Source organism: Desmodus rotundus, chromosome 10 (genome assembly GCF_022682495.2).
Source record: "Desmodus rotundus isolate HL8 chromosome 10, HLdesRot8A.1, whole genome shotgun sequence".
NCBI lineage: Eukaryota > Metazoa > Chordata > Mammalia > Chiroptera > Phyllostomidae > Desmodus > Desmodus rotundus.
In genome coordinates this window covers 38,575,907-38,646,561 of record NC_071396.1, presented here as the reverse complement: position 1 = coordinate 38,646,561, position 70,655 = coordinate 38,575,907, and the positions used below count along the sequence as shown (strand labels likewise).

General features: G+C 53.5%; 2 protein-coding genes across 2 annotated transcripts; both read right to left on the bottom strand.

Moving 5' to 3' along the window:
- Positions 1-41,853: 41,853 nt before the first annotated feature.
- TMED3 (transmembrane p24 trafficking protein 3) lies at positions 41,854-48,537 on the bottom strand. The gene is made up of 3 exons (XM_024561847.4): positions 48,286-48,537; positions 46,594-46,842; positions 41,854-42,595 (listed from the first exon to the last, which is right to left on the bottom strand). Exons 1-3 carry the CDS (start codon positions 48,454-48,456, stop codon positions 42,359-42,361), a joined length of 657 nt encoding a protein of 218 aa, XP_024417615.2. The 5' UTR covers positions 48,457-48,537; the 3' UTR covers positions 41,854-42,358.
- A 3,078-nt stretch (positions 48,538-51,615) lies between these two features.
- Positions 51,616-56,382, bottom strand: ANKRD34C (ankyrin repeat domain 34C). The gene is given in 7 exon segments (XM_045196381.2): positions 51,616-52,015; positions 52,017-52,163; positions 52,165-52,708; positions 52,711-52,950; positions 52,953-53,066; positions 53,069-53,211; positions 56,375-56,382. Coding segments are annotated over 7 exon segments (1,596 nt in total).
- Positions 56,383-70,655: the final 14,273 nt, after the last annotated feature.

Genomic DNA, 70,655 nt, shown 5'->3' with positions numbered 1-70,655 from the left:
ATCATTGCACGCAAATTATTTTCTAACTCCAATTGTGATTTGTTTTGGGGTGGTTATTTAGAAGTCTATTTCATAATTTATAAATATAAGTACTTTCTAGCTATCTGTTGTTACTGATTTCTGGATCAATGGCAGTGATAGCAAGAAATATATATGAAATTTGTTGGAACTTGCTTTATATCAGTATATGGTCAGTGTTTAAAAAAGTTCCCAGGGTGCTTGGAAAGCATCTGTAACTTGCAGTTTTGGGGTGTAGTGAAGTACTTATGCACATTGAATGCAATTTGCTTCTCATGTTATTTTTTTATATTTTTACTATTTTTTGTGCGCAGTATTGGTTCTGAAAAAGAACCTGAATGATAGAGGTTTGTTAAATCTCCTATTGCTATTATTAATTTGTGTAGTTTTCCATGTAGCTCTGTTCTATATAATTTTGAGTTTATATTATTAAGTGAATAAAAATGTGGAACTAACTGGTAGATTGAACTTACTTATATGAAGTACTCCTCTTTATTTGTAGTAGTGGGGGGTTTTTTTGCCTTCAAGTCTACTATATGTTATATAATTTTCATTTGGTTAATGTTCATGTAGTATATTTTTCCCATTCTTTTACTTTAGATCTCTTGGTATGTTTCAGATAGCTCTCAGTGTTTGATATTAGTTATGAGTGGCTATTAAAAGCAATTAAAGAATTGATTTTGGTGGAGGATGTCATATAGGGGGCCCAATATTTTTCCCATTCAGTTGTTCCAACACATTTTATTATATCCCAAGTATTTTTCCACAGATCTACAAGATATCTTTATCATAGAAAATTTCCATCTGATTTCACATTTACTATTGAACTTTTTATTCTGTCCTATCAATTTGCCTATTCAAAGGCCATTACCCACTGTTTTCATTAATGTCTGTTTGTAACACAATATATGGTTATATTTGGTTGGGCTAGGTTCTATTTATTAATTTGCTTTTCCAGAATTCCCTTTTCATTCCCCATTTTAACAAGTGAACTGAAAAGGAGATTGTTTTAGTTTTAAACTGTTGATATTTTAAACTGTATTACATTCAATTTATAAGCACCTTTGGGCAATTGACATTGTTACGTTGTTTATCGAAGAACACGATGTCACTTTCCAGTTGTTCAAGCATCTTTCATTGGGCATCATTGTAACATTTGTCCACACAGATCACGCACATTCTTGCTGAGGTTAGTGGTAGGTGTTTTATCTGTTTTGTTGCTATTGGTTCTTTTCGATTCTGTCTTTAACTTACTGTTTCTATATACATAGAAAGGATATTTATTTCTGTGGGCTTTCTCCCCTCACTGTAACAAATTCTGTTACTTGTAATCATTATGTTGCTTTTCATGATTCATCTAAGTAAATAAGCTATTGTACAATAATAAAATTACATTACTTTAGTTATGTAAAAATATTTAAAGTAGATAACAATTGAAAAACTATGAAGAAATGAGGTGATGTGAGGAGCGAGAGAAAATCTTGTTGGCGGTGAGTTCATTAATGATGCAATAAAACAGGAACAGGATACTTACTTTTAAGTGAGTTCAGGGCTTGGACCCCTGTCCTGCAGAAACCAGCAGTGTTTTGTAAGAGAAATCGCGCCCCCTGGAGGTTGTCTGAGGATCTCACCATCTGGCCAGTGTCCGCATTGTCCATAAGGGAGATTTGAGATGGTGAATCTGGGAATGCAGGAAAGCAAGAGTATTGACTGTTAGCGACGTCACAGAACAGGTATTAAGGAGAGACGTGTGAGCACTGACGGAAGGCTGTCATCCTGGGACACCTGCAGCGCTTCACCACCGTGACTCCGTCTCCCCAGGCGTCCGTTCCCTTCCGCCTGCTGCACTGGGGCAGGTGCCCGCGCAGCCTGGACGCTTGCACCGCGTCTCGGCCACCGGCGAGGGACAGAGGGGCTGGTGAGGGACGGAGGGGCCAGGAGAGGCCGGCGGGGCTGCGATCCGGTGGTTCGGGGTTTGGGGACAAGCCCGGGTGAGAAGGGAAGGGCGGCGCGTCTGGAAAGAGGACTGGACCCTGGTGCGTGGTGGGGACAGGAGAGGGTGGACCGGAGCCGCCTGCAGGAGGTTTGAACGGATTACCTTGGGAGCAGGAGGGGGAAGGGCCCGCGCGGAATTCCGCTGGAACGCTTAGAGAATTGAGGTTTGGGGACGGGGACCTGCGGGTGGGCGCAGGTGAGGGAGACCGTGAGAGGGGTCTGGGGGGAGAGCGATGGGGCGGGAGACGGGACACAGAGTCGCGCGCCAACACAGCTTTGGGGGGTCCTCTCCCCGGTGGGAAGGAAAGGAGAGCGGAGTGGAGCGCCTTCACCGCGGACGGCCTCTGGCCTCCCTCGGGCGCGCGGGGCGCAGCGCGGGTCCGGGGGTTCGCGGATCCGGAGCCGGCTGAGGGTTCACACGGGTGCGCTCTCCAAGACCGCCGAGCTCACCCCTCTCTCTCCAGGTTCTGAAAGAAGAAAAAACGGGAAAACCAGCGTCCGGGGACTGTAGTGAAGGAGCGAAGGAGCTTTCCGCGGTGCGACAACAGGGACAGGGTCGCTGGACCCCACCTGCATTCGCGGAGGCTCCGGACGCCCGAGTCAGGGACCCGCGCACACGGGCGGCCTCCGGGCAGCAGGCTCGTTACACGCGCGCTTTTCTCTCCAGACCTTTCTTTGGCTGTTCGGGTGCCAGTAGGGAGAGTCAGCGTTTATACGCCAGAAATGTCCCTGGTGAGAGAAACGGCCCTGTCCGAGCGGACACCGCCCCAGGGGACTCTGGTGCTCACTGCGTGCTTGGCCAGGGGAAGGGCTGAGACAGAGTTTGGGGACAGTTCTGGTCCGATCAAGTGACATGATTGACGGAACCTGCCACGTCCTCTTCCAACCATGTTGTCTGACAAGGTCCGGACATGGAAGGAAGGAATTCACGGAGTCCATCTTTCTGGAGGAGAACGTGGCACACAAAGGGGGGCGGCAGTTTTCCTGGGATTGCTCTTAGTAACTTCCTTGTTGATATTATTCACGGTCTTACTTTGAACCTTGATTCCCATGAGGAGAAAGAGGCTCGAACCTTGAGGGAACTTCTGAAGGGACAACTAGTTCTCCCCAGACTACTGAATCATGCCCAAAAATTGTTTAAACAATGTGTTTATAAACCTGAGTAAGAAATAATCCCCTCTAATGAAATAGCCCCTGAATGTCTAAAAGTTGGTGGAGAACAGCCCCTCCTTTACCTTAAATAAGAATATATATCAATTAGACAGCCATAGAAATAAGAAAAGCTGGTTAGCTATTAAGCATATAGAAACAGTTACTATGAAGCTAAAGTTTATAGTGCACAGAGAAACATTTTAGACAGAAAAGATAGATAGCTAAGTTAGATATCACAAAGGCCTTATTGCCTCTGCTCAATCTACCATATACTTTTGCCCTATGAACAATTTCTGAAAATGTCTAATCGTCTGATTTATAACTCCCCTAGTTAAAATAACCTTTGTTCACTATAACTGAATCTATGGAAACTTTGGTCAAAACAATCTTTGTTTAATATAATTATATTCATGGAAACTTTTGTACTTTTCATGGTTACCTTTGTATTGATGTTTCTGCTTAACTGATCATGTTATACACTTGCAAATGTTAATCTATGCCAAAAAGGAAAATATAAAAATCCATTTGTACTTGCAATAAACAGAACAGAGCTTCACTGTCCTCTGAGGCGTGATGTCGTCTGTCTCCCATCGCCGACGCCTTACCCACCTTTCAGGAACCCCTGGACCCTGCTGCGGCTGGACCGTGGCAGGAACCGGTCTTCTTTGCCGTAGCCACGGTGAGCAGTTTTCCCTAAACACGAAAGCTAACGTTGATATTGTAACCAAATTGGACAGGTCCCACATGGTCTGGAGGAATCAGGTAGAAAGTGTCAAGAGGGTAATTGCTTTTCTCTGTGGTTGGTAGAGTTGGGACGTTTCTTGCCAGGAGTTACTGCATCTGGAAGTTCTCAAAGCTGGTGTTGGTTTGTGACTTGTCATTACTGAGTAACTGGGACCACAGCATTGGCTGCCTTCACCCTTATTTTACAGTGGTGAGTGATGTGGAAACGGGAACGTTTCATTTCCTGGGGGCTGTAGCTTCCAGGCGGGTTTTAACTATTTTAGGAGAAGTCAAGGAATATGTAGATTCATTTCAGGTGGAATTTTTCCAAACTGAATGGATTTAAGCAGGACGGCTAGAAGGGGGCCCTTGACCCTTTTTATGAGGATACTTTGAAGCCCCAAGGCCCCTCACATCATTGCTGTCTCATTTATGCTCTTCTGCGTGTGGGGTTTCTGACTCTCTCCTGTGAGTGAGGTTGTCCCGCCTATGCATGTCTTACATTTGGCCATTTTCATTTGCTAATCTGTGTCATACCTGTTGGATTATTAGACCAGCCCAAAGATTCCTGAGGTCACAGGAAAGGTTGTTTCCCCACCATGTAAGCAAGCACTCAGGTGTTTAATATGAGGTGAATTTGGGGAGTACATGTACGTCACCATTTACTTAAGGAAGATTTAACAATTTAAGTAAAGTAACTTACTCTCAAAACTGAATGATTATGTCAGTGAAATGTGGAACAATGTACAAATGTAGCTTGTGGATATACAACTTCTATTTGAAGTTTCAAAGGTGGCAATGAAGAGCGCCAACATTTTGCACTTGGCGCGTTGATTTTAAACTTGGCTGTTAAGAAAGGGAAGACTGAGAAATTACGTAGGATTGTCATCTCATTTCTTCCTAAGAGGTTCAGTTGCCACAGTTTGGTTTAGGAAGAGAGCTTCAGCACCATCACCTCAGCTTCAGACAGTGACGCTCCTGGCAAGAGCTTGTTGACCCTCTTACTGTCTCCTTGTGTAGTAAAGTTTTGGGAGTTGCCCGACAGAAATTAACCTGCCAGGTGTGCTGCCCATTTTTCTAAATTACCTGCGTGTCCCCCATTTCACCTTTGAAATCTAAGACTCTGTTCTTCCATTTTCCAATATACCCTATATACCCAATATCACCTCATTGTGTTTGGTATTCATTTGAACATGAATTCCCCTTGCCCGTGTGTTTGACATTGAATACCTCCCGTTAATTAGATTATGTTAATTTGATTATTATCCCAGCTCCTAGAACTTAGCAGGTATGGCAAAAATAATGTTTTAAACCCCACAGTGTTGGTGAGCTGGCCATGTGACAAGCGTGGCCGGGACAGTAACTTCTGGAAAGTGCAGCCTCTGAGGGATCATGGACACCTCCTGGCAAGTTTAAGCATTAATATTATAGTTTGCTCTGTCAGCCTTTATGGTCCATTTCTGCAGGGCTTGGTATAATTTAGTAGTGCTGGGAGTCACTTTCTTCTCTTGTACGTTTACACAGGCATGAAAAGTATTTGTGAGGCCAGTTGCTCTGACTTAGGAATGTTCCTCATTGACTGCTGGCTCTGTTTACATTGGGAGGACTCGGTTCTGCTCCTGCATCTGGCATCTGGCAACTGGGCTCCATTATCCAGCTCCGACTCTGCAGTCTGGCTGTGGGGTCCTGGTTACAGATCTAGGTTCTGTCTCCAGGGTCTGTGGCCTGGGGATGTGAGTCTGGGATGTGGAGTCTCTTTAGGTGTGGCTTTGCATGCTGGGTTGGTGTGTGGGATCCACAGGCAGCTCTGGCTCTAGGGTCTGATGGATGGAATCTGGTGTCCAGGGTTCTCTGTCAGTCTCTGGTGTCCAGTGACTGGCATTCAGTGTACATGGTCTGTCCTGGATTGTGGGGACAGTTTTAGGATTGGGGCGGAGGTCTGGCATTCAGCTATTGGTTCTGGCTCTACTCCAGGGTCCAGGTTCTAGACTCCAGGGCCTGTGTATGTTTTGGCATCAGGTGTCTGTGAACTTGATGCAGATCCCGGCCCGTGGGATCTGTGTGCTGTGGCAGCAATAGACAAATTCACACGGACTACAAAAATCCTGTTGGGGAAAAAGGGATGGCATGGCCACTCTCTAAGTGAGAGAGGGTGTGAGGGCCAGAGAGAGCCCCTGAGAAAGCCCGATCCCTGCCTGGACAGGCTTTTACTGCTTTTCTGGGCAGTTTACATAGAGGATGCTCCACATTTACTGTGCCCATGTTCACTGTAGGTGATTACCTTTTACACACAACCAAGGACAGAATGCTGCTGATTACATCAAAGAGAAGGATGTTACAGCTCCAGGGGGAAAGTGGTTGAACTGGTTACACTCCATACTTGGGTGGTTTAGCACAGACTTTAGGAAGTTAAAGATACTCAGTCAACATTTGCTGCCTCAATCCAGGGTGAGGGAGTTTCAGGGAAAGCAAGCCTCAGAGCAACCTAGGTACAGGGCAGGCCTGATTCCCCACAGAAGTAGCTGTCCGTGGGCATGGGTCCTGCCTGCCGGACCTCGCTCCCACTGGCTTTTCCAAGTGGGATCTGGGCTACATTTCCCCCGCGTGGATCAGTTCCCTATACTCCATCTTGGCCGGCAGTCCCTGGTTCTACCCTTTTGCACTCTGCCTTTATGTGGGTGGGAGACATGCTTGGAAATGTGGTCTCCAGAAAAATGTGTGGTCCTCTGGACAGTAGGGAAAGCATGCAGTTGTTGGGAAGCGCCCTGCCCTGTTTCAGAAGCTGTAAACCCCCATGGCTAAGGCTGAGTGAAAGACCTTGGGACCACAAGCCATTGAGGAGACAAAGCTTATCTCCCTGGCCAGGGCGCCACCTCTGCCCAATTTACTTTACCCTGCTTGACCCTGAGCCTGACCAGTTAGCCAATGATGGGTAAGATTCCTCAAGGGAGGGATGACCTAAGACAGGCATGGTCAGGAAGGGGCCCTCAGGGAAGGACCTGGGGGGCTATAGAAAAAGGGGGGGATGGACCCTCGCCCCTCAGCTTCGACATAGACTGAGTCCTCATTCTGTCTGCAAGAAGTCACCTATTCTCTTGGCTGCCTTACTTCCCCTGCCTGCCTTAAGCCTGAAACAATGACAGAGAGCGGTACAGCCCTGTGGTGGTGGAAAGGGCAGATTCCCTGGGTGCAATCAGGCCTAAGACAGAATACATAAAACCCTGTGAAAACTGCTTTGCTAAGAATGCGCTCAGTTTTCTCATAAGGGTCCAAGCATGAAATGAGTTTGTTTCCCAAAGTTTTATAGCCCTTTAGCTAACTGACCCCGACTGAGAATAAGCCCTCAGAGTTCTTTGAATGTTACCTATTGTTTGATCCTGACTGCCTGACCATGACTGATGAGCTTTACCTCTATTCCTGTGCAAACTGAACCCAATAAAAGCCTTTTGAGGAAAAGGCTCTTAGCCCTTCTCCTTGGAGAGATCGGCCACCTTTCCTCCCCAAGCAGATCATGTCTCGGTAGACTTACTCTCATCCGCGGTGGACGGGGGCTCTGCAGGCAAAGCTCCCCCACATCTGGTGCCCAAACAGGGAGCTGAGAAGTCGGGACCTGCTTCGACCACAGGCTAGGAGCCATCATCATGGACAGCATGCCTAAGAGGACGGAAATTGGTGCTTTCATCCCCCCAGGGACAGGGCCGTCTCTCAGTAAGGCTCCCAGGCGTGTCACAGAGAAGAGGAGAGGTTTCTGTCGTGCTGCCCCTTGAGCGGTTCTCTTCTCCTTTCTCTCCCCTGCACCCTCTTCCATGAATGGGAGTCTTGCTTTCTCTCTCCCCGCATTTGCTGCATTTTGCGGGCACGGGTCAAGCGTTTAAAGGCCACTAGGGCGCTTGCTGCTAGAAGACTCCCGTGAGAGGATAAGATGGAACGTGGACCGGGACAGAACGCTAGGTTTCCCGCCAGCCGCAAGCAAAAGCCCACGCAATGAGAGGCACACTGGAAAAGCGTTCACAGTCCCATACCCTGCAGCTCGATCCCTGCCTAGGTTGAGTCTGGGGGAGGATAAAGCAAAGTCTTTCCCTTTTTATCAGCTTTCTTAGCGCGGTATTTATGAGCGTTTCAGCTTCTTGCTGAGCGCCGAAGAAAAGAGGCACTTCCTCCCTCTGGCTCGAGATCTCGGGTGTCATCGTGAGTGGGGGCCTCATGGAGGTGTCTGGGGTCGAATCCCTGAGACCTGCAGGGGCCTCTCAGGGAATTCCATCTCACGTAATTTAACTTTTGGCTCATCCGGGAAAGTGCGATTTAAAGGTTGGTCACCCAGTGCTCCGAGCCCTCCCAGCTGGCTTAGATGACTGGGAAGAGAAACCGAGTCCCATAAGCAGGGTTAGGGTACCCAAAATATCCGGTGGCCCTCCTTGACTGTCTTCCACCAGCAGCACATTTCGACCCACTACACTCTCCTCACTAGCAAGAAACAGGATCTGAGGGTGCAGACAGAGTGAAAGCGAAACCAGAACTGGTTTTGTAATGGCCATGCCTGCGGCAGGAGGAATCTCAGAAAAGGTTCTTTTATTTGTTAAGGAATTTCTGTAAATGTTTCTACAAATCCTCAAGCATGGGGAACGGGCTCTCGAAGGAACAGGAGCAATGTTTCATGCTAATTCAGCACCTTTCTAAGGCTGCTGATGTCTCCCAGATAAGGGATCTTTAGATTTGGAAATATGGGGAAAAGCAGGGCAGAGATGCTTCCATAATCAGGAAAGCTTAGACAAAAAGGGAAGGGACAGATGGGCACCAGCGAGGCCCTTCCCTGGCGGACATCACGTCCGAGCCTGGTGAGAGCCAGCGTGTGCACACTCGCAACACAGTGGGGCTGCATCTTTCCACCAGGACGGGTGACAGAGGCGGAGGGGGATCTGGTGCCCCTCTCAACCTCTCCTCCCCGTGCACACGGGAGCAACCTTCCCTGCACCCAGAGCCAGGCGCGGGTCCTGGCCCTCTGGGTCTGCCCCCGGGGTACAGCTACACAGCGTCTAGCAGCAGACTTAGAACTGGCGCAGACAGCACATCATGGAGGGGAGTTCCAGCCAGGTCATCTCTGAGGTAAGGGACAGCAGCCCCTGTGCTTTGGGAGGCTGCCGGCTTGCTTAATTTCAAGAAAGGAATTTCTGTTTTATTTGTATTTCTATAACTGGAATAGGGGGCGTTTCTTAGCCCCGCAAAAGTGTGTGGGCTCTGAAAGGTTTTGGTCTGGATGGGCAAGTTGGACGGATTCAGCCTTACATCCTCCCTGCCCAAACTTAATATCTGGGGCAGGGACCTCCTCACTCAGTGGGGAATACAAATCACCCTGCCGCCTTTTCCTTAGTGGCGACTGTTACACATTCAGACCTAAATTCTCCTAGATCCTTAAGTGATCAGGCTAGACAGGAATTAGATTTAGTTAACCAATATCTTTCTTCCAGGCAGCTCACTAGGGTAAACGGACAACTACCTGTCAGACTTTTTTGCTTCCGCACACTGGGGACGCCTACTGCCTTAATGGGACAGTTGTCACCTAATTTAGAAATGATTCAATGGTTCTTTTTATCCCATCCAACCCAGCACACTATTACCACCTACGTTACTGCGCTATGTCAGCTTATTATCAGAGGCCGTGAGAGAGTCATTCAGCTTTTTGACCCAGCTGTTAGAGATGTTCCACTCACCCAAGTGTATCTACAACAACTTTCTAGTCAATCTTTAGAATTTCAGTGTGCAGTCGCTGATTTGTAGGGGGGTTAATATTAATTTACCTTCTGATAAACTTCTCCAAAACCCCCCCACTCTTAATATCCACATAGGGGAAAAATTCAGCGCCACTCCTGTTCCCAAAGCTAAAACCATCTTTATTGATGGTTCAGGAAAAACGGCGAAAGTTGCTATCACCTGGAAAGAAGAGAACGAGTGGAAACGTTTTCTTTCCTGAGGGCACTCTTCCACCCAACGGGCAGGAATTTCAGGGGCTATTCTTGCCCTCCAGCATTGGCCCAAAGAGCCTCTTAACTTAGTTTGTGGCTCTGGTTATACTGTGTATACACTCCTTCATATAGATCAGGCTCTGTTCAAAGGGCCCATTGAGCCTCAGTTCCTAAGTCTATTTCTAACCCCGCAAAGGCTTTTAGATCAAAGGAAGCACCCCTTATTTGCTACCCATATCTGATCTCATTCAGGCTTGCCTGGACCTATGGCAGAGGGTAATTCTCGGGCTGATGCCTTTGTCAGCCTGGTGGATACTTTTCAATCTGCGGCGATGCCTCATCAGTGTTTTCACCAAAATAGTCAGGCCCTACGTAAAGAATTTAGTATTCCACGGGCCCAAGCAAAACAGGTGATCAGAGAATGTCCAGACTGTCAAACGCTTTCAAAAGCACCCCCTACTCTTGGAATTAACCCTAGAGGGTTGCAACCTCGAATGATTTGGCAGACAGGTGTTACTCACTACGCCCCTTTGGGAAGATTGAAATATTCACATATATCAGCAGACACTTACTCAGGTCCTCTACACGCCACTCCCCTCCCCTGGGAGTCAGCAAAGCACATTAGAGCTCATTGGCTCGAGGCCTTCAGCCACTTAGGCCGTCCACAAGAAATCAGGACTGATAATGGCCCAGGATACATTCCACAAGCCACTCAGGCTTTCTTAGAAAAATGGGGAATTCGGCATAAAACCGGTATCCCCTATAACCCCACAGGCCAAGCAATTGTTGAAAGAGCTCACCAGGCCTTTAAAACATTATTAAACAAACAAAAAAGGGGGAGTCAGGAAATACCTCCCACGAATTTCACCACGCTAGCAATATATACGTACAACTTTTGGATTCGTGATGATAGTTTAAAGTCACCCAGAGACAAACACCTTGTGCAAAACAGGCCCGCAGGCCCACACCCCTTGGTCTTGCACAAAGGCCCGTTAGGGGAAGGAAAATGGGAAGGCCAAGTTGAACTATTGACTTGGGGAAGAGGGTATGCTTGTGTTTCCTCTCCAGAACGGACTTTGGAGCTGGCGGTGAAGAGGGTGAAGCCATATCACAGAAAAGGCTTCCTCGGCGGCAACCCACCTCCACTCCATTGGACTCCCCCGATGCAGATTTCTCTAAGCTGTGGGTCACCCCCTTGAAGTGGAATTCCAGTCAGCATTGCTGGGCAGATATTTGTCATCGCCTGCAGGATGCGTTCTCTAGCGATCTCAAAGGACAAATCGATCAGCTCCAGCATGAGCTCCACCGCAGCTCGGTGACACCAAACGCTTAACTGAACAGAAAGTGTTCCAGACCCTCCACGATAATCTACAATAGCTGAACCCTAAGAACTGGTTCGATGGACTGAATTGATGAGTTTGGGTCATGGCAGCCGTTGGGCACCTCCTTGTCTTAATTTTTATTTGTGCCTTACAATGTATATGGAGGTTATTTTCTCGAGATCGCATTCAGAAACAGCAAATACTGGTTTCACAGGCTTGACAACTACAATTGATTTCACAAAGAAAAAGGGGGGAGATGTTGGGAATCACCCTGCCTGGTTTCAGAAGCTGTAAACCCCTGGCTAAGGCTGAGTGAAAGACCTTGGGACCACAAGCCATTAAGGAGACAAAGCTTATCTACCTGGCAGGGGCACTGCCCCAGCCCACTTTACGTTACCCTGCTTGGCCCTGAGCCTGACCAGTTAGCCAATAATGGGTAACATTCCTCAAGGGAGGGATGACCTAAGACAGGCATGGTCAGGAAGAGTCCCTCAGGGAAGGACCTGGGGGGCTATAGAAAAAGGGGGGGATGGACCCTCGCCCCTCAGCTTCGACATAGACTGAGTCCTCATTCTGTCTGCAAGAAGTCACCTATTCTCTTGGCTGCCTTACTTCCCCTGCCTGCCTTAAGCCTGAAACAATGACAGAGAGCGGTACAGCCCTGTGGTGGTGGAAAGGGCAGATTCCCTGGGTGCAATCAGGCCTAAGACAGAATACATAAAACCCTGTGAAAACTGCTTTGCTAAGAATGCGCTCAGTTTTCTCGTAAGGGTCCAAGCATGAAATGAGTTTCTTTCCAAAGTTTCAAAGCCCTTTAGCCAACTGACCGTGACTGAGAATAAGCCCTGAGAGTTGTTTGTATGTTACCTATTCTCTGACCTTACTGCCTGAAAATGATTGATGAGCTTTACCTATATTCCTGTGCAAACTGAACCCAATAAAAGCCCATTGAGCAAAAGACTCTTCCCCTTCCCCTTCCCCTTTGACAGATAAGCCACTTTTCCTACCCAGCAGATCATGTCTTGGTAAACTTATTTTCATTCCCGGCAGACTGGGAGATCTGTGAGCAAAGCTCCCCACATACAGTTCTATGAACACAGTCACAGTGACCCTGTGACCTGGGATCATGACTCAGGAGTGGGGGGCACTGCCGTGGAGAAGGGAGGCATTGCCTCCGCAGAGGATTCTGGAACAAGGGTCCCTGCATGTACCTGGCCCCAGGCCTGCCCTGAAATGAGCTACCCGAGTCTCTGAATAAGCCATCTCCTGGGACACTCCTCTGTGTCTCCATCCATAAGGGGACCCACTAACGGATGGAACGACGGGGGGATCTTCGCAGTGGGGAGGCCGGGACTGGAGGAGCCCACCCATGTCCAGTAAGTTAAGCAAGTGATGAGCATCCCTGCCCCTGGAGTCCGAGCTCCGGAGAGGCAGAGGACCACTCCCCCAGGTCTACAGGCCTCCTGCGGGGGATCAAGGGATGGCGTGCCCACTCTCCAGGCGAGAGAGGGCCCCAGGGCCCTGAGAGAGCCCCCAGGGAAAGCCCGAGCCCTGGCCACAGAGGCTGCTGTGCCTCCCCGGGCTACTCCCATGGGAAGAGGTCCTGATAACCAGGGCCCAGGTTCAGCACAGGTGAATGCCGTTTGGGAACACCAAGGACAGGAGGCCGCCGACTCCTTCACGGAGAAGGGGGCGTGAGCTCTGGGGGACTGAGGTGGAAGCAGTCACACTCCCTTCTTGGGTGGTTTAGCACAGACTTTAGAGAGTTGAAGCTGCTTGATCACAGTTTGCCGCCTCGGGGCAGGGTGGGGGAGTTTCAGTCAAAGCAAGGTCCTTGGCTGGCCCAGCCGAGCACCAGCCTGACTCCCCGAGGGAAACCCTTCCGTGGGCGTGGGTCCTGCCCACTGGGGCACACTGAACTGGGGGCATAACCGTGGCTGGGCCACAGTCCCGGCCCCAGGTGCCTAGTTCTACCCTGGGAAATGGGCCTACGCGGGGGTAGGAGACCTACTGGGAAGTGTAGTCCACGAGAAAACGCGTGGTCCTCTGGGTGGCAGGGAGGGCTTCCGTTTCCCTGGACACCAGCCCAGGGACCCTGGGAACCTGGCCTGATATCTCAAAGGCGGGGCACGTTGTCCGAGGGAGGCTAGCGGTGGGGGAGCCTGCCTGCGCCTGGGCAGCCCCGCCTCTTGGCCCGAAACCACCCAGCCGCAGCTCGGACAAGAGCCATCTCCTGGGGGCCTCCCCCCTGTTCTTCCATCCGTAAAGGGGTACCCCTTTCTTAGGGGATGGAAGAACATGGGATCTTCGCAATGGGGGGGCGCGGAACAAGGGGTCTGCGGGTTTGCTGCAATGTAGGCAACTTGCTCCCACCCCGGCCCCATGTGTCCGAGCCACATGGAGGCAGAGGGATGCTTATCACGGGATGCAAACCCACAGATCCCTCCGTCCCGTCCCCCCCCACTGCGAAGATCCCTTTACGGGGACCCCTTTACGGATGGAAGAACAGTGGCAAGGCCCCCAGGAGATGGCTCATGTCCGAGCCGCGGCTGGGTGGTTTCAGGCCAAGAGGTGGGGCTGCCCAGGCGCAGGCAGGCCCCCCCACCGCTAGCCTCCTTCGGACAAAGTGCCCTGCCCTTGAGATATCAGGCCAGGTTCCCAGGTTGCCTGGGCTGGTGTCCGGGGAAGCGGAAGCCCTCCCTGCCACCCAGAGGACCGCGCGTTTTCCCGTGGACCACGCTTCCCAGCAGCTCTCCCACCCCCCAGGTGCCAGAGTGCCCGGCACCTGGGGACCAGGTGCCGGGGCGGGGGGCCGGCCACGGTTCCGGGCCAGGTAGAGCGGGTCCGGGAGGAAGGAACCCACGCCCAGGGACGGGTTCTCTCGGGGGGACTCCGGCCTCACCCCTGTCCAAGCGGCTAAGAGTGTTGCTTTGGCTCAAACGACCCCACCCTGCCCCGAGGCGGCAAACTTCTATGGAGAAGCTTCTACTCTCTAAAGTCTGGGCTAAACTACACAAGAAGGGGCTGTGACCACTGCGACCTCGGTCCCACAGAGCTCGAACCCCCCTCCGTGTGAAGGCCTCCGCGGCCTGTGGTCCTTGGTATCCGCAGAAGGCATTCACCTGCGGCGATCCTGGGCCCGGGTGAGCGGGACCAGTCCCCATGGCAGGAGCCTGGGGAGGCCACTGGAGCCACGGGGGCCAGGGCTGGGGATTTTCCCAGGGGCTCTCTCGGGGCCCAGGCACCCTCCCTTGCCCCGGGAGTGCCCACGCCGTCCCTTGACCCCCGCAGGACACCTGCATCCCGCCATAAGCGGCTCTCCGCCTCCATGGGGCTCGGACACATGGGGCCGGGGTGCGAGCAAGTGGCCTACGTGGCGGGAAACCCCGCAGACCCCTCCGTCCCGTCCCCACCACTGCGAAGATCCCATGTTCTTCCATCCGTAAAGGGGATGTTCTTCCATCCGTAAAGGGGAAGAACAGGGGGGAGGCCCCCAGGAGATGGCTCTTGTCCAAGCTGCGGCTGGGTGGTTTCGGGCCAAGAGGCGGGGCCACCCAGGCGCAGGCAGGCTCCCGCACCGCTAGCCTCCCTCGGACAACGTGCCCCACCTTTGAGATATCAGGCCAGGTTCCCAGGGTCCCTGGGCTGGTGTCCAGGGAAACGGAAGCCCTCCCTGCCACCCAGAGGACCACGCGTTTTCTCGTGGACTACACTTCCCAGTAGGTCTCCTACCCCCGCGTAGGCCCATTTCCCAGGGTAGAACTAGGCACCTGGGGCCGGGACTGTGGCCCAGCCACGGTTATGCCCCCAGTTCAGTGTGCCCCAGTGGGCAGGACCCACGCCCACGGAAGGGTTTCCCTCGGGGAGTCAGGCTGGTGCTCGGCTGGGCCAGCCAAGGACCTTGCTTTGACTGAAACTCCCCCACCCTGCCCCGAGGCGGCAAACTGTGATCAAGCAGCTTCAACTCTCTAAAGTCTGTGCTAAACCACCCAAGAAGGGAGTGTGACTGCTTCCACCTCAGTCCCCCAGAGCTCACGCCCCCTTCTCCGTGAAGGAGTCGGCGGCCTCCTGTCCTTGGTGTTCCCAAACGGCATTCACCTGTGCTGAACCTGGGCCCTGGTTATCAGGACCTCTTCCCATGGGAGTAGCCCGGGGAGGCACAGCAGCCTCTGTGGCCAGGGCTCGGGCTTTCCCTGGGGGCTCTCTCAGGGCCCTGGGGCCCTCTCTCGCCTGGAGAGTGGGCACGCCATCCCTTGATCCCCCGCAGGAGGCCTGTAGACCTGGGGGAGTGGTCCTCTGCCTCTCCGGAGCTCGGACTCCAGGGGCAGGGATGCTCATCACTTGCTTAACTTACTGGACATGGGTGGGCTCCTCCAGTCCCGGCCTCCCCACTGCGAAGATCCCCCCGTCGTTCCATCCGTTAGTGGGTCCCCTTATGGATGGAGACACAGAGGAGTGTCCCAGGAGATGGCTTATTCAGAGACTCGGGTAGCTCATTTCAGGGCAGGCCTGGGGCCAGGTACATGCAGGGACCCTTGTTCCAGAATCCTCTGCGGAGGCAATGCCTCCCTTCTCCACGGCAGTGCCCCCCACTCCTGAGTCATGATCCCAGGTCACAGGGTCACTGTGACTGTGTTCATAGAACTGTATGTGGGGAGCTTTGCTCACAGATCTCCCAGTCTGCCGGGAATGAAAATAAGTTTACCAAGACATGATCTGCTGGGTAGGAAAAGTGGCTTATCTGTCAAAGGGGAAGGGGAAGGGGAAGAGTCTTTTGCTCAATGGGCTTTTATTGGGTTCAGTTTGCACAGGAATATAGGTAAAGCTCATCAATCATTTTCAGGCAGTAAGGTCAGAGAATAGGTAACATACAAACAACTCTCAGGGCTTATTCTCAGTCACGGTCAGTTGGCTAAAGGGCTTTGAAACTTTGGAAAGAAACTCATTTCATGCTTGGACCCTTACGAGAAAACTGAGCGCATTCTTAGCAAAGCAGTTTTCACAGGGTTTTATGTATTCTGTCTTAGGCCTGATTGCACCCAGGGAATCTGCCCTTTCCACCACCACAGGGCTGTACCGCTCTCTGTCATTGTTTCAGGCTTAAGGCAGGCAGGGGAAGTAAGGCAGCCAAGAGAATAGGTGACTTCTTGCAGACAGAATGAGGACTCAGTCTATGTCGAAGCTGAGGGGCGAGGGTCCATCCCCCCCTTTTTCTATAGCCCCCCAGGTCCTTCCCTGAGGGACTCTTCCTGACCATGCCTGTCTTAGGTCATCCCTCCCTTGAGGAATGTTACCCATTATTGGCTAACTGGTCAGGCTCAGGGCCAAGCAGGGTAACGTAAAGTGGGCTGGGGCAGTGCCCCTGCCAGGTAGATAAGCTTTGTCTCCTTAATGGCTTGTGGTCCCAAGGTCTTTCACTCAGCCTTAGCCAGGGGTTTACAGCTTCTGAAACCAGGCAGGGTGATTCCCAACATCTCCCCCCTTTTTCTTTGTGAAATCAATTGTAGTTGTCAAGCCTGTGAAACCAGTATTTGCTGTTTCTGAATGCGATCTCGAGAAAATAACCTCCATATACATTGTAAGGCACAAATAAAAATTAAGACAAGGAGGTGCCCAACGGCTGCCATGACCCAAACTCATCAATTCAGTCCATCGAACCAGTTCTTAGGGTTCAGCTATTGTAGATTATCGTGGAGGGTCTGGAACACTTTCTGTTCAGTTAAGCGTTTGGTGTCACCGAGCTGCGGTGGAGCTCATGCTGGAGCTGATCGATTTGTCCTTTGAGATCGCTAGAGAACGCATCCTGCAGGCGATGACAAATATCTGCCCAGCAATGCTGACTGGAATTCCACTTCAAGGGGGTGACCCACAGCTTAGAGAAATCTGCATCGGGGGAGTCCAATGGAGTGGAGGTGGGTTGCCGCCGAGGAAGCCTTTTCTGTGATATGGCTTCACCCTCTTCACCGCCAGCTCCAAAGTCCGTTCTGGAGAGGAAACACAAGCATACCCTCTTCCCCAAGTCAATAGTTCAACTTGGCCTTCCCATTTTCCTTCCCCTAACGGGCCTTTGTGCAAGACCAAGGGGTGTGGGCCTGCGGGCCTGTTTTGCACAAGGTGTTTGTCTCTGGGTGACTTTAAACTATCATCACGAATCCAAAAGTTGTACGTATATATTGCTAGCGTGGTGAAATTCGTGGGAGGTATTTCCTGACTCCCCCTTTTTTGTTTGTTTAATAATGTTTTAAAGGCCTGGTGAGCTCTTTCAACAATTGCTTGGCCTGTGGGGTTATAGGGGATACCGGTTTTATGCCGAATTCCCCATTTTTCTAAGAAAGCCTGAGTGGCTTGTGGAATGTATCCTGGGCCATTATCAGTCCTGATTTCTTGTGGACGGCCTAAGTGGCTGAAGGCCTCGAGCCAATGAGCTCTAATGTGCTTTGCTGACTCCCAGGGGAGGGGAGTGGCGTGTAGAGGACCTGAGTAAGTGTCTGCTGATATATGTGAATATTTCAATCTTCCCAAAGGGGCGTAGTGAGTAACACCTGTCTGCCAAATCATTCGAGGTTGCAACCCTCTAGGGTTAATTCCAAGAGTAGGGGGTGCTTTTGAAAGCGTTTGACAGTCTGGACATTCTCTGATCACCTGTTTTGCTTGGGCCCGTGGAATACTAAATTCTTTACGTAGGGCCTGACTATTTTGGTGAAAACACTGATGAGGCATCGCCGCAGATTGAAAAGTATCCACCAGGCTGACAAAGGCATCAGCCCGAGAATTACCCTCTGCCATAGGTCCAGGCAAGCCTGAATGAGATCAGATATGGGTAGCAAATAAGGGGTGCTTCCTTTGATCTAAAAGCCTTTGCGGGGTTAGAAATAGACTTAGGAACTGAGGCTCAATGGGCCCTTTGAACAGAGCCTGATCTATATGAAGGAGTGTATACACAGTATAACCAGAGCCACAAACTAAGTTAAGAGGCTCTTTGGGCCAATGCTGGAGGGCAAGAATAGCCCCTGAAATTCCTGCCCGTTGGGTGGAAGAGTGCCCTCAGGAAAGAAAACGTTTCCACTCGTTCTCTTCTTTCCAGGTGATAGCAACTTTCGCCGTTTTTCCTGAACCATCAATAAAGATGGTTTTAGCTTTGGGAACAGGAGTGGCGCTGAATTTTTCCCCTATGTGGATATTAAGAGTGGGGGGGTTTTGGAGAAGTTTATCAGAAGGTAAATTAATATTAACCCCCCTACAAATCAGCGACTGCACACTGAAATTCTAAAGATTGACTAGAAAGTTGTTGTAGATACACTTGGGTGAGTGGAACATCTCTAACAGCTGGGTCAAAAAGCTGAATGACTCTCTCACGGCCTCTGATAATAAGCTGACATAGCGCAGTAACGTAGGTGGTAATAGTGTGCTGGGTTGGATGGGATAAAAAGAACCATTGAATCATTTCTAAATTAGGTGACAACTGTCCCATTAAGGCAGTAGGCGTCCCCAGTGTGCGGAAGCAAAAAAGTCTGACAGGTAGTTGTCCGTTTACCCTAGTGAGCTGCCTGGAAGAAAGATATTGGTTAACTAAATCTAATTCCTGTCTAGCCTGATCACTTAAGGATCTAGGAGAATTTAGGTCTGAATGTGTAACAGTCGCCACTAAGGAAAAGGCGGCAGGGTGATTTGTATTCCCCACTGAGTGAGGAGGTCCCTGCCCCAGATATTAAGTTTGGGCAGGGAGGATGTAAGGCTGAATCCGTCCAACTTGCCCATCCAGACCAAAACCTTTCAGAGCCCACACACTTTTGCGGGGCTAAGAAACGCCCCCTATTCCAGTTATAGAAATACAAATAAAACAGAAATTCCTTTCTTGAAATTAAGCAAGCCGGCAGCCTCCCAAAGCACAGGGGCTGCTGTCCCTTACCTCAGAGATGACCTGGCTGGAACTCCCCTCCATGATGTGCTGTCTGCGCCAGTTCTAAGTCTGCTGCTAGACGCTGTGTAGCTGTACCCCGGGGGCAGACCCAGAGGGCCAGGACCCGCGCCTGGCTCTGGGTGCAGGGAAGGTTGCTCCCGTGTGCACGGGGAGGAGAGGTTGAGAGGGGCACCAGATCCCCCTCCGCCTCTGTCACCCGTCCTGGTGGAAAGATGCAGCCCCACTGTGTTGCGAGTGTGCACACGCTGGCTCTCACCAGGCTCGGACGTGATGTCCGCCAGGGAAGGGCCTCGCTGGTGCCCATCTGTCCCTTCCCTTTTTGTCTAAGCTTTCCTGATTATGGAAGCATCTCTGCCCTGCTTTTCCCCATATTTCCAAATCTAAAGATCCCTTATCTGGGAGACATCAGCAGCCTTAGAAAGGTGCTGAATTAGCATGAAACATTGCTCCTGTTCCTTCGAGAGCCCGTTCCCCATGCTTGAGGATTTGTAGAAACATTTACAGAAATTCCTTAACAAATAAAAGAACCTTTTCTGAGATTCCTCCTGCCGCAGGCATGGCCATTACAAAACCAGTTCTGGTTTCGCTTTCACTCTGTCTGCACCCTCAGATCCTGTTTCTTGCTAGTGAGGAGAGTGTAGTGGGTCGAAATGTGCTGCTGGTGGAAGACAGTCAAGGAGGGCCACCGGATATTTTGGGTACCCTAACCCTGCTTATGGGACTCGGTTTCTCTTCCCAGTCATCTAAGCCAGCTGGGAGGGCTCGGAGCACTGGGTGACCAACCTTTAAATCGCACTTTCCCGGATGAGCCAAAAGTTAAATTACGTGAGATGGAATTCCCTGAGAGGCCCCTGCAGGTCTCAGGGATTCGACCCCAGACACCTCCATGAGGCCCCCACTCACGATGACACCCGAGATCTCGAGCCAGAGGGAGGAAGTGCCTCTTTTCTTCGGCGCTCAGCAAGAAGCTGAAACGCTCATAAATACCGCGCTAAGAAAGCTGATAAAAAGGGAAAGACTTTGCTTTATCCTCCCCCAGACTCAACCTAGGCAGGGATCGAGCTGCAGGGTATGGGACTGTGAACGCTTTTCCAGTGTGCCTCTCATTGCGTGGGCTTTTGCTTGCGGCTGGCGGGAAACCTAGCGTTCTGTCCCGGTCCACGTTCCATCTTATCCTCTCACGGGAGTCTTCTAGCAGCAAGCGCCCTAGTGGCCTTTAAACGCTTGACCCGTGCCCGCAAAATGCAGCAAATGCGGGGAGAGAGAAAGCAAGACTCCCATTCATGGAAGAGGGTGCAGGGGAGAGAAAGGAGAAGAGAACCGCTCAAGGGGCAGCACGACAGAAACCTCTCTTCTTCTCTGTGACACGCCTGGGAGCCTTACTGAGAGACGGCCCTGTCCCTGGGGGGATGAAAGCACCAATTTCCGTCCTCTTAGGCATGCTGTCCATGATGATGGCTCCTAGCCTGTGGTCGAAGCAGGTCCCGACTTCTCAGCTCCCTGTTTGGGCACCAGATGTGGGGGAGCTTTGCCTGCAGAGCCCCCGTCCACCGCGGATGAGAGTAAGTCTACCGAGACATGATCTGCTTGGGGAGGAAAGGTGGCCGATCTCTCCAAGGAGAAGGGCTAAGAGCCTTTTCCTCAAAAGGCTTTTATTGGGTTCAGTTTGCACAGGAATAGAGGTAAAGCTCATCAGTCATGGTCAGGCAGTCAGGATCAAACAATAGGTAACATTCAAAGAACTCTGAGGGCTTATTCTCAGTCGGGGTCAGTTAGCTAAAGGGCTATAAAACTTTGGGAAACAAACTCATTTCATGCTTGGACCCTTATGAGAAAACTGAGCGCATTCTTAGCAAAGCAGTTTTCACAGGGTTTTATGTATTCTGTCTTAGGCCTGATTGCACCCAGGGAATCTGCCCTTTCCACCACCACAGGGCTGTACCGCTCTCTGTCATTGTTTCAGGCTTAAGGCAGGCAGGGGAAGTAAGGCAGCCAAGAGAATAGGTGACTTCTTGCAGACAGAATGAGGACTCAGTCTATGTCGAAGCTGAGGGGCGAGGGTCCATCCCCCCCTTTTTCTATAGCCCCCCAGGTCCTTCCCTGAGGGCCCCTTCCTGACCATGCCTGTCTTAGGTCATCCCTCCCTTGAGGAATCTTACCCATCATTGGCTAACTGGTCAGGCTCAGGGTCAAGCAGGGTAAAGTAAATTGGGCAGAGGTGGCGCCCTGGCCAGGGAGATAAGCTTTGTCTCCTCAATGGCTTGTGGTCCCAAGGTCTTTCACTCAGCCTTAGCCATGGGGGTTTACAGCTTCTGAAACAGGGCAGGGCGCTTCCCAACAACTGCATGCTTTCCCTACTGTCCAGAGGACCACACATTTTTCTGGAGACCACATTTCCAAGCATGTCTCCCACCCACATAAAGGCAGAGTGCAAAAGGGTAGAACCAGGGACTGCCGGCCAAGATGGAGTATAGGGAACTGATCCACGCGGGGGAAATGTAGCCCAGATCCCACTTGGAAAAGCCAGTGGGAGCGAGGTCCGGCAGGCAGGACCCATGCCCACGGACAGCTACTTCTGTGGGGAATCAGGCCTGCCCTGTACCTAGGTTGCTCTGAGGCTTGCTTTCCCTGAAACTCCCTCACCCTGGATTGAGGCAGCAAATGTTGACTGAGTATCTTTAACTTCCTAAAGTCTGTGCTAAACCACCCAAGTATGGAGTGTAACCAGTTCAACCACTTTCCCCCTGGAGCTGTAACATCCTTCTCTTTGATGTAATCAGCAGCATTCTGTCCTTGGTTGTGTGTAAAAGGTAATCACCTACAGTGAACATGGGCACAGTAAATGTGGAGCATCCTCTATGTAAACTGCCCAGAAAAGCAGTAAAAGCCTGTCCAGGCAGGGATCGGGCTTTCTCAGGGGCTCTCTCTGGCCCTCACACCCTCTCTCACTTAGAGAGTGGCCATGCCATCCCTTTTTCCCCAACAGGATTTTTGTAGTCCGTGTGAATTTGTCTATTGCTGCCACAGCACACAGATCCCACGGGCCGGGATCTGCATCAAGTTCACAGACACCTGATGCCAAAACATACACAGGCCCTGGAGTCTAGAACCTGGACCCTGGAGTAGAGCCAGAACCAATAGCTGAATGCCAGACCTCCGCCCCAATCCTAAAACTGTCCCCACAATCCAGGACAGACCATGTACACTGAATGCCAGTCACTGGACACCAGAGACTGACAGAGAACCCTGGACACCAGATTCCATCCATCAGACCCTAGAGCCAGAGCTGCCTGTGGATCCCACACACCAACCCAGCATGCAAAGCCACACCTAAAGAGACTCCACATCCCAGACTCACATCCCCAGGCCACAGACCCTGGAGACAGAACCTAGATCTGTAACCAGGACCCCACAGCCAGACTGCAGAGTCGGAGCTGGATAATGGAGCCCAGTTGCCAGATGCCAGATGCAGGAGCAGAACCGAGTCCTCCCAATGTAAACAGAGCCAGCAGTCAATGAGGAACATTCCTAAGTCAGAGCAACTGGCCTCACAAATACTTTTCATGCCTGTGTAAACGTACAAGAGAAGAAAGTGACTCCCAGCACTACTAAATTATACCAAGCCCTGCAGAAATGGACCATAAAGGCTGACAGAGCAAACTATAATATTAATGCTTAAACTTGCCAGGAGGTGTCCATGATCCCTCAGAGGCTGCACTTTCCAGAAGTTACTGTCCCGGCCACGCTTGTCACATGGCCAGCTCACCAACACTGTGGGGTTTAAAACATTATTTTTGCCATACCTGCTAAGTTCTAGGAGCTGGGATAATAATCAAATTAACATAATCTAATTAACGGGAGGTATTCAATGTCAAACACACGGGCAAGGGGAATTCATGTTCAAATGAATACCAAACACAATGAGGTGATATTGGGTATATAGGGTATATTGGAAAATGGAAGAACAGAGTCTTAGATTTCAAAGGTGAAATGGGGGACACGCAGGTAATTTAGAAAAATGGGCAGCACACCTGGCAGGTTAATTTCTGTCGGGCAACTCCCAAAACTTTACTACACAAGGAGACAGTAAGAGGGTCAACAAGCTCTTGCCAGGAGCGTCACTGTCTGAAGCTGAGGTGATGGTGCTGAAGCTCTCTTCCTAAACCAAACTGTGGCAACTGAACCTCTTAGGAAGAAATGAGATGACAATCCTACGTAATTTCTCAGTCTTCCCTTTCTTAACAGCCAAGTTTAAAATCAACGCGCCAAGTGCAAAATGTTGGCGCTCTTCATTGCCACCTTTGAAACTTCAAATAGAAGTTGTATATCCACAAGCTACATTTGTACATTGTTCCACATTTCACTGACATAATCATTCAGTTTTGAGAGTAAGTTACTTTACTTAAATTGTTAAATCTTCCTTAAGTAAATGGTGACGTACATGTACTCCCCAAATTCACCTCATATTAAACACCTGAGTGCTTGCTTACATGGTGGGGAAACAACCTTTCCTGTGACCTCAGGAATCTTTGGGCTGGTCTAATAATCCAACAGGTATGACACAGATTAGCAAATGAAAATGGCCAAATGTAAGACATGCATAGGCGGGACAACCTCACTCACAGGAGAGAGTCAGAAACCCCACACGCAGAAGAGCATAAATGAGACAGCAATGATGTGAGGGGCCTTGGGGCTTCAAAGTATCCTCATAAAAAGGGTCAAGGGCCCCCTTCTAGCCGTCCTGCTTAAATCCATTCAGTTTGGAAAAATTCCACCTGAAATGAATCTACATATTCCTTGACTTCTCCTAAAATAGTTAAAACCCGCCTGGAAGCTACAGCCCCCAGGAAATGAAACGTTCCCGTTTCCACATCACTCACCACTGTAAAATAAGGGTGAAGGCAGCCAATGCTGTGGTCCCAGTTACTCAGTAATGACAAGTCACAAACCAACACCAGCTTTGAGAACTTCCAGATGCAGTAACTCCTGGCAAGAAACGTCCCAACTCTACCAACCACAGAGAAAAGCAATTACCCTCTTGACACTTTCTACCTGATTCCTCCAGACCATGTGGGACCTGTCCAATTTGGTTACAATATCAACGTTAGCTTTCGTGTTTAGGGAAAACTGCTCACCGTGGCTACGGCAAAGAAGACCGGTTCCTGCCACGGTCCAGCCGCAGCAGGGTCCAGGGGTTCCTGAAAGGTGGGTAAGGCGTCGGCGATGGGAGACAGACGACATCACGCCTCAGAGGACAGTGAAGCTCTGTTCTGTTTATTGCAAGTACAAATGGATTTTTATATTTTCCTTTTTGGCATAGATTAACATTTGCAAGTGTATAACATGATCAGTTAAGCAGAAACATCAATACAAAGGTAACCATGAAAAGTACAAAAGTTTCCATGAATATAATTATATTAAACAAAGATTGTTTTGACCAAAGTTTCCATAGATTCAGTTATAGTGAACAAAGGTTATTTTAACTAGGGGAGTTATAAATCAGACGATTAGACATTTTCAGAAATTGTTCATAGGGCAAAAGTATATGGTAGATTGAGCAGAGGCAATAAGGCCTTTGTGATATCTAACTTAGCTATCTATCTTTTCTGTCTAAAATGTTTCTCTGTGCACTATAAACTTTAGCTTCATAGTAACTGTTTCTATATGCTTAATAGCTAACCAGCTTTTCTTATTTCTATGGCTGTCTAATTGATATATATTCTTATTTAAGGTAAAGGAGGGGCTGTTCTCCACCAACTTTTAGACATTCAGGGGCTATTTCATTAGAGGGGATTATTTCTTACTCAGGTTTATAAACACATTGTTTAAACAATTTTTGGGCATGATTCAGTAGTCTGGGGAGAACTAGTTGTCCCTTCAGAAGTTCCCTCAAGGTTCGAGCCTCTTTCTCCTCATGGGAATCAAGGTTCAAAGTAAGACCGTGAATAATATCAACAAGGAAGTTACTAAGAGCAATCCCAGGAAAACTGCCGCCCCCCTTTGTGTGCCACGTTCTCCTCCAGAAAGATGGACTCCGTGAATTCCTTCCTTCCATGTCCGGACCTTGTCAGACAACATGGTTGGAAGAGGACGTGGCAGGTTCCGTCAATCATGTCACTTGATCGGACCAGAACTGTCCCCAAACTCTGTCTCAGCCCTTCCCCTGGCCAAGCACGCAGTGAGCACCAGAGTCCCCTGGGGCGGTGTCCGCTCGGACAGGGCCGTTTCTCTCACCAGGGACATTTCTGGCGTATAAACGCTGACTCTCCCTACTGGCACCCGAACAGCCAAAGAAAGGTCTGGAGAGAAAAGCGCGCGTGTAACGAGCCTGCTGCCCGGAGGCCGCCCGTGTGCGCGGGTCCCTGACTCGGGCGTCCGGAGCCTCCGCGAATGCAGGTGGGGTCCAGCGACCCTGTCCCTGTTGTCGCACCGCGGAAAGCTCCTTCGCTCCTTCACTACAGTCCCCGGACGCTGGTTTTCCCGTTTTTTCTTCTTTCAGAACCTGGAGAGAGAGGGGTGAGCTCGGCGGTCTTGGAGAGCGCACCCGTGTGAACCCTCAGCCGGCTCCGGATCCGCGAACCCCCGGACCCGCGCTGCGCCCCGCGCGCCCGAGGGAGGCCAGAGGCCGTCCGCGGTGAAGGCGCTCCACTCCGCTCTCCTTTCCTTCCCACCGGGGAGAGGACCCCCCAAAGCTGTGTTGGCGCGCGACTCTGTGTCCCGTCTCCCGCCCCATCGCTCTCCCCCCAGACCCCTCTCACGGTCTCCCTCACCTGCGCCCACCCGCAGGTCCCCGTCCCCAAACCTCAATTCTCTAAGCGTTCCAGCGGAATTCCGCGCGGGCCCTTCCCCCTCCTGCTCCCAAGGTAATCCGTTCAAACCTCCTGCAGGCGGCTCCGGTCCACCCTCTCCTGTCCCCACCACGCACCAGGGTCCAGTCCTCTTTCCAGACGCGCCGCCCTTCCCTTCTCACCCGGGCTTGTCCCCAAACCCCGAACCACCGGATCGCAGCCCCGCCGGCCTCTCCTGGCCCCTCCGTCCCTCACCAGCCCCTCTGTCCCTCGCCGGTGGCCGAGACGCGGTGCAAGCGTCCAGGCTGCGCGGGCACCTGCCCCAGTGCAGCAGGCGGAAGGGAACGGACGCCTGGGGAGACGGAGTCACGGTGGTGAAGCGCTGCAGGTGTCCCAGGATGACAGCCTTCCGTCAGTGCTCACACGTCACTCCTTAATACCTGTTCTGTGACGTCGCTAACAGTCAATACTCTTGCTTTCCTGCATTCCCAGATTCACCATCTCAAATCTCCCTTATGGACAATGCGGACACTGGCCAGATGGTGAGATCCTCAGACAACCTCCAGGGGGCGCGATTTCTCTTACAAAACACTGCTGGTTTCTGCAGGACAGGGGTCCAAGCCCTGAACTCACTTAAAAGTAAGTATCCTGTTCCTGTTTTATTGCATCATTAATGAACTCACCGCCAACAAGATTTTCTCTCGCTCCTCACATCACCTCATTTCTTCATAGTTTTTCAATTGTTATCTACTTTAAATATTTTTACATAACTAAAGTAATGTAATTTTACTTTTCCATGATGTCTTATTTACCTTGACAACTCATTAAGATCAATTTACAGTTATTATAAATAATACAACTTAGTAACTTATGTGGTAAACAACATGCAGAAATAAATATCTTTTCTATAGACGAAGAATAATTTAAAGATATCAAAGAAAAGAACCCATGGGACACCCCCAAATCCGGTGTGTGGTCCAGATGATGTGCTCGTACAAAGTGGTCCCAAGGAACTGGTGAGTAACATTGGGATCTGAGACTTGTACCTCAAAACAGTCTTTAAAAAAAAAAAATCAACAGTCACTGATACTCCAGTATAATCAACCGCTTTTCCCCGCTGTCCTGCACTAAGGTGTCATTCCCGAAAACGGACACGAGATGGCGGCAGAGACCAGCAGATGGAACACATAGCCTACTAATGGCCTGGCTGAAAGTTTCCTTGGCTTTTTACCATGAGATGCAATGAACATGACCGGCACGCTTTTCCTTGTCCCCCAACGACATAACTGCACAATGTCTTCACCGTTTCCTCCCGCTACCCTCTGCCACATTCTTGCGATTTCACCATTCCGTCGTCCCACAACATTGTTCTCTTTCAGAGCAGAGAACTCTTCCAGGTGTCTGAAGCAGTCTTCCAGGGAATGGAAATTTCTCTCTATAAAGAAAAATTCAGAGACACGAACTAAATGGCCGTGAGAAGGAGCAGGGTCTCTGAGTACCATGGAGGAATCGGGACTGCACAGCCAGGCTGGAAGGGTTTTCCCTGGTCACCAAAGAGAAATGTGTTCTCTCACCTAATCCTAACCTTCCGAATCTTCTGCTGACAAATTCCAGACTCTTTCCTTCGGGCGGAGCTTGCAGTTAGTATGACGGGAAGCCATAGGTGTTGCCAGTAACCTGCTGGCTTTCTGCAACGAGCTCCCACTGCAGGACTCCCTCCCGAGTCCACAATAAAGGCATCATCACCTCCTTCGGACAAAGACCGGCCTTTGGAGGGGCGAGTGGTGGTTCCTTCCTTTGCCCACCGTCTCTCCCGTTCCACAGGATTCTCAAATAGCAGAGATTCATCCTCCCCGCCAACACACAGACTTCACGGAAATGGAACGTTTTCCTCACATTTCAGTGGAGAACCACTTGTGGAGATCTGGTCAAGAAGCATCTCCCACCATCCGGGTTAATTCCTGTGGAGCCCAAACGTCCATGCGATTCAGGTAACCAAGCTGGTGCAAATGATTTTCGAAGCCTGATTAAGATATTTTGAACATGTTGACTGTCTCCTGCCTCCCTGCCTGTCTCTCAGTGAACGCCTGCTGTTGTGGGCTGTCCCCTGCACCTGGTCTGCCTACCCCTGGGACAAATCTCCACCGTGAAACCTCACAATCCACTTCTGACACGTTCCGTCAGTCACAGCATCTTCTCCACACACACCACAGATCTTTTCTTGCCAGGCATGTGTCCTGACTGGGAATCCGACTGGAGACCCCTTTGGTTTACAGGCCAGTGCTCCATCCAATGAGCCATAACACCCAGGCAGACATCTGTACTTTTAAAAAACTTGAATAGTCCCTTCTGATGAGAAGACATTCATAGAAGTGGTAAAAAAAAATAAAATAAATACCAGAGAAGATGTTCAATGGCTACATCACAGCACGCTACCCCTTCCCAGACACTACAAAGGCTGTACTGAGAAAACAAAACTGAGAAATGTCGATGATCAAAAACAAAAATTAGAATGATTGACCATTTCTTTTGTGAATGTAAAATATTGCAGACCTTGTATCAAATGGTTGGACATTTCCTCAAAAAAATGATCCCATGTTCAATAACTCTACTTCAAAATATATAGCTGAGAAATTGAAAACAGATGTTATAACAAACTTATACAGGATTATTCATAACGGCACTGTTAACAACTGAAACATGGAAACTATTCAAATGTCCCTCCACAGATAAATGAATAAACAAATTTTGCTTATTCTGTCATGGAAAAGGGACTGGACCCAAAGCGGGTTTGCCCTGGAAAGGTCTCATGTGTGTAGATTCTTGACTTCCTGCAGCACAATTGCACAACACAAAGCCAGGGAATTTGGAGAGTTCGTACATTAAATCCAAGGACAGTGAAGCAAAGAAAGGGCTTCAGAGAGAAGAGGCACAATCACAGCAACAAGAGTGAGCATAGGCGGAACTGCTTCTTGGGAAACGGAAAAGTTAGACACAAAGAAGGCCCTTGGAGACAGGATCGGGGGTTGAGCCCGGGACGAGCTGCCGCTGCCCATGGCTCCCCTGGCTGCGAGTCTCCTGGGGACCTTTGGAGAGAAGGAGAAAGAGAGCGAAGATCTGCAGCAAAGAAGAGAAGGGAAGGCGCACGTGTGCTCAACAAACAGTGCATGCCGGGTCCTTCTTTTAGGGTTTTACCTGTTTTCTAACGTTGAGGACTTTACAGAAGGTCTTAGGAGAGCGATGTGCACAGAATACTCTGACTTCCAGGGCTGTCCTTTCATGTGCTCATGCCACAAAACAAGCACACAGAGCGATCAGGGTCCTTCTCTGGTGAATTTCTCCTTCGGAAAAGTCACCAGACAAGGGCTGGGACTGCGGTGGGTCTTCCCCTGCGTGGTCTGCAATGGGTAAACCATTTGCTCTCAAATATGCTTGGTTAGGGAAGATAAGATCCTCAGATTTATTCCCAGTCTGTAAATCATTGTTGTTACTCCGCTATCAAACTCACTTTTCCCATTCCACTACCAAGGAATTTTCCTACCTTTTTTACTAACCTGCCTCAACTCCATTCACTTGGGGACTCATATTGGCATTGAATTGGACACAATGATCGTCCATTGACAGACCCCAGACACCAGAGCCAAACTCAGGATCCTGGACACAGACCTTTGACTCTGAAACCTGGACCCTGGAGCGGACCCAAAATAAAACCGGCACTCCAGGCCCAATGCCCCAAACCCAAAGCCATGTGCCCTCAACCGAGCCAGACCGTGAAGTTTGAAGGCCAAACACCAGATGCCAAGAACTGACATGGGACCCTTAATGCCAGATTCCACACACCAAAACCAAAAACTTCGTCTGCACGTGGACCTCACATGTGAGCCCAGGACACAAAGCCACAACCTAAGATGTGCGAGACTGTAGACACACAACTGAATGCATTTTGACTCTGAGGCACAGGCCCTGGACACAGGATGCAGATCTATAACCAGGACATTATGGTCAGAATTTGGAGTTGAGGCCAGACACCAGGCCCTGGTTGCCAGAGGCCACGGGCAGAAGCTGAACCGGATACTCCCATTGTAAACAACACTGCCATTCAATGAGATAAAACCCATGTCTCTCCAAATGCAAACTTCAAACTTTTCCCAAACCAAGCAGCGATAGGCCAAAAGACAGAATGAACAAAAAGGATGCTGACCTTGCAGGGCAGACGTCCATGATCTCTCAGTTGCCACAGGTTCAGGAGTTAGCATTGTCTCGCCGTTCATTCCACACCGCCAGCTTTTCAATACAATGGGGGATTAAAAAGAGATTATTTTCCTCAAACCTTGTCGGCTCTAACACATGTGGGATAATAATCAAAATAACATAATCTCATCAATACAGGATATTCAACATTTCATATATTCCACTGGACATTCCACTGGAATCAACCACGTTTCCTGCTGACCTGCACTGAGGTGTCATTTCCCAAAATGACCACGAGGTGGCAGCAGAGATCAACAGTTGGAACTCACACTCTGCTATTGGCTTCCCACAAAGGTTCCTCTGCTTTTTACCCCAACGAGGACCCTAAAATAGTAAACGCACTATAGGCAAAGTTGAGTAAATGAGCCTGTAAACATGTCTGGAGGAACATATACATAAAATGAAAATGCTTGTATTTTGCTTCACTTTTTCTTACCTCTTGGTACAGAGCTTTAAATAAAATTTACCTCCTCATTGTTTAAGGATTCTGCATCAGACAAACCAAATTACAAGTGATTTTCAAGCATACCTGGAAATTGTAGAAACCCGACTCTATCACGCTACACTGCCACATCCAAGAAATGTCCCATAAAATATGCTTATTGCGCTCTTGGCCATTAATCTGGAAACCAGTGACAAGGTAACTGGGCCAGCCGTGACATTTAGACATTTTCAAATGCACTTCTGAATACCCCTGCCATCAAAAGTCATTGATCTTCCATGGAATCAACCACTTTTCCTGCTGAACTGTACTGAGGTGTCATTCTTAGAATGGCCACAAGATGGCAGCAAAGACAAGCATCTGGAACATACAGCCTTGGCCAAAAATTTTGTTTGCTTTTTACCATCAGATGCCATGACAGAGACAATTTTCACTTGCCCCCAAACAACGGGACTGAACAATTACTGGACAACGTTGTCACCATTTTGTTCCACTGCCCTCTGCCACTTTTCACGCAATTTCACTGTTCCATCATCCCACAACATTGTCCTCTTTCAGACCAGGGAACTCTTTCAAGTGTCTTCTGCAGTCTTGCAGGGAATGGAAATTTCTCTCCAATAAGAGAAATTCACAAAGACCGAAAATTCACAAATTCATAAAGGGTCATGCAAAGGCGCAAGCTCTGGTGAGGACTGCGGATGAACAACGACTGCCCAGCCAGGCTGGAACAGTTTTCCCCTGGTCACCAAAGAGAAGCGGATGCGCTCCTGCCTTATCCTGAAGCTTCCCTGTCTTTCCTGACAAATTCTGGACATTTTCCCTCAGGTGGCTTTCACTTGGTCTAACAGAGATCAGTACTTGTTGGGAGAAGCCCGCTGGGTTTCTGCAAGGAGCTCCCACTGCATGACATCACCTCCTTCGGATGAAGACCCCCCCTTTGGAGGGGCTGCTGGTGGTTCCTGGGCTTCCCTCAATATCTCCTGTTCTGCATTATTCTCAAATATCAACGGTTCATCCCCTCACACTTTGTCTTGGAAATGGAATGTTTCCCTTCCATTTCTGTAGAGAATTGCATGTGGAAATTCAGTCAAGGTGGGACCCCCACCACCTCGCTTGACTTCTGTGGAACCTAAATGTCAAAGAGATGAACATAATCAAGCTGCTGCAAATGCTTTTCGACACTTGATTGGGATACTTTGAGTATGATGCCTGTCTCCCGCGTGCCATAACATGGTCTGTCCTCTGTTAACATCTGCCCTGGATGGCTCTCCACTGGTCCTGGTCTGCCTACTCATGCGCAACTGCGCATGAGAAATCTCCCACATGAATCTCTGTAACCCACTTCTCACATGTTCCATCAGACTCAGCATCTTCTCCATACACACCAAGCATCTTTTCTTGCCTTACACTTGCGCTTGTACCTTTCTGGAAATGACACAGACTGAGGGGCCAAAAATGTTATGTTCAGGTGTCTTCAGTGAGAAAAGGGCCACACACACACTCACCAGTTGTCATGAAGTGTTTCATCCCAGGGGGATATGACAGCTGTCACGATACTATCTGAAAAACAGTTTCAAACGACATTAAAGGCAAGTATGAGGGACCGGTGCCAGGTGATGTGCTGGGGGTGACGCAGAGGTGGTGCAGTTGTGGGGGACCGAACTGACTTTTTGGACAACCCCATTTAAAGCAAGTTTCAACCATCATCACAGCCTCAAAAGCCTATACAGTATGTTTCCTGTTGTAATGGCACTTGAGCTGGCACTCACAGGGAATGGATGAGGACAAAGTTCTGCTGTACAGACCTTCTCAAACAGACTCCTAGAGAACCTGCAAAATGAACCACTATTTGAATTACAAGGTAACTTGACGTGAATGATGCTAAAGATGCTACAGACCAAAACCTGAGAAAGAAATTCTCATCCTTGAATGCACACATTAGAAACAGAAGCTTAAATATGCACAAGTTTTGCGCGCATACAAGGAATCTAAAATGGTAAACAAAGTCCAGGGAAAGTGGAGGAAACGAGCCTGTAGACATGTCCAGAAGGGCACGTACATACAATGATGGCACTTATATTTTACTCTTTTTTTCTTGTACCTCTTAGTGAAAAATTATGAATAAATTTTACCTCCACGTTGTTTAAGGAAGCTGCAACAGACAAAGCCGATGGCAAATGATTTTGAAGCACACCTGCAACTTTTAACAACTTGATTACATTATAAAGGCAGTTCCAACAGATGTCCCATAAACCACGTTTATTATTCTCTTGGCCATTACTCTGGAAACCAGTCTGCAGGTAACTGGAAAGTCCTTACATTTAGATGTTTTGAAATGCACTTCTAAATACCACTGCCATCAACAGTCATTGATATTCCACTGGATTCAACCACTTTTCCTGACTCAACTAAGATGGCATTCCCCAGATTTCCCACGAGATGGCAGCAGAGACGCACTCTTGGAACACTACTATTTGCTTGGCCAAAAGGTTCATCCAGTTTTTATGTAATGACGCAAAGGAAGAGACGTTTTTCGTTTTCACCAATAACTGTATTGAACAATGTATTCACCGTTTTGTTCCACTGCTTTCTGCAATCATTCAGGCCTCTTCATAATTCCATCCTCCCAAAAGGTTTTATCGTTTGGCCAAGCCAATATAAAGCCAGTTTCAACAAGCATCGCAGCATTGAAATTATATACAATGTTTCTGAAGTGCTCTCATTGCACTTCAGCCAGAATTCACTTTCCAGAAATGGGACTCCGAAGTCCTTATATTTGGTAGTTATGTAATACACTCGTAAACAATCTCAAAAGTAAAACACAATTTCAATTACAAAATAATTGAAAATGAAGGGTGATAAAGATACTACATACCAAAACTTATGAAATCTTCACCCTTATATTCACATTATCAGAAATAAAAGCTGAAAATTTACAATTTTTGTACCCATATTAGGAACCTAAAATAGTACATTAAATCCAGAGAAAGTAGACAAAAACGTGCACATTGACATCTCTGCAAGTGTGTATACATAAAACGACAGTGAAACCGGAAAAGACACCGGCGTTCCGGCTGCCCGTCACTACCAAAACCAATCAGCAGTGACAGGGACTGAATCTTTATGGCGCTTTGTTCAAATGGCCGGTGATCCGAGAACATGGCAGGTTCGCACCCTAACAGACCATCTTAAATTCCATTTTAAAATGTCCCTTTTTATAAGGAGAGCAAAGCATAGGTAAGGGATTTGGAATTCAGGGAAAGTTCATTGGATTACAAACGAACAAGTTCAGCATTCTCACCCTGGGTGGTGGGCATCTCACCGGGAGCACAATGGCTCAGACTCAGACACCACCTGGAACTGGGTGCGGCCTCCTGAGGCACACAGGTGGAGCTGCTCCTGATCTCCTGGAGTCAGGGTGGGTCCCACCTTCGGTTCCTGGAACAAAGCTTTTACACAGTTGATTACAAAGCTTACTAGTATTACCTAAACTGAAATCTTCCAACTCTGAAGTCCCCTATCAAAGAGCACATGAACTGCGTGTCAATGACATGTGAACAAAGCGTGGACGGCACATGATCAGCACATGGACGGAATGTGAACACTGTGTGAATGTGGCATGAACACGGTCCCCTCTCTCTGGCGATCCTCACTGACCCTCTGGGGGGTTCTCTCGTTCTGTGTGGAGGTCCATATGGGGATTTATTCTCAGGCATACATGTCCACATGCTGTTGCCGGGCATTTCAATTTTTTCCAGTTTGTTGCTTTTGTAAAGAAATCTGCTTGATTTTTGTAAATTGGCCTTGAACCCTGTGGCTTGGGTAAAATCACGCCTTAGTCGGGCAGTTTGTAGATGTTTCTGGATCTTCCCTACAGATGCCCCTGTCATCTGTCCCTCTCCGACCCTCCCTCCCACTTCAAGTGTCCAGCCGTGCAGCTTGCCAGCCGATCGCTCCTGTGTGTCCCTGGGAGGCACAGTGTCAGTGGGCGCCCTGGGTCCACTCCCTGGCACCGCCCACCAGGCACCCGGCACCTCTGGCCAAAGCGGGAGATGTTTTGGAGGCAGCTGTGTATTCGACACCGTTTTCCCTTTCTAATGGGGCGTCTCACTTCCTTCAGCACCTCCTGAGGTGCCACCCAGCTGCCAGGCAGCAGAGTGCCCAGCAGGGGCTCCCTGGGCTACTTCAGCCCAGTCTCCTCCAAGCCCTGTGTCCGGAACCCTGTGCGGCCCAGGCACGGCTGGTCTCCAAGGTCAGCATGCAGTCGTCCACTTCGCCCCTCAGCCTCTGCTCAGGGTGGCCCAGCGCCCCTTCCTGGAACGGCCTGTGTGCTGGGCTGAGACGCTGGGAGGTGTTCAGGAGAGGGACGCCCCCCCGTCCCGCCAAGGGGTAACGAGGAGACAGACCCCCTGAGCGCGGTCCACAGAGGGGTGACCCCTGCAGGAGCCACTGTCTCCACATTACGAAAAGGACCCTCTGTTTGGTAAATTATTACAAAATCAGCCTTCCAGCTCAAAGGGCCACAAAACGATACGCACAGTGGGGGGAGATGCTGCCAGATGGTTTCTTATTAAAAACCATGATGTTAAAAACACAATAGAATTCTGTAATAACTCCACAGAGAGCAGAAGGGCCCCTCCCCGGCTGGCCCTGCAGAGCAATCTCTGTAAAAGGCTTTCTGTAATTTCAGACTTTTATTTGCTGTTCATCTCGGTCACTTTGGAAGCTCAGCTCAGCTCTGTTTGGGGATTTCACGAGTGTGTTTAGTGCCCACGACTGAGTTTTTCGATCCATTAACTCCACCAAGTTGAGGTACCCCCCATGCCTGTAGATGCCCCTCAGCTCCTGGCCATCCCTGCGCCCCAGGCCACCATCCTCGCTGGGGATCTCGCAGTGCGGGGAGGGGACCCAGCCTGACCTTGCTTCTGACATAGGCCCCTCTCCAGGTCTCTGAGCACAGCCCCCTCCCGCCTCCAGCTCCTGTTCAGAGGTTCCTGACTGGGAGCACCCTGTTCTCCACGCTGCCTTCGCCATTGGACAAAGCACATGGTGAACCACGGCGGGGACTGTGTGCCAGACTCTTGGGCTCTGGGGGGCCATGATGTGCCCACAGGAAGCCTCTGCTGGTCTGGCCAAGCCCCCACGCCAGCTGCCCGTCTTCCAAGGGGCCCATGTGTAGGGCCTCATTTGAAAAGCATGCCGCCAACGTGTGGATGGTTCCCAGAGGGGAACGTGCACCCCAACAGTGTTCCCTGCAGGGCAAGGGGGGTCAGTGACCCGGTTCACATAGCCTCCCATGCCTCCAAGGCTGCTTGCTGAAGGCTGGTCCGTGGGAGTCCGTGGCCCGAGCTCAGGCCGCCACACACAGGAGACCCCGTCTCCCCAGAGGCACCTCCATGGACGCACACACGGTGAGTGTCCTGACCAGGTGGGAGTCTGCCGGATCCGACCTGACCCTCGGAGAGCCCCAGTCACCCAGCCGAGGGCAGTGGCTCCCCCTTAATGTCACATCTGCATGGGATTCCGTCCAGAAAACATCTCAAGTGGAAAATAATTCTAAAACAAACGCTCCTCAGCAGTTCCACAGCCAGCCAGCCAACCCCGGGGATGACTATGAGAGGTATTGTTAGTTATTGTTTATTATTATTAATATTATTACTATTACTGCAATAGGACAAACCCAGGGCCCCAAGGCTCAGGCGACCTGGCCTCCTTCAGCCCCCGGGAGACAGCTGCTGTGTGTGCACCACGTTCTGCAGGGTGGTGTGGGGAGGCGCCTTGGACAGGACAGGCCCGAGCAGACCCTGTCTCAGCATGCTCTCTCCAATGCCATCCTCCCGCCCTCCCCACATGGTGGCAAATCGCTGCTTAAAAAAAAAAATTCCCAATCCTGGATGTTTTGCGGGGGGCAGCGGGGTGAAGGGTCAGCCTGGCCCTAAGCACGGGTGCAGGTCCCTCACAGACGCTGTACTGGTACAAACCAGAATGCTGTCTGCTCAAGTTCACTACCGTTTCTCCTACTCACAAAACCAACCACAAAAGGCCTATTTCATCATCTTCACCCTTGCTCCCAGGGACTGGTCCCTGGTGTTTAACAGACAGAAGTTCTTAGAGCCATCCAAGCAGAGAGACAACGACTGGGGAGAAAACCGGGGTTGGGGGGAGTTCTACGGGAATATGTTCCAAACGGATGCAGGTCCCCCTGGCGCCCAGAGGCTGGGTCTGCATCAGGGCCGCAGCCGTGCCCTGGGCATGGGGAGGGGAGGGTGCTGCCCAAGATGGGGGGTGGGGGCACTTCAGTGTCACTACAAGCTACCAGGGTGGGAGAGGGCCTCCCTGGTGCTAAAGGGCAGGCACTGCCTTCCCCGGTGAGTCTGACTGGAGGGAGGGACAAGACGGAGATAACAAGGGTTTTTTCATGGAAATCAGCATTTATCAGAAATCAAAGACTGAGGATTCTGCACCATCTAAATGGGCTTCAGCCAGAGAACTAAAACATAAAAGACCATCGGTCCCCACAGCGCCCCACAAAAGCAATTAAATTGTTCACCAAAGGGCTGTGGGCCGACTGGGCCGCCTGCCTCCTGGGTTAACCAGGGCGGTGCAGACGCCTGAAACTGGGCAGAGACGTGGAGTTCTGGGGCCTCCCCGCAGGCCACACAAAATGAGCCGAGCCCTGGTGTGCCTCCTGGGGGCCAACCTCCGAGGGGATCACAGACCAGGTGGGAGTGGCGTTTCATCCCAGCTCTGCCCACAGTTTGTGCAGCTGCAGTGTGGAGCCAGGGAGTGAATGCCCTGAGCTTTTCACTCTGGATGGAAGACTTTAAGGAAAATGCTGTGGGGGTGGGTTGAAGTCAGAGATAAAACGGGCTTGTGTTTTAAAAAATCCTCAGCTCTGTCCAGTGGGGAGAAAGAGGCAGATCAACCACAAGGAGCACCCCCGTCCCTGTGTTTATACCTGTCCTGTGGAGCAGCAGGGTCCCCGAGAAGGGGAAGAGCCAGCACGCCAGGGCTGCAGCTCCTGAGCCTGAAGACTGGCTCCTGCGGTGATAAGCCCTCACCACAAGTCTACCAGAACCTCAGACCCGGTGTCCAGGGCCCATGGTCTACCTCAGGCCATCCGCTGAGGGTGAGGCTGTGGCAGGAGAGGCCTGGGGACAGTGAGAACTCACAGGGGCCTGGAGGGGACCTGTCTCGCCTTCTCCCACAGGCTGGGAGTTTCCACATCGTTTCCGAGTAAAAGCTCAGAAGTATGACCTGTGTCCATTCTCCTTGTGAATTCTGATTGTCCAGAGAAAGGACGCATCACCGTCCCCCTTCCACCACCACCACTGCTGGTGCAGGTCCCCCGCTGACAGCAGGGACACAGGGAGGGAGAGGGAGGACAGGCCTCCTCCCAGTGCCGTGGCCTGGGTCTGGCCCAGGCACCCCTGGGCCCTTGCTGGGCAATCACACATTATAAATAGCAGCAGCAGCTCATTAGCCAGAGGTCAGCATGTCCTGTAGCTGTGGACACAGAGAGGTGAGGTGGCAGCATCCAGCAGCGAAGCCATCTGGCTTGTCATAGTGCCTGTGCCATTGCTGCCTGTGGCCTCCCCTACCTAGCCCTCCAGGGACCAGAGGCTGTGCACTCGGCCTTGTTAGCACATCTGTCCCCAGGAGTCCCATGGCCCAGTCCAAAGGGGCTGCAGGGACAGCCAGGGCCTCACCAGTTGTGCACCCATCTGGGCTGCAGCCACCCTGCCCGGCAGTGTATGCCCAGCACTCTCTGGCAGGGCCATGGAGCATCTTGCTGTCGACTCACTGTCACTCTTCCTCTGAGGCCAGCTGCTCCTGCCGAGGCCGTATTCTCCACAGCAGATGGAGAATGGAGGGCAGAGTTTTCCTAGGATTGTAGATGCTCCAGCCCCAAAATCTCTCCCCATGCCCACACCCAGGCCTCAGCCGTTCCCGTTTGTAAGGGTGGGGGTGCCCATGTGCCCTTCGAGACCCCACCCTCAGCCCACACAGGCCACCCCCTTCCTGAGCCCCCAGGTCCAGGGTCCCTCCCAGGCTCAGACTCCCCAGGACTGGACACCGTCACTGCCTGGTCCTGCTTGGCTGCTGCAGCCTCAAAGTGGGAGGTGGGGCATGGCTTTCATCCTCTGGTGTGGGGGTGGAAGTCCTGCCTGGGCCCAAGGGCAACACCCCCTTTATGAGGTGCCCCGGGGGGGGGGGGCAGCCAGTCTTTCCCAAAGCTGTCCAGCTCCTGGTCCCTCCCACCAGCAGTCTGCCCACAGCCTCCCCTGCCCTGGGCTGTTCCCAGGACACCCCCGCTTCTGTGCCTAAGTCTGTGTCTCCTGGGCCCCTGTCCTGCACAGGCTCTGCAGGTCTTGACTGCCCAGGTTTTCGGGAAGAAAAAGGAATCTTCCCACCGTGGCTGAGACTGTGGGGTGTGGCCTTCTAGACAGGTAAGTGTGTGCCAGCCCCCCTCCGGGTGAGTGGGACTCAGGATGCCCCCTGGGACTGGGTTCAGAGAACACCATGGGGTGAGGGGGTGTTGCCGGCCAACTGGATTGAGGTGGAGGGACGATGCCCTCGTCCATCCATGCATTCTCTCATCCCTCCCACAACGGCGGCCCCAGGCAGCACCACAAGCACACTCTCGCTGCCTTGGACGGCTGACAGGGTTCCACAGACGGGGCAGTAGTAGCTCAAAATCACAGAACAGCACTGGGTGTCGGGTGCAAACTTAGAGGGACCCAAAGACAACAGAAGGGCAGACAGAGAGACACGGAAATGGGTCCTCTCTGTGGGAAGAGTCCCCATAGCCCGGGGACGTGGGCACACAGGGCTGAGGGGCCATCTCAGGGGAGCAGAACCCCACCCAGCCTGCTCCCCGTCAGAGAGAGAGGCCCTGAGGGAGCTCTGGGGGATCCCTTCTTTGGCATCAAACGCACGTGGCAGCCTGGTGTCTTGGGCCAGACACACCCAGCCCTGAGCACAGCCTGGTGGCCTCAGAGAGCTGGTGGGACGGCCCTGAATCCGGGCCAGCACCTGCATGATGACTAAGCCTGGGGCCGAGGCAGGGGTGAGCCAAGAGAGCTTGCAGATGCAAAAACGCCCACTCGCTCTCGACCAAGATTCCCCTGCACAGTGCAGGGCTCTGTGGGGGCCGGTTCCCCTGGATCGGCCCAGGGTCCCCACGCCCCATGCCCCACACTATGGAGCGGGAAGGGGCACTCTGCGCCAGGCTGTCTGGGCCGCAATGCCCCGCTCCCGGGACCCACCTCCCAGTGAGAATGTGCCTTGCGGACTGCCCGGCAGGGTGTGGCGGGCCAGGCTGCTGGCGACCCCGGCCCGGGGCTGCCCTGGTCTGGATTCAGTTTCCTCCTCTGCTCACTGAAGGGGCTGGGCCTGCGACCTTGGGAACCCCACCCAAACAGGAGCGCCCTGGGACGCCCAGGCTCTTTGTGGTCCGTGCCCCCCGACCCGGGGAGGAGGTGGGGTGGCTGAGCCTCCCCAGGGACAGACAGGGGTATGAGCATGTGAACCAGGCTGTAAAAAGGAAACAGCTCTGCCTGCTCCCTGAGTAGGTGAGAGGGGCCAGAACAGCAGGGGACGTCATCATTCCCAGAGAGAAGCCACGGGTCTGGCGGTGGCAGCAGCAATTCTGGGGGGGCTCTGCCCTGCTCCTCACAAGTGTGTGGTGCCCGTGCCCATGCCTCCCCCGCCTCAGGCCCTGGGGACCCCGAGCTCGAGGGCCAGTGAGGGGGGGCCACGGAGCTGGGGGCTGGCCGTGGTGTGACTGCCGCATTTGCCAACCTGACCCCATGGCCCTCGTCTGCTCCCCTGGGGTCTTTGGTTCAGATGAGCCCACCTGGTTCGAGGCACAACCGCCCACAGTCCCCAGCCTCGCAGGGAGGAGCTGCTTATATGGCAGCTGGGGATCCAGAAAATTCACTCCTCCCTCAAATCATCACAGCCAAGTCCATGTGAGCAGGCTGCTCCTGCCAGGGGAGCTGGAGAAACGCCTTCTCCCAAACCCGCCCCATAACTGGCCATTCAGCTCTGTCAGCCCAGTCTAGCTGAGGCACCTCCCCCGCATGCTTACAGTTTCGCCTAAAGCCACATGACAGGGGAACGGGGTTTCCGGCAGACCCACTGCAGGTGCAGTCCTAACTAACGTCTGTGTACCTGGGTCGTGACCCGCTGGACGGAGACGCCCTACAACGTAGAGCACAGCCGTGCGGCCAGACTGGGGGGCAGGGTCAGAGGTGTGCGCATCCGCTGCAGACTGGGACTAGAGTGGCCTGTGGACGTAACCTTGGGAACACCTTCCCCACAGCCAGAAGGGGATGGAGCTGGAGCTTTGAAAACGAGGAAGTTAGTTTTCTGCTCTTCATGCACCAGGTCACACGAAAGCCCAGAATCAAACATCATCCACACCAGGTCAGACTGCCTTTGTTCAGAACCCCGCCCACTGGCGTGCCAGGGGAGAGCGTAACCCATGGGAAACGGCAGCCTGGTCCCTGGCTGGAAGGAGGCACAGCTCCGTGGTAAGAGGGGCGGGCTAGTTCCGCCCTGCGGGAAGGCTGCCCGTGCGGCCCGCACGCAGCCGAGTCTCTCAGAAGGCAGCAGCGTCCCCACCACAAACCACTACACTCTTGTGTCCGAACCCGTGAGAAGAAAACCAGCCCTTTGAAAATGGCCTGGAGGGAGGGAGGTTCTGTTGAAATAACAGCCTGAATGTGCTCTGAGCACTGGGCATTCCAGGGGAGCCCCCACGGACCGAAGGGCATCTGGGTGGGCGGGCCAGGTCACGCACAGGGAGAGGAAGCAGGTGCAAAGGCCCTGGGCGGAAGCAGGGCCTGGCGTGGGGCGGGGACAGCCGGAAGACAGGGGACCCAGCCCACAGGGAGGGCTCGGCCGAGAGCGCTGGGGAGCACGCAGCGCCGGGCAGGGTTCTGACCAGGAGCCTCACGGTCTGCTGAGGTTTCAAAGACACCATGGTGGCTGCTGTGGACAGGGCTCTCGGGATAGCCACGCACTCTCGCTCAGTCTTCCCGTGGGCTGCCCTCAGCACCCACATTCACGTGAAATGCCAACCAGGTCATTCACTGCAAGACCCAGGACCCAAGGCCACAAAATAACCATCTGCCCGCTTCACTGCTTTTGTTCAGCCAGGAAGAGGGCGATCTGTCCCCTCCCCGCGTCCATCACAGCACCCGGCATGTCTGCAGGGCACCCCTGCTCCAGGACACACAGCCACACCCCCCACAAAGCAGCATGAGCACGCGTGTCCACGGCACTTGGGCCGAGTTTTTATTAGCCAGAGTCCCGCCTCCTCCAAGACACAGCAGACCCAGGGCGCCCTGTCACCACTTGTCCCTGCAGGCAGGGCTGACGGCCGTGGCACATGGGGTGGGGGTTTCTGCAAAGCAGCCTCGGGGCTGGTTTCCTCAGGACAGACAGCTCCATGGGAGGCAAGGCCGGCCCCAGGGCCCTCCTCTCCCCACTGCACAGAACACAGGCCAGGGGGCCCGGCGCCAGGGAGCAGAGGGAGCAGCTGGAGGTCCCCCGTGGCCGAGGCACTGCAGGCCCGCCCCGCCCCCGCGGACTGTGGGATCCTGACTGTGAACTTCAGTTAGCACTGCAGTGAGAGGCCTTCCGACCACTGAGCTCCGTGAACTCTGCAACCGAGGGACGAGGATGCAGCGCCTGAGTGGAAGGAGAGGTGAGCGCACTCACAGCCCACGGGAGGCCGTGACCTTGGCCGTGAGGAACCCTGGCACGGGACACCCCGACTAGGAGTGGACCGCCCTGCCGGTGGGCCTCTTCTCTGTGAAGAAGCTCTTCAGCAGCAGCACCTGGCTCACGCTGACCACAAACAGGGCTATCGTCTCACCGATGGACCAATAAGAGACCCGGCTGTTCAGGTCTTCGGCGCGGGCCCGGTCCTGGGCCTCCCGGAGCCGGTAGTGCGTCTGAGAGTCAATCACCGTCTTCAGGGCCTCATGAATGGTCACACAGGCAGACTCCATCTGAGCGGGAGACAAGGGTGGTCACACTGCTGGCCCGGGGAGTGTGTGGGGGGGACGGCACACGGCAAGCGTGAGCACCGAGATGACATCTATGGAACACTGCAGACTTTACTTAACCCCTGTAAGCCCAACTGAGGCTGAGAGAGCGTAAGTAATTTCCCCAGAGTCACACAGTAAGTGGCCGGGGCTGGATCTGAACTCAAGACTCTGAGTCCCGAGCCTCTGCTTTCAAGCACTGCCGTGTTGTCCCCCTGAATACTTGCAGAGCTCGCCCAGGCACGTCCACCGTCCCGGGGAGGGGAGAGGGGACTAAACTGGGAAGGAACCAGGAAAGAGGTCGCATAACCTATTTAAACCTGTGTGAACCTCGCCTCAAGACAGGGCATTCCCAGAAACCTCCCCAGTGCTCCCTCCTGTCACCCGCTGCCCAGGACTGTGACACAGGTTGGAGCAAATGCCCTATGTCCGCCAGCCCGGTGACCCCTGGAGGGCCACGAGTACTGAAGGTGGGGCTGGGGAGACCTGGGAAAGTAAAACTGAGAATGTCATGTCCTGCTGGGTGTCTTCCAGCCGAGATTCCTCCCACTGATTCACTCATGCGAACATACACTCATTAAACGTCTGCTCGTCACCAGGCAGACGTTTGCTCCAGACCCAAGGGATGGCAAGATGCATCGGCATCAGACACAGGCCTGGGTCTCAAAAGTTTAAAGGTGAACATAACCAATGTCGTATGAAAAGAGCCGTTAAACAAGGGTGCACAGGGTTCAGGGGACACCCAGGAAAGCTGCTAATCCTGCCACCGGAGATGGAGGAGGGCGGACCAACTGAGCCTCAGCAGGTGGGCAGGCGGAGCAGGGGGAAGGTGTCCGGGAGCAGGAGGCGTGGGAGCAGCAGGAGCCTGGGATGTGGGGGAGGAGACGCGGCTGAGCAGCAGCTCACGGGAACAGCCCAGGGGACCGAGGCTTTACTGTGAAGCTCTGGGAGCAGAAGATCAGGATGAGACCCCACTTTCAGAGAGCCCCCTCGTCGCTGATACCGAGACTGGCTGGGACCCGTCTGGAGGCAGGGAGACCACTCAGCGGCCGCACCCCTCCTGGGATGGAGAGACGAGGGCCTCAACTGAGAAGGCCACCAAGTGGGGGAAGGAGAGTGTGTCTGGGATTTTGGGCACTGCGGTAGCAGGACTTGGCAACAACACAGGTCACCCCTGAAATGCCTGAGCTGGACGGAGACAGCACTCTGCATGCATGTGTATACACACATACACACATACACACACGCATTTAGTGTGTCCCGAGCACACTCAGAAACGCAAAGTGCACGCTGACCCGGGAGCTCCCTGGACCCCAGGCCCTGGCCCAAGCACTGGGCAATACTGGTTAGCACCTCCAAGCCTTCTCGTGGGGGTCAGAATCTCTGGAGATGGGGGAAGGAAAGAGCAAGAGAAACAGCAGGGAGACAGTGGGTCCCCAGCTTGCATGGAGAGCAACCACCAGCCCCGGCAGGTTTCCAGCATCCTGGAGCCTCAGGGGTTCTGGTCCTCCTGACACTTGGTCTCTGGACACAGCTGACCTGTCCCCTTCCACCACGCCCACACCCGAAACCATCTCTGCCACCCGCTGGTGCTCACACCCCTAGCCCCTGGCTCACAAAGGCCTCCAGGACAGAACTCAAAGGAGGGAATGTCCGCTGGCCTCAGAGCAGGAGTCTGGAAAACCTTTCTTCGCCCTCGACCCCCGCTGAGGCAGCCCGGGGCCTCTCACCTCTCTCAGGAACCTTCACCCCCGATTCCGACCTGCCCAGACCTCAGGCTCGGCCTCCCCACGTGGCTCTCTCCATGCCTGTGTCCCCTCCTAGGAGCCTGGTCATCGTGGAACTCAGGCCGCAGTCGAATCCCTGTGGCCCGCAGCCCTGCCCACTCTGGATGCTGTCCCTTCACCCTCATGTCGATTCTGATTTCAGAGAATGTGTCCCCTGGACCCCTCGGTGCCGGGGGAGCCCCAGGGAAGCTGACACAGCAGCTGCTGGCCGAGCCAAGCAGAGTCAGGGCCAGCAGGGGAATGACGGTTACACCCAGTCTCCTTGCACCTGCTGTGCTGCCTGCGCTCCCGCTGGGTGACATCGCTCCCCCCCGCCCCATGCTGGACAAACTCCCAGGTAACTGCCCCATTTCCACTTTTAAGAGAAACCACTCCCGGCGAAGAGTTCCGATTCTCCTGGGAAAACTGGCGGCTCCCTGCCCTGAGACCCCACAGCTCTTTCTGACCACAGCGTCCTGTGGCCAAGGGATCGCAGGTCCAGACTCTGGCCGGCGCTCCCGATGGCCTCGTACCCCAACCCCGGCACGGCATGCTGACTTGGTGCCCCCCCCCCCGTGGTGAGCGAGGGCAGAACAGAGGGGTCTCTGTGCAGGGCAGAGGAGTCAGAGCACAGAAGCAGAAGGAAATCCTAGTCTGAGGCTACGCAGGAGGAGGTGCGCATCCCACCTGCGACCACCCTGAACTCTCATTCTCAGCCTCCAGGACAGAATTTCTCTGCTGCATCCATCCATCCATCAAGACTTTTCCCCACAAATTGGTTTTCCACTGGTTACAGAGGAGAGCCCTTCCCGTGCTGCCTCTGCGTGCTTGCAGACCCGCAGAGCGGACACCATTTCGTCCATGATGCACGGGACTCACCACAGCACAGGGCACGGAAGAGGCCGGCACCCCCTGGGCCGGGTCGGTTGGAGGTGTCCGGCAGCACCTCCCGGGCACAGCCGCCAGCCACCTGAGCTCTGGAAATGTTGCTGCAGAGCCGACGAGGAGGTACATTTTCAACTTGAGCTAATTAGAGCCACTGTAAAGAGTGGCTCTGCAAGGGACCGTGAGCCCCCAGCCCCGCCGGCCTAGGGAGGCCTAGGGAAGGCGGAAGACCCGTCTGAGCCCATAGCCACGCCCCAGGGGAATGGAGCATGTGGGCACCGGGGGGCAGGCAGTGCAGGAGGTCAGCAGGCTTTAGTTCTGAAGCAGCTGCAACCATAGATGGTCATTCCTGTCTTGCAGGTCTCCCTGGGCCGTCACTCAGCCACCTGACTACCTGATGAGCTCCTTGCCCGAGTCACGCCCACGCACCAGTAGGGGGGGGGGGGCGAGGGCTGCAGGGGAACAGCACAGGGAGGCAGGAGCTGTGCCAGCAGCAGCACCAAAGACTGACAAAGGAAGCGGGGTCAGGTTACAATTAGCCTGGAGAGCCACGGGTGGCACAGATGACTTTCTGGTCCCCCAAAGTGTTCACCATCTCTCCCAGTGCACAGCTGCTCCCAGGAGTGGACAGCCCAGCTGGGACTGTACTGGCCGCCCTTCTTTTTCCCAGACCGGCCACAGGCCCTTTCTCGCCCACGGACGTGAGTGAGGTGTGTGCTACTTCAGGGCTGGGGCTCTGAAGAGGCAGGTGCAGCTTTCTGGCCGTCTCCCTCCGCTGATGGCCAGAAGCAGAGGGCTCGGAAGCCCCAAGGGACAGCAGAACGAGGACAGGAAAGACAGCCTGGACTCCGGGGTCACTCCACAGAGCAAAGCTCTGCACCCCTCACCCCACTCCCCCGAATACTGAGTGCGGGAGAACTACCGTGTGAAGCCATTGATATCCGGGGTCCGGGTGTCGCAGCAATGCACGTCACCCAAACCAGCTCACCACCCGGAGTGGACGCTGCTCTCCACGACGGAGACACGTCGGAAAAGCAGAGAGGCTCCATTGCGGGCGCTCGGAAGGCGGCACTGTGGGGACGGCCACCTGGGAACGCGGGGAGGCCAGCGGGAAGCCAGGCAGGGAGCCTCGCAGGGAGTGGAGGGGCAGATGGGGAGAGCATAGCATCCTCTCGGACCCGGTGTGGAAAGGCGGGCAAAGCCAACAGACCACGGACTGGGCGCTGGGTGGGTGGTGACTCTGCTCGCTAGCCAACACAGGGACAGCAGATGTGGGCCAGCCCAGGGCTGACACTGTTGGTGCCCACTCACCTGTGTGAGAGCTGTCACCCTGTTCCCCATTTCCGGGAGAATGGGGGGCTCGTCGCCCACTTGGAAGTCAAAGTAGACGGTCTTGTGCGAGAAGGTGGAAAACTCATTGCTGAAGCAGAACTGATAGACGCCCTGCACCTCGGCCTGGTGTGTGAAGCTGTCATACTGCTTCTTGGTCTCCCTGTAGATGACGTTCCCCAGGGGGTCCTGCACGTAGCAGTCAACATCATAGTGGCCTCCACTGATGACCTGAGGACACAGAAACACCGCGGCCCGCTGTTACCAAGGGCGCCCACACTAAATGCCAGCCAGGCCCGGTGACCGGGCGGCAGAAAGGTTTCGTCTCACTTCACAGCCTGCTAAAGCAGCTGCGGTGGCACCCCCACGTCACGGAGGGCAACACCGAGGCTGAGGGAGGGCAGGGAGCTGGCCACGGCCCCCTGCTTGAAAAGGGCCCAGCTGGGGTTTGAGTCTCTGCCTGCCTGACCCCCCCGCAGTTTCATTCAGCAGGAGGGCAATGAAGCTCATCCTTCCCACCTACGCAACAGGAAACTGAGGCCCACAGTTAAGTCGGCTGCTGAGCAGGTGTAGCTGATGTTGATGTTACCACTCCTGGGACAAATGGAGAGGCAAATGCACATCATGCATTCACAGAGTCAGCAACTGTCAGAGGTGAGAGGGTCCCGGGGGTCATTCTCTTCACTTTGCCAACGTAAGAAAGTTAAGACCCACGCCAGTGGTCAGTGGCTACACCCGAGACCCCCCAAAGGACGCCACACACTGCCTCCACCTGCTTCAGAACTTCGGACTCCCCCACCTAGATGGAAGAATCTGCTGTATCAGCACTGAGCAGCTGCCGCTGGAGGTGTGTAACCCCGCGCTACACACCCCTTGACAGGGATCCCTAACCTAGCAGCGGCCAGATGGCCTCTCAGGCCTCTCCAGCCTCAGAACGAACATTGTTTGGTGACTGCCCCGTTACCATCCGTAGCATGCACGCTGTCCAGAGTCGTGAAAGTGGGTAAATCAGGGACTCAGAGAGCATCACGCACGCACAAGGCTCCTTAGCCACAGAGGGCCCATCCGTGGCCAGCCCCCACCGCTGCCGGTGCCACCTCATTTCTGGGGTACCAGCCAGCCAGCAGTATCCGGCTGCAGGCGGCTTTCTCGGTACGCAACCCTCAGCTCCCCAAGCCTAGCTCTGCTCACTAACCCTTAGGCGCAGGATCTGTTCCCCAAAACTGTGAGCCCTGAGGCCTCTCAAAAGAGCCTGAGGCGTAGGTGCAGGGAGCCTCACTGAACCATATGGCAGCCTCCGTGCGCCTTGCCGCCACCACGCGGCTCCGTGCAGATACTGCCAGGGCGCCACGCTGCGCTGACACCCTGTCCAAAGCGCCCGTTCTCACCCTTTTGTGCTCACCGCAGCAACGGCTTTAAAGTTGGGAAGGAAGAGAAATCAAACCACAAACCCACTTCCTCTTGCTGCCATTTTCAGTACACTTGAGAACAGAGGTCCAAGATGCCTGGGACAGAACCCGCGTCCACCAGCCGGAGGCGGCACGCCTTCAGAGTCCTCGGGCCTGCGAAATTCATCGTGCCAGCGTCCAGGGGTACTGGACCCGCCTGAGCATCCCCATCCCGGGAAGCCCCCGGATGCCTGGCGACACTGGCAGGGGCGGGGCGGGACCCCACCTGGTAGTCCAGGGAGAACTTGACGCCCTGCTCCACGTCCTCGTGGAAGCACTGCCTGGCGCTGTCCGGCAGCTCGAAGGTGAGCTCGGCGCCCCGCGGCCGCTCGGGGAGCAGCAGGAGCAGCAGGAGCAGCGGCAACCACGAGGCGCAGTGTGAGGCCGCGCTGCCCATGGCCGGTGCTCAGAGACGAAGCCCAGCGGCTGCGCCGGGACCTACGTGGCGCGCGCCGCGCCGGGCTTCCGGGCGCCGGCAGCGCAGTGCGCAGGCGCGCCCGGGAGGCGGGGCGGGCGCGCGTCCTTCCGTCCCCCACTCGGGGGCCCCGCACCCCACGCCCGGGTCCCCGCCTGCGCCCGCCTCGGGGCTGCTGGGCCGGAGCGCGTGGGTTGATCCCCGCGCGTCACCTCCATCCCTCCTCTTGCCGCCCCCGCCCCTTAGGAGGAGCACCCTTTTCTCCAGGGAGCAGCGCTAGGTTTTACCTCGGTGATTGCGAAACACCCGCCCCCTCCAGCAGCAGCTGTGAGCGGCCCAGGGCCCCGCCTCGTCCTGAGGCCCCGTGAAGACCGTGGCACCCTCCCCTAAGTGCCGCACCCTCCCCCAGGTGCCGTCAAGGCGGTACAGCTCCTCTGTCCGCAGGTGCCCTCCCGCTGCGCGCAGCCGTTCTGTAGCTTCCGACTCGGGCAACAGTGCAGGGGACGCCCTGGAGTTTTCACTCCATTTCCTTTGGAGGTGAGAAAGCTCCCACTTTCCCACTTTTCTCAAACATTTTAAAGTTGGAAGCCCATCTCGGTCCTAGGCGGCTCTCCCCAGTGGTCTGCGAAGCTGAGAAACAGTGCACGGAGCTGAGGTTCAGGGAGCCCCTCGGCCCTCGGAGCCGCCAGTCGCCGCGCCGATGTGTCCAGTGTCCACGCTACAGGGCGCGTTCCCGTCAAGGCTGGCCGGGGCCCAGCTTCCCACACGCACCACACGGCCACTCCCTCCAGGGTCTGGCCCTGTAAGGAGCAGGTTCCACTCTCAGGGCCCCAAACTTCTCAGCCTTTTAACCACCTTGGGAAGGCACTTCTCCCTCGTCACCTGTCCCCCTCCACCACCACTTTCTCCTCCTCTGGAGGGTCCCTCATGATATCTCTTCAGAGGATTTGGAAACAGCACTGGCTTCCCTTCCCTGAAGACAGAAGTGGGGGAGAGACATCCTGAAAGAGCCCCCTTTTCTTTCTGTTGATAGAATTTTTGTCAAGCACTTAGGGGAGAACCTATGGCTAAGGTTTGGAACTGTATGGGGAATCAGGGAGTCTGGGTGACATTTGCATCACAGAACTCTACAGTTTGAGAGACATGAAGGATCTTCCGGGTAGTTCTCTAGATACTAACTGCTCTCCGCTTGAGTAAGAGCCCAGGGAGATTGGCTTGTACTGACCCAGAAATAGGGCCCAAGGGAAGACATCCAGCGGCCCTTCAGTCCCTGCCAGCAGCAGATGGCCGGGCCCTGGGGAAACCAAGGCAGCAGGAGCAGAGCAACTCACCCCCACAGCAGCAATGCGCCTTCTCATTCTTTGCCTTTTATTTTTAGAGAGAGGGGAAGGGAGGAAGAGAGGGACAGAAACATCAGTGTGTGGCTGCCTCTCACACGCCCCCTACTGGGGACCTGGCCCACAACCCAGGCCTGTGCCCTGACTGGGAATCGAACTGGCGACCCTTTGGTTCACAGGCCAGTGCTGAATCCACTGAGCCACACCAGCCAGGGCTCATTCTTTGCCTTTAAAAAAAATACAGGAGAGAAACTATCATACATGTGCAATTTAAAATTAACTGTTTAATTAGGTGTGCATAAAATGTTGGGTGTTTGCTATGGTTGTCGTTACAGGGCAGTCACGTCCATGCCATCTTAAGGAAAAGGTAGCTTTCGTAATTCGGATTTCACTAAGAAAAATGGGAAGTGCTAGTGAAGGATTGTAACGTATCCTATATTGACATAGTAGAAATCTCAGTAGTCCATCGCACGGACTTTGGTGCATCTTCGAGCACACGTCAGCTTGAGACTGGGAGGGCGGCAGTCCCAGCGACACATGAAACTCATGAAGGGCCTACGCTCACAGAGGAGCTCCGACACAGCCAGCGTCTGCAGAGCGCCACTCACTCGGTGCAACACTGAGAATCAACGATGGATTTAAACAAACAAGCGAAAGGAGGCTTTGGGATATCTAGAAATTAAACCAAAGTTCCAGAGTCTTAAGTAATAACCCATCGATTATTGAAATTACAGTTTGTAGCTAAGTTCTGTGGTGACTCTAGGAATCCAAAAATAAAAGCCAGTCTCTGACTTAGAAAGCATGTTGGAGTCTAAAATAGGCTTTTAAAAAGCCTTCCTGAGAGGTTTGCCAACACAGACCAAAATGCCTATTTGCGCAGTGACACCACACAGTGTCAGGGGGGCCTGCCCTAAAAGAATTACTGAAAACTTGCTGTTTTATTTATAAGCATTATTGACACTTTTGTTTGGGATATTCAGATACATCCCTAGCGAACGGCCTTGCAGAAGCGACACGGTAAGGAGCACTTCAGTGGCAGAATTTGTATTACTTCACACACGAGTTTAGGGCTCAGTGTCTGTGGGGACGCTGGACGCTTTGGCTGGACCTCCGTTTGTGTGGGGCGGTACACGTTCTTCGGGATGGACCCGCTTCAGGGTCTGGAGAAGTCGGCTAAACTGAGCCACTGCTTGTCCAGCTGCAACTGCCCGGGCCAGTCACAGCGCCAGGCGCTTCCACACGCTGTCTCACTTCACCCTCACCACAGCCGTGCAGAGATAGGCCAGCTGGCCCCACTGCGAGCGGGCGGGGGGGGGGGGGGGCTCGGACACAAGCTGCTTCCTCCAGGTCACGTGGCTGGTCAGTGATGAAACTGAGATGCAAACCCACATCTCAAAGCCTTTGCTCCTTTTCTTCGTAGGCACTTTGTAGACTTGTTACAAAGGACACACTTCAAATACCCTCTTACGCCTGGCACGCTCGTCTGAGGGCAGCAAACAGGTGTCCAGAGCTGAGACATCGTACTTGCTGTGCTACTTTCAAATTCCAAGTGTTTCTTCCTTTGGAGAGTTTTTGAGGTCACTTCATGTCCCAAACCCAAATATCCAGAGCTCTTGTCAGGCAGGCCTGTAAAAACCCAGAGGCGATTTCAGAAGCACGGCATCCTGTCTCCATAAGATAGGAAGCACACTGGCGTTAAGGGTCAGATGCAGAGAATCTGCGCGGCAGTGTTGGTCTGAATTCGGGTTCCTTTTATAAATCACACAGACTCAGGCCTCTGTGTTTGTGTTTGTCTTAAGAGCTTCTAGGTCATGACCTCTTCAAAGTCAGACAGCTGCTTCATCCGCTCGAGTCACACAGAATACCTCCTGAGGAGCTTCTGTTTACTTCTCAAGTGAGCTCTCTTCAGGGACCTTGGAGCAACAAGAACCATGGATTTTAAGCCACTGGCCAATGGAGAAGGTGGTTGGCTGCTAGATCTAAAACCCAGGATAGGTGGGTTCAGGTTTACATGTAAAGGTGGAAGGAAGCCAGGGCTGGTGTGAGAAATTCCGTCTAGAAGCAGAGTTCCAAAGCCTCGTCGCTCTAGAAGATGTGGAGGCCTGTGGTGCCCTGAGCTGGGGGACGTGCTGGCCATGGCACCCAGGGGTTCCTGAGAGCTGTGGAGGGGAGGTTGGTGGGAGCTGCAGAGCTTCTTTCTATCTAGGGTCCTCTGCCTGATTGGAGGAAGTGGCGTTGGGCAAGCCAGTCCCCGACTGTAAGTCTAAATCATGGAGGTCACTTTCCAGCTGTTTCAGGGATGCTGCAACTTTGACAGCAGAGGGTCCCAGTGGACCTAGAGCGTCCTTCTCAGTCAACAGGGAGAGTTCCTCCCCTGGCCAGACGTAGGTGGGATGCCTGCCCTTTCTCGTCCGCTGTCCTGCAGGACGCCAGTGCCAGAGAGGCTGGAGTCTTCCAAGCCTGCTCCATGCCTATGGGGAAGAGAGTGGGGTCTTTGCTGTCAGTACTGCTGGTTCTGGAGAGGGGCCACCTCTTGGGGAAGGACATGTTGCTAATGCTCTCTATGACCTCGGCGTCCGTGCTGACACCACCTGTCTTGTCTTGCCGCGTGGAGGCTGCCGGCACAGAGGGTGCGACCAGGCCCCAGGGTTCAGACTGCAGCCTCTTCATGTGGGGCAAGCAGGCCCTTTTCAGGTTCCCGACATTCCTGGTGGGTGGCGTGGGCTCACTGAGGGCCTTGGAGGTGTTGCAAACACTTGGATGCCCTGCTTGGAGGTTGAAGAAGTCATCTTCCTTCTCACTGGGTGGAGAGCCCAGGCCTGGAGACATCAGTTCTGCATCTGAGAGTGACTATCCATCTTCCCCTGTAGGCAAAGGAGGGGCATTAAGATACTGTTGGTGGTTTTGGTGCCTGAGGACGATTTGTCCATTCTTACAATAACCACCCCCTTCCCTCTGGCTTTGCAGGCATCCGTGAGATATCTCAGCATCCTCATCATCGTCAGCGCAAACCACAGCGGAGGCCTGGTGCAGTCCTCAAGGCCGGGGTCTGCTCTGTTCTCCGGCAGCATGGACACCACTTCGCCCCCAGCTCTGGCGCACGCGTGGACAAGAGCGGCCCTGCCAGACTTGTCCTGTGGTCCAGCAGGCCCTTCACCACCTTGGCCTTGCCGACGCTTTGCTGGTCCGCGTGTTTGGTGATGCACGCCGGCATGAGGGCTGTTTCACCTTTGTCATTGCTCTCGTTGACATAAGCCCCCCTTCCAGGAGGAGCCAGGTCAGCCTGAGCCTCCCAGGCCACACGGCCTTTAACAGTGAGTGTCCATTGGTCGTCGGCTCCGTGTCGTCATCCGTCACTCGGCTACTGCTCAGCATCTCTGAGCCCCAGCGGCGATCAGACCTAGAGAGGGAAAGGGAGAGCAAACGTCCTGTGCTCTACGGCTGACCTGGCGGCCACGGAGAGGGTCTGCGCACAGGTACGTCCAAGGCTGGTCCCGAGTCCTGCCGCCTGGGTTGGGCTTCCTCACTTCTCCGCGTTTGCTCCTCCACTGCGACCTGTGTGAGGGCTGTCGTGGTACTAGGCCACCTCGTAAGCCACTGTGAGGAGCAGCTAAGACAGTGTAGGTTAAACACCCAACCACCTGACCACAGGTGAAGTGCACGGCAGACTGGGCAGTGAAGTTCGCAGCTGTTCCCGGGCCGACTGCACAGCCCTGACCGCACGCATGGGTAAAGGGGCCGTTGCATGACTGTCGGCCCCACGAAGCTGAGTTCCCTATGCAAAGGCTGTGTCTGTTTCGTTCCCGGTCGCGGCCTCGGCACTCAGTTCTGGGTGTGCATCCAACACTGGTGGGAAGTGCACCAAAATGTTCTTGTTCTGGGTCATAGGGTTATGGAGTCTTTCTCCTCCTCTCTGCTGCTGTACTTCTTAAAAATAAGCACTATGACTGTTATAACAGAGTAACTCAGGAAAAAAGTATTGTGATATAGAAAAACCAATCCGGCCCCCCTTTCCAGGTTGCAGTCTCCTCTCTTCCAGCAGACGTCAGAACTCTCATCCTCCCCAGACCTGGAGAACGTTCCAAGAATGCCACGCCACCTCCTTCCGTCTGGTTTGGCAGCAACGAGGCAGGGGATGAACAGGACGCTGCATCTTTGCTCACGAATACTGGAAAACAAAGTTCACACCAGAGCTTCCTCGGCCGAGCCTGGTCCATCCAAGTTTCCTGTTTGGTGTCTCCATGTCACTTACCTAATTCCTGGCCAAAGAGCCTCCAAAGCAGGGACTGCTTGAGATGCTTCCGTGAGTGAGGAGAGGAGGTACTCCAGCACCGACGTCTCTGCAAGCCCTCGGGTCCCTCCCTGGCACCTCCACACGAGCTTCACAAGCCCCACCCTCCTCTTCAAAGGCGCTGTGTCTTCCTGCTTCTTACAAACGCATTATTCTAATAGCTACATCTGAGTCTGATCTCGTTGCAATTGTTTATGTGTTCCCATGAGACTTTCTGTAAAATGCCACCACTCAAGGACTCTGTTATCATGTCCCCAACAAGTCTGTTTCTCTTTCGCTATCTCTGTTTCTTTCTTCTTCAATCGCATACTGACAGCCGTGTGTGTCTCCTGTTTCTGTCACTTTAATTCTTCCGTGGTCCTGCATACGATGGTTTCATTAAAGTCCCCAAAGCCGGTTAGTCCTCAAGCACGACACGTGTGAAGCAGACCTTCCAAAAGCCAAACAAAGGGGAGATGACATGCAGGGAACGCTGGTGCCCGCGGCACATGGAGGGCCCCCCGCCTCCGGGCCCTGCCCGGCACCAGCCCAGGACTCCAGGCCTCGTCACACTCCATCCATCCACGCTGGAGCCCCGCTCTCTCTCAAATGCCCCAGTTTCTACTCTTCCTCCTCTTAACACTGTTTGTGTCTCTCACCAGCAGGCCTCCCTGATCTTTATTATTCAGCCTCCTTCAAACCTCAGCTCAAATGTTACTTCCTTTCTAATCCACAGGAAAAATCACTCAAGATAGAAGAGGGAGAGTGGGGTAAACTACCGCAGACTCACAGCCAGTGAAGAACCCCTACAAATCAATTCCTGGGAACCCAGCCAGCATGTACGGGAGGGACACACAGAGTTCCAGCCAACAGCCCCTCCAGTGCCAGCGGGCGAGTGACGCCACCTCAGCCCAACCAGCCCCCACCCAGGTTACTGCAACACGTGAGGGGCCCCGGGTGGGGCCGGCAGAAGCTCCCGGAGCCTGGCACAGATGGCAGAAACAGAAACACACTGACGGTTATTGTTTCTAAGCCACTCGTTTGGGGATGGTGTGTTCCTAGCAGATTACTGATACATATGTGTAGCAAAACGCACAAAAATGTCCCAGTGCGCTTGACATCAACTACAGACAGCCCATCAGGAACAAATAAAGGAGACAGTGTGTTCATGCACAGGGATACCACACACCACCTTTGCTTATTCATACTCTACCCCCCCACACACACACGCACCCTGGGAGATAAAATGGGTTTGGTATCCCCTGGGTTCCCGGATGCTCTGCAGCCTTCTCCGCTGGAGCACCAATGTTGATCCCCATGTAGGCCCTGCACAGAACTCTCGAGTCCCTCGAGACACGAATGCCGTCGCTCTCGTCAGCTGCCTGATAACTGAGAAGTAGGGGTGAGGGAAAGATGGAGCGAGGGAGAAGAGGACAGGAAGGCAGGGAGATGTGGGCGGATGTTGGGTGATATTTCTGTGCTGTCTGTGGTGCCGATCACGTACATCTCAGTCAGGGCTGAGCCACCTGTGTCCTGGTCGCCAAGCAATGGCTCCCTGACAACGTGCACCCTTATTTGTTCTCCCTCTTTCCACGCCTCACCCTCATTTCCTCTCATTCCTACTTGCCGGGGGCTTATGACCTAATAAAGTGCCCCTGGCTGATGCCGGCTGCTTTCTTTGAAGCATCAAATGTCCCCTTTGTGAAGACCTGTCCCCCAATTAACAGAAGAGGAAACGTAAGCCAACAGCAGAGAACGGGCTTGCCCATGGCCACCCAGAGATCAGTGGGGAACTCAGAGGTCTTCTGCCACCTCACAGTGACCCCCTCCTCTAACACCTACCCACCCACAGGTCCATCTGTGTGGCAGGTGTGTGTGTACTAACCAACCTGCCCCCCAGTGGTCAGCCTGCGGCAGGTGCGTGTCCACAGCCGGCTCAGCCTCGGGTGGAATCTGGAACTGAGGCAGAAACTCCAGTTACCCTGGGCTGCTTGTGGGAACTGAAGTGTCGAGAAGTCGGGAGGTAAGGCCACAATTGTGGGACGGCCACGGGTGCAGAGAAGCAGAAAAGCTGGCGGTCCAGGGAGAAGACTGAAGCAAATACAGAGAAGCTGAGGTGAGAGCTGACGAGGATCCCCCTCTCTCCAGAGGTTGAGCTCCCTTTGGGGTCTGTGAACATGCTAGAAGCCTTTCAAGGAGCTAAGCATGGTTCTGTTCACGGTAGCTTAACTAATAACTTCTGTTATTTATAATAAGGTAAACCTTGACTGAAACACCAGTGTTACTTCCTCACCTGTTCATTGTTTCATTCACCACCTAGTGACCTGGTCAGCACCTAGTGTGGAGGAGACATGGGGTGTTGAGGACAAAGATGTACAGAGGTCAGGTTTGGAGGTCAGCCAGCAGCCTCTATGCAACAAGAGTCAGGACCACCCAAGTGAGGAGGCTGAGACAGCCTCCAGTGGGAGAGAGGCTGGAAAAGCAGAACTGTGTAACGAGCCATCAGACGTGACAGTCAGCCAAGCTCTAACTCACTCTGATGTGGGAAGTGGCGTCCAGGCGGGCGTCCCAGAGGAGTCATTGGGAACAGCTGACGCTGGGAAGACCGGCTGCCTCTTGGGCTGTCTGAGCTCATCGCTGGGAAGGGGACTCTGACCGAAAAGAGCTGACACCTGCCCAGAATTTTGGCCGCTCTGGGCACCGTGTTTTTAACCTTTAAAAATTAGCAACCCCGAAGTGGTTTCTACCTGTATTTCAGAAGAGTACACTGAGAAGTGAGCGAAGTTTTCTTGGTTTCCTCCCCACCGTGCTCCCTTATATTTGACCTATAATAAAAATTAGGCAGAAGAAGAGGAGCAACGGACTTCTGCAAACGTCTGTAAAATTCGCCAAGTCTCCACAAACAGGGACGAGATACTCTATCACACTGAGTGGCCCAGAGCACCTTTCTAGGACTTTGTAATATGCACACTTTTCACTTACTTTATTTCTGGCTATGGCCTTAATCTTGCTTTCCCTCTGTTTTCTCAACTACTTCTAATATATGTAAACCCTACATCTCAAGGATCTTTATAAATTGCTTTAAATTTTTTGTACAACAAAACAAAATAGAAGCAATGAACGTTTATTAAGCTGACTCGCATGAAGGTGCTGTGTCTGTGGATAAAGTCATGGTGGGAAGAACACTCAGGTGCACGTGGTGTGACCCGATTTGTACTTCCAGTGCACACCTAAACGTCCCTTAGCGCTGCTGTCGCTCCGTGACCTCAGCTCCTGCGGGCCCCCGGTCTTGGTGGAGGGTCACCACGCACAGAGGCAGAAGACGGATTTTATCCTGGCCCCCTACTGGGCGGCTGAGTAAGTGGGGGCCAGCATCATTGTGCCAAGTGAATAGAACTCCAGTTTGGTCTTACAAATGAGGGTGGTAAGGATCGAATAAGAGGAGACATGAGGACACTACAAAGTCCTGTGAAAACCCATGGGGTACTGGAGGTCAGCGCTCCCAGGATCCCAGCTCTGAGCCAGCAACGCCCCCCCCCTCCCCCCCCCCCCGGGGGCCACTAGTGCTCACTGTCAATCCTCCCTCTCTCCTAACCACCTGCTCCCCCCGCCCCCACCCAGCCTCAATTCAGAGTCCTCTGAGTCTGTCCACACCGTGGTCTCTGGCCACCCTCCCCCACATGTCTGCAAGGAAAGCGTTGTTAGGCTCTTGTTACAGGCTCCACTGGAGCCTGGAGCTCGGCCGCGGTAAGCAACTTTGCCCAGAAGCAGGGGTCTGCAAGTGGGACAGCTCTGATGCAGACTCTGACCCCAAGTCCAGAGCTCTTTCACAGGAGGAATTCTTTTCAGACACGACTTCCAGCACCTGCGGGCGGGTGTGCAGTGAGGAACACAGCTCCACCGTTTGGTGGTTGTGTGAACCTGGACGGCTGAGCTCTTCCTTCCGATTTCTCGTCTGTCACGTGGGGGTAAAGCACACCAGTCTGCTACCACAAGGAAAGAACCGTGTGGGGAGCTCAGCCCAGGGCTTCGGCACACAGTGAGCACTGGATAGATGCTAGCTGTTGAAGGCATGTGGATTCACCTTTGAAAATCCAGAGGGCCACACTGTTCAGCTGCAGTATTCACAGAAGCTTGGGGTTATTTTTATGCTCCGCCTCTTCCTGCTGCAGTCACGGAAGCGGCTGGAAAGGAAAGCTGGGCTCCGCCTGTGCTTTTGTGATTCCAGACCTTTCTCCCGGACTCCACAGTAATGGAGCCCAGATGCCTGGGCTCCCTGGGCGCTTCGCAGCGCCCAGGGCGCTGTCTAAGGTGCCGAAAAGCCGGCTCCTGGGCGCTGTCCGAGGTGCTGAGCACCTCAGGCACCGTGTGTTGCACATCCCTGGGTATCTTCGAGAAGGCCGCGCACCCGGGCGGGGGCAGGTGAAACCAGCACGGTAAGTGCCTCCCCTGTCTTTTCTCGGAAATGCTCAGGTCCATTCATACTCCTTATAATTTCTTGCACATTTTCAGGACCATAACCTCTTACCACTAGTTCTTCACAGATTTCTTGCAAAACTGTACACTTTGCTCCCCTTTCAGTCCCTACAGAAATTCAGACGCCTATCACCCAGCCCTTCTCTGCAACCATTTCCTACAGAAATGCAGGACCCTATGCACCTTACCACCCACATCAAAGCAAAGAAAACTGCAGTGATGTGTGGGGGTAACTCCGCCTTCCACTCCCGTCTTCCACAGCCTCCTGTGACAGAGACTGGCTCTCCTACCACTGCTGGCTAAACAGCGTGCACTGACTTCTTGGGAGCTTGAGGTCCCACCCACGTGGTCATTACAGAGAGACTCTGGGGTGTGCCTACTTTGGGGATGCTCACAAAGCGAGGCCACCTGGGTTTTGGCCACGGGTAGTGTCATTAGTCCCAAAGCAGCCAGGGGTCATGCAGCAGCCCCACCCACAGCTGCTGGCTGGCTACCAAAGGGCACTGCCAGGCTGAACTGGCGCCGGGAACTCGGGCTGCCTCAGGCCTCGTGGGTCCTGTGCAGTGACTTGCCCAGAACTTCCTCAAGGTTCGTAAATAAAACCTCTGCGTCAGCTCCTTTGAAGTACTTCTTGCTCCTCCGAGTTGCTGTGGGAACACGGGAGAAGTTGTTGGGGGGTTTTTTAAGAGGAAGAAAGATCAGAAGCTGCCTCAGTTCTGGTTTGCACGCTCTGCAAAGTCCCAGTCCTTCAGCCCCTTCTTTGGCTCTGCTGCCAAGACGCTGCTGCACTCTGCCACTGGGAGCAGCTCTCCAGCCCAGATGCAAGAGGGTTGTGTGGGGTGTGTGCTGGGAGGAAGGACGGGGGCCCCAGGGGTGGGACGTGCCTACCTGCAGCTGTAGGAAAGGCGCCTGCCCACCCCTCCCCTCACCCCTGCTCCCGGAACGGAGGGGCTTCTCAACTCTGCTCAAGCGTTGTAGAGCCCCAGAGGGTGGGTGCAGACACAGCAGCAGCCCTTGGTTGTGGACCAGTAGGGGCTGCTTCCAAAGTCTGCACTGCAGGTCCCAGCCTGGGTGAGGGATTTGAACTCGGGACTCCTTTCCTTCTTCTGCACCCTCAAATCTCAATGTCTGTGCACAGCGGGGGAAGGAGAGGAAGAGAAGAGTGGGCGAGTGCGTCAGAAAGACTGAAAATCTGGTTACCAGTGCTGATTTCAAGACACCCGTTAGCACGCCTCCCACTTACTCTCAGGACTTCCCCAGAGTCACTCACCAACAAGCTTTGTTTCCCTTCTGACAAGAGTAATCGAAACAATCCAAAGCACCTGGCGTTATAGTTTGAGGGAAGTGAGTGCCCCGCTCCGCCCTACCCTAGGCATCCTTCCGCTACCGTCAGCTCTGCAGAGGTAACTTGCATTTGCAAACCAGAGACCTGTAAAACCTACATGCTCCGGCACACATGCATTTCCCATTTCCTCCCCCAAAGAGAACGTCCTGCTTCCTCTTGAGTCAGTTTTAGTCGCTTACATTTCCCAGAAAGCTGTGCACTCATTTATAACTTCAGATTCATGGCTCGCAGAGTCACCTTATTACACAGACACACTACACAGTGTTGCCGTGTACATTCCCATCCTCTCCGAAACTCCACATTCCCATCCTCTCCAAAACTGTCCACATTCCCATCCTCTCCGAAATTGTCCTTCGCCCTGTATGCCCAGTATTTGTTCTCCCTCCTCGTCTCCAATTTTTTTACCAAACATGCCAGAGGGTTATCAATTTTATTGATCTCTTCAAAGCATAAATATTGTTCTGTCATTTGCCCTTATCACTTAGCGTGTCCACAGCATCACTTACAAAAAGGAGTCTGCATCGGTTACAGAGACACGCCATCTCCACGGCGTAGAGGTACGAGGTGAAGCAGCTGGTGCCCATGCAGGAGCCGCAGCAAGTAACCAAGCTGGTCTTACCGAGGTGACCAGTGAAGGCAGCCAACTCAACGACAGACTTCCCATGTGCACGACACAGCTTTTCGTTGAAAGGAGATGCTGTCTAGGACTTCCAGAGCTGGAGAGGGGAAGGCCCTATCCGGCTTCTGAGCTTCAAAGGACAGTCTGACTCTCTCATTAGAAGCTCATGCAGCCGGTGGCTTTCAGTTCAAGCCAATGCTCATTTATTATTCTGAAAATCCTATGGCCCTTCAGAACTACGCCAAACCTACTCTGCCTGGGCTCTGTAAACGGGACGACAGGCCTGGATGCCAGCTCATCTGTGTACAACACGGTTTGCCAAATATTTCACGCCCACTGTTTGGAACTACTGCTCAGAAACGCCTTTCAAAATATTACTGTTCACTGCAGCATTATTTAAACAGCCAAGATACAGAAGCAACCCAAGTGCCCGCCAACAGACGGGCAGATAAAGAAGATGTGGTCCACCGACACACAATGGAACAGGACTCGGCCACAGAAACGATATAATCTTGCCATTTGTGCCAACACGGGCAACCCTAAGGCACCGTGCTGAGTGAGGCAACCCAGAGGTTACAGCAGCGTGGGCGGGCGGCGCCTGCTCATTCTCCCCAGGAGTCCGACCTCCCCCAGCCCTGGCCCAGGACATTTTTGAAAAAAAGGGGGACTTCTCATCTCCCCTGGATGATGATGAAGGTTCAGCCAGATGTTTCCTATACAGATGATTTGCCTGTTCATCTTGGTGGGTGGCCTTTCCTCCCCCCGCCCCCCACAACCAGGCCCCTCCTTGGTCTGCCCCCAAGCTCCGTGCCCCGGGACCAGCTGGGCTGGGGTCGGTGGTCTGCCCTCCTCCTCCCCATCTGCAGCTTCTCACTCCAGCTGGCTGTGCTGCCTTTTAATGTTGCACCAAAGGTCCTTTAAATAAAGCTTTCAAAAGACAGAGACGGAATCGGAGAACCAATATGGCGGCATAGGTAGACACACTGCGCCTCTTCACACACACAGAACTGACAGAAAATCGAACAGCAAGGAAGTCTGACACCAAGGAAATAAAAAATAAACATTCATCCAGACCGGTAGGAGGGGTGGAGATGGGCACCGGGACAGAGAGGACTCGCATGGCCTTGGCGGGACCAAGACTGGCAGAGTGTGGGACAAACGGGGCAGGCAGTCCGACCACCAGCAGACCCTGTGGCCCAACATTCGCGCACAGATAAACCGGATAAATGGCGGGGAGCGAAGCAGACCCTGCAACCCAGGGCTCCAGCGCAGAGAAATAAAGCCTCAAACCTCTGATTGAAAACGCCCATGGGGGTTGGGGCAGCAGCAGGAGAGACTCCCAGCCTCACAGGAAAGGTCGTTGGAGAGACCCACAGGGGCCTAGAGCGTGCACAAGCCCACCCACTCGGGAACCAGCACCAGAGGGGCCCAGTTTGATTGTGGGTAGCTGAGTGAAAGACTGAAATCTGGTGGAGAGGGGAGCAGGCGAGGCGCCATTGCTCCCTCTCGGCCCCTCCCCCACGTACAGTGTCACAGCATAGCAACCAGCGTTACCCCGCCCAGGGGAACACCTAAGGCTCCGCCCCTTTAAGTAACAGATGTGCCAAGACCAAAAAAAAAAAAAAGGCCCAAATGACAGAACACTTCAAAGCTCCAGAAAAAATACAACTAAACAAGGAAGAGATAGCCAACCTATCGGATGCACAGTTCAAAACACTGGTTATCAAGATGCTCACAGAATTGGTTGAATCTGTTCGAAAACCAGATGAAAAAATGAAGCCTATGCTAAGAGAAACAAAGGAAAATGTACAGGGAACCAATAGTGATGCAAAGGAAACTGGGACTCAAATCAACGGTGTGGACCAGAAGGAAGAAAGAAACATCCAATCAGAAAAGAATGAAGAAACAAGAATTCGGAAAAATGAGGAGAGGCTGCTTAGGAACCTCTAGGACATCTTGAAACGTTCCAACATCCGAATTATAGGGGTGCCAGAAGGAGAAGAGGAAGAACAAAAAATTGAAAACTTATTTGAACAAATAATGGAGAACTTCCCTAAGCTGGCAAAGGAAATAGACTTCCGGGAAGTCCAGGAAGCTCAGAGAGTCCCAAAGAAGCTGGACCCAAGGAGGAACACACCAAGGCACATCATAATTACGTTACCCAAGATTAAACGCAAGGACCTACATCCAAGATTACTGTATCCAGCAAAGCTATCATTTAGAATGGAAGGGCAGATAAAGTGCTTCTCAGATAAGGTCAAGTTAAAGAAGTTCATCATCATCAAGCCCTTATATGAAATGTTAAAGGGAGTTACCTAAGAAAAAGAAGATCAAAAATAGGAACAGTAAAAATGACAGCAAACTCACAGTTATTAACGACCACACCTAAAACAAAAGCAAGAGCAAACTAGGCAAACAACTAGAACAGGAACAGAACCACAGAGATGGAGATCACATGGAGGGGTGTCAATAGGGGATTGGGAGGGGGAGAGGGGGGAAAAGGTACAGAGAATAAGTAGCATAGATGATAGGTGGAAAATAGACAGGGGGAGGGTAAGAATAGTGTAGGAAATGTAGAAGCCAAAGAACTTATAAGTATGACCCATGGACATGAACTATAGGGGGGGAATGTGGGAGGGAGGGGGTGGGCAGGATGGAGTGGAGTGAGGGGGGGGAATGGGACAACTGCAATAGCATAATCAATAAATATATTTTAAAAAAAAGACAGAGACGACCATGTTATCCATCTATTATTTATATTCTCTCTCTCTCTCTTCCTCCTCTCTCTCTCTCTCTCTCTCCCTCCCTCTCTCCCTCATTCCCCATCCTACCCAATCTGGTGGTTATTTCCTTTGAGTAAATACCCAGATGTTGTATTTCTCAGTCCACAACGTTTCAGCTTCAAGTGCACATGCCAGGCTGCTCCCTGACATGTGGAACCAATGCACCATCTCGCGGCACGCCCTCGCGAACACTACAGCAACGCTGCTTCCACACACATGTGCCAGTGAGAGGCACGTGCACATCCGCTTAGTGAGCACGTCTCATTTGTTATTCATTCCTCACACCGGCTGGTTGGGGCCCCTTTTCCTTGTTTCCTTGGGAAGACTTGACCAGGGACTGCGAGTATGAGCGCGATCCTGCCCTTTGGGAAGGTGGAAACTGTGGGGAGACCAGCAGGGGCAGCAGGCCCCTAACGTGGCCACAGGCTGAGCCCCTGCTGCCCGCCCTGCTCTGGCCCTGTACTGCCTCCCTCTGCAGACACTGTGTTGAAGGCATCAGTCACCACAACCGAAATGTCACAGTGTCATCATCACCGTCCCCCTTCCCACCTGCTTCCTTTCCACAGGCTCCTTCAGAAGCTGCTTTCACCTCGTCAGAATACAAGTACTTTATAAAAAATACCCAGCCAGTATTTCAGCCAAAATACATGACCCTAAACAGCGCTCTGCCCCGTGTCACTCACGCTCGCCCATGTCCCTCTGAAATGCCAAAACAGAGCCGGTGCCAGCAGGTCCCTCCAAGGAGCACCCTCGCTCAGCTCACCCACTTAGCACCGTGAGCCTGTGCCTCTGGGCCCGGTGAGAGCCTCGAATCTTCCACTTAATTTGCCTAAAAACCCTTCTCATCTCCCAAAGGTGATTCGTGGTGTGCAAATTTCCAGCCTGCAAAGACCTGCCAGGTGAACGGCTCAGCCCCACAAGACTGTCCCCAGCTGCCCCCCCCCCCCCACATTACAGAAGTCCAGGTCATCAGCTGCGCCTGTGGCCAACTGGCTACGGACTGGAGGCAGCGCTAGCCCCTCCTGGGTCCCGTTCGTGTGCTAGAGCAGCTCACAGAGCCCAGAGAAACACCCTCCTTGCGAGATTGGGGCTTATCATAAAAGGGTACAATCGGGAGCAGCCAGAAGGAGGGATGCCCAGCGCTGGCACTCTCCTCACATCTGCGCACGTCCTCCAAGCCTGAAGCTCCTGGAACCCAGCCCTGGGGGGTTTACGGAGGCTTCGTTGCACAGGCACCTTTGACCTCGTCACCTGTCACTGGTGACCTAACCCCAAAGTCTCTTCCTAACAAAAGACACCTGTATCAGCCTCAGCACTTAGGAAATTCCAAGGGTTCTAGGAGCTCAGTGTGGGCAGCAGAGATGAAGCCCAAATACAGACTTCCTCTCATAAATCGTGACTTCACACTTGCACGCTGCACCAGCCGGGCACACCTGCCCGCCTTCCTTCCTTCCCTCCTCCCTCCCTCCCTCACCTGGCGCAGGGTGCTGTGGTACAAAGGACACGCAGTCCCCGCCCTGCAGGATGCAAAGACCAGGCGGCGAGGCAGGGATGTAGCCACAGTGCAGTGAGAGGCAGAGGGAGCTCCCTGCGGGCATCGGGCACCTCCTCCACCAGGGGCAGGCCCTGGGCCTGGTGCTGCTGGGGCTCCAGAAAGTTTGGAAGGTCCTCAAGGACATGGTCAGTCTGTCACTAGTACACGGTGTTGTCCGCGCTTCCAGATTGTGGACACCACAGAGGGCTGGCAGGCCCGGCCCGTGAACCGGAGGTCAGGGGCAGCAGGGGTGGGTGTTGCCACTAAGCCTTGGGCACAGAGCGGACGTGTCAGGCAGGGCGCTTTCCCACACCAATAACCTCATGCAACCCCACAGCAGCCTCATAAAGGGAGGCGGACTTTTTGTCTGTGTCTTGTTAAAATCCCTCCTTGCCGACGAGGGAGTGCAGAGAGGGGTCCCGGCTCTGGCTCTCCGGGGGGACCGGCTCTGTGAGCTGCTCTAGCACACAGGAGCGGGGGAGGTGGGGAGGCAGTACAGGCTGCCTGGGCCCTGGCGCACGGGGGTTGAGGGAGAGGAGAGGGCAGCAGGCATCTTGGATGCTGTGAGAAAGGTCACATCTTTCCCAACTGCCATGGCGACAGCCAGTTACAAATAACGCACAAGCTGAGGAGAGCTCCTGCAGTGCAGGAGAATGGGCCACAGGGCATGCTCCCTCCCAGGACGGGCGCCCCTGACAAAGGGGGTGCACCCATCCTAGGGAGTCGGCAGACTTTCCTGTGCGGGGAGAGGTGGACCCAGCAAGTCATGCAGGAAAGCGGTAAGTTGGCGGAGAGAGCCGGAGTGTCAGGGCCGCATCCCCCACCAGCCCCCACCCCCTCCACACACCCCCCATCCCCGGCCTCCCTGCCCCTCCAGGCACCCTGCACCCTGCAGCTACGGCAGGCACCTCCCCCTAGACTCTGCAGGGGGCCCCTGTTTGCCTCCACTGCTGCCTGCAGCGTGACTTTTAAAGTGGATGTGTCCTACGTAGGGACTGAGTGAGTGCACCGGTCTTGAGAATGACTATGATGAACTCCTGTTCTGAAGCATCTGTTAGTATTTCTGACACATGGCACCAGCGAGCCCTGACTCGTCTGTGTCCGCTAGACGCATGTGCCTGGCACGGCCGGGCTGGGTCTCGATGGCTCAGGGAGCTCAACAGCCGCCTTTTACAGAAATTCAGAGGGAGCCTTGTCCCAAGTCGCACACATCCACCTGCTGAGTCCCCCGCCAGCGCTATCTTCTTCCCAGCTTTTCTTACCTAGAGACAGGGGTCAACCTCAACTTAGCATTCTCGAATTAAGATGATTGTTTTCAAGAGATGCTCACGAATAGGCTTTCCAGCACCTGGAGGGAGACAAGGGCTGTGCTGGCAGCTACAGAAAGTTCCGGAGTCCTGGGGGCGGGGCGTGACTGGTGAGCAGCACCGCCAGGGGTCACACGGGAGAGTCCCGGGAGCGGGACTGTGCTCATGCCCGTTGGAGCCGTGAGCAATGGCCGCTGCCCTGGTCAGCCAGTCTGACCACCAGCCCTGCCTCCCGCCCCAGGAAGTGGCAAATCAACTAGAGGGCTCAGGTGGGCCGCTTCCAAATATGCCAAAGTGGCGCATTGATGCTTCTGAATCAAACTTACTGGAGAAACAGCCGGTGTAGGAAAACGCTCTGCCATCCTCTGCTTCCCTGCAAGGGCAGAGCCTGCGGGGCCCACAAGCAGGAGGTGCCAGGGCAAGAGGCCCGGGAGGGGATCGGGTCCCATCAGTCACAGAAGACCCCCGCCCCAGATGGGATGAGGAGAGGCAAGCTGGGACAGGGCAGCAGCTTCTCGTCCTTCCCTCCCAGTCCCATCGGGCGGCGCAGGACAGGGATCAGACATAGCGAGGCGCTTCCAACTGCTTGCCATCTGACTTCCAGGAAGAAAGTGGGGAGACGTCCAAGATGGGACAGGGCAGGAGGACACTGAGCTCACCCCTGGGTGAGCAAACTCCACACCCAGTGACAGACAGCAATTGCTCCTGCGGGGGCAACCGAGGGCGGATCGGCAGCTCCCGCAACAAACAGGAGGAGGAGACCCAACAGACTGCAGCTACACCGCCGGAGCCTCCGGCCTCTGGACAGGGGCACCCCGGGGACAGCAGGGCATCACTGTGTACGCAGACCTCCCTGCCCACCCAGACAGCGCTAACCGTCCCCAGAAGGACAAAGCGCCGGCTCAGGATCCCTGATCTACACACACATCCCGAACCTTTCTCCTGGGCTCCCTCCCGCCTACCCCCACCTGCTCCCGCCAGAGGTTTCAGGCTGAGACATGTGGCAGACACGCTGCTTCTCAGCAATGGAGAAAACCCTGCTTTGAACTCTAGAAACTTCCACCTCTGACGACACCTTGCAAACTGATAGTCAGAAGTTACAATCCTTCATTCATTGGAACACGACCAGTGTACTCGTCGCTGTCCTGCATCGAGTTTATGGAGGAGGAGATGCCTGCAGATGCCACCCTTGCCCTGCAGCTGTCCCCTCTCGGTCCCTGCACTGGGTGCTTTCCTGACACGTCTGGCAGAGATGCCAGGTTTCGGAAAGGTTATAACCAAATCTATAGTCTCCTCCTATCGGATGGCACTAAACAGAGGAACCTGGAACAGGGAACCGAGCTCTCTATGGGAGAAATATTTTCACATGAGTATTTTGGTATTTGTTAACGTACTGGAGTTAAGAGAGAGGTGTGGGAGGTGCTGAATAGAAATCCGATTCGTAGTGATTATTTCCAAATTAAGATTAGCACCGAAACCTGCCTGCAGTGGGTGGCCCAGTCTGCTGCTCCGAAGAAGAGGTTCTGGGGGTATGGGGGGGACAGAAAGCTGCACGTGAGTGCCCTTGCAGCAGGAAAGAGGAGCGAGGCTGCAGGTCTCCTGACGCCAGGGGCAGGACCAGGAAAGGGCCTCACCGGGGAGCTCAGCGGCAGCCGCAGCAGCCGCTCCCTAACCCCGACCCAGCCAGCGCCCCTTCAATGCACCTGCCGGCTGTGGCTTGCAGACAGCTTTCGTGTATTTAACATTTTAAATGAGACGGGGAGGTGCACGGGGCAGCCTCGTGCAGGGGCTTACTATGGGATTCCTAAACAGAGGAAGAAAGTGTCTCCATGTCCGATCTTACTTGTTTGCTAATCTGAGAAAATCTCATTTCTGACTGGACTGGGACTGAGAGAGAGAAGCTCTCAGAGAGGACAGCCCACTTTTCCTGGCAAAGCGTTCCTGGCACTTCCTTTGGATTCCTTCACTCTCTCAGCCAAAAGTTTAGCATGTTCTGTGGCCTCGTGTTTTTATTTTTCTTGGTATGTTGTTTCTGAAGAGCAAGGTGCCGCGGCGTGTGCTGCAGGACACGAGGAGCAACAAGACGGGGCTCTGGCTGCCAGTTTCTCACCACCTTTGTTCGCGGACGTCCTCAGCACACACTGGCCAACGTCATGGTCTTTAGAGACCGAGAAGTGTGCAGGTTTTGCCAGGCCCCACGGTGTCAGTGAGACCGAGTTACCTTCCTCCCCCTCGTCCGCAGGGAGCAGGTGGAGAACAGACGGGCACTCCCCCGGCCCGTCCTCCTCGGTCCACAGCAGCAGGCGGACACAGCTGGGGATCCAGACCCCTGCCACATGGGCAAACCTTGTCTGTCATTCCCGCCGCCGATTCCAGCCACACGCCCCTTCCACTCCTCACCCAGAGCGTCGGCAGCAGCTTCTGTGGCCGCACATTTCTCGTAAACTGTACCAAGTTTGATTCATCACCCGCTTCAATGAGTTCCTGGCAGCAAGAGGCTGGGACAGAGATGCTTGGCTTCGTCCTGAAGCACTGACCACCTCTGCAGTGCCCGGAATAAGAGGAGGTGAAAAAATGGAAATAAGCTACACGAGTTGCAGTAAACCCTTTCCTCATTCCGTGAAAACTGGTGGAGTCCCTACTGGGTTTCAGGAGGTGCCTGTGGCACTGAGACGACCGTCCCACACTCTGTCACAGGCACTGGGAAAGATGGTGCCAACTATTCAACAGTGTTGTCAGCCCGGTGACGGAGGCCTGACGTCTGCCCCTGTATGGGAGGCCGGGAGGGGAGGGGAATCAAGGAAGGCTTCCTGGAGGAAGGACAGCAGAGCTGAGTATGACTGGGTGAGAACTCAGCCCTGTGACGGTGGCAGAGGTGGCACTCCTGGCAAGCGAGTCCCTGTGCTGGGCACTGACAGCTTAGAGGTGCTAAGGTGCTGAGTTTGGCATTACGGGGGCACCACGTCTAGGGCAGGCCGTGGCCATGAAGGGCCCTCTTACAGGTCTTGGTGCTTCATCAAGCCAGCGCTGGGAACCCACGGAGCAAACCCTCCTTGCTGAGCCACTTTCTCCCCCAGCTTCTGGTACTGAGCACCAGGGTTTCTGTCCCCGGTGGCACATCCGACGCGGTCTCCACTTCGGGCTCTTCTTCTCTTCCTCCCTGCAAGTGTCAGCATGCCCCCAGTGTCCGTCCTCGGCCTGTCCCTGCTCTCTGTGTGTGCGCTGTCCCGCTCTCAGGACCATCTCTCACCAGTAGCTTCAGACCCCCACCCCCCTGGCGCAGGCACATGTATTCAAGCGCCCACTCCCCATCCCCACTTGGGTATCTGTGCCCGAATCCATGTTCAGCTGCATGTAGCAAAACCCCAAAATAGCAGTGACTGTAAAAATATAAACGCTCAGAGAGGAGCCATTGGTGGCTAAGACAGTGCCTCCACGGTCCTCTAGGACCCAGGCTTTCCTAGATTTCCATTCCTTGAACACCCCACGGAGCCCCACCCCTGCTGTCCACGTCCCAGGCGGCAGCCTAAAGGACGGTGGCAGAGCAGGTGGCCCAGGAGGCAGACCTGGATGGAGACAGAGGCTATGGGGCTGTGCACCTGCGGTTCACACCTGTGGGTAGGTGAGGGCGGCGGGACTGGGAAGAAGGAAATGCTGAGCTGGGACTGTGTCACAGCCCCACAGTCCAGATGGCCCTCAGGTCCTGCCTTCCTCTACTGTCTGGGACCGCCCCACGCTTTTTTCTAATGCAGCTGGCATTCGATGTTATTTTATATTAGCGCCAGGTGCACTGCATTGGGGACAATCATGCACTTTACAAAGTGACTCCCCCCAGTAACTCCAGTTCCCACTGGCATCACTCACGGTTCTCAGGGTGGTACTGACTACTCCCCACACTGCACTCCATCTCCTGGGACCACTCTCCTACTGCCGGCGTGTGCTCTCAGTCCCTCCCTTTCTCACCCGGCCCCCACCCTGCTCCCGTCTGGCAACCATCGGTCTATTCTCTGCGTCTATGAGTCCGTTTGTTTTGATCATTTATTTCACTCTTTCATTTCCACATATAAGCGAAATTCCAAGGTTTTTGTCTTTGCCTGTGGGCACACGGACCCCTGAGAGACCAGGCAGCAGCCACACTGTGAATCGCCATGCCCCCCGGTCACGGCCCTGGTGGAACCACGCCTTCCAGCCAGTAATCAAGACCCCCGCATCCACAGAGCCGAAGCTGTGCAACAGAACGAGACTAGCGCTGGGGTAGCGTGAGCAGGGCCTCCCCTTCTTCAGTCGCTCAGCTCCAAGACCGTGTAAGTGTAACGGGGCACTACTGACGTCTCCTGAGCAGACAAACAGCGGTTCCAAAGGAGCGACGTGGGGGGTAGGCCACACAGGGAAGCGTCTGACACAGGAAGGCCGGCGTCGAGGCTGCCAGAGCTGTCCAGGCGGGACAGCGCGTGTGCCTAACAGTGCAGTGTTCCTAAAACCTGGCACTTCCCTCCGTGGGAAAGCGGCA

Bases quoted from the DNA above. Each gene is read 5' to 3' on its own strand.
- TMED3 (XM_024561847.4), bottom strand. From the start codon at position 48,456: ATGGGCAGCGCGGCCTCACACTGCGCCTCGTGGTTGCCGCTGCTCCTG. The intron at 46,843-48,285 runs GTGGGGTCCCGC...CTGTGTCCTCAG, and splicing joins AGTTCTCCCTGGACTACCAG to GTCATCAGTGGAGGCCACTA. The intron at 42,596-46,593 runs GTGAGTGGGCAC...TCTCCCGCTCAG, and splicing joins GGGTGACAGCTCTCACACAG to ATGGAGTCTGCCTGTGTGAC.